Source organism: Papio anubis, chromosome 14 (assembly GCF_008728515.1).
Source record: "Papio anubis isolate 15944 chromosome 14, Panubis1.0, whole genome shotgun sequence".
Taxonomy (NCBI): domain Eukaryota; kingdom Metazoa; phylum Chordata; class Mammalia; order Primates; family Cercopithecidae; genus Papio; species Papio anubis.
In genome coordinates, this window is record NC_044989.1 from 45,541,975 (window position 1) to 45,609,733 (window position 67,759).

General features: G+C 47.3%; 1 protein-coding gene and 1 long non-coding RNA gene across 3 annotated transcripts; one reads left to right on the forward strand and one right to left on the reverse strand.

Annotated features, from left to right (window-relative positions):
- Window positions 1-8,824: 8,824 nt before the first annotated feature.
- On the reverse strand, window positions 8,825-29,600 carry LOC103876909. 2 transcript variants are annotated; one of them, XR_004178245.1, is made up of 3 exons: window positions 28,128-29,600; window positions 12,942-13,025; window positions 8,825-8,951 (listed from the first exon to the last, which is right to left on the reverse strand). It is a non-coding gene; the product is annotated as an uncharacterized LOC103876909 (long non-coding RNA). The 2 variants fall into 2 exon arrangements; XR_002516627.2 differs by lacking the exon at window positions 28,128-29,600 and adding an exon at window positions 13,933-14,620.
- Window positions 29,601-31,228: 1,628 nt separating this feature from the next.
- LOC116270335 lies at window positions 31,229-54,368 on the forward strand. The gene is made up of 4 exons (XM_031655499.1): window positions 31,229-31,275; window positions 35,611-35,844; window positions 52,673-52,993; window positions 53,497-54,368. The coding sequence occupies exons 1-4, from the start codon at window positions 31,229-31,231 to the stop codon at window positions 53,927-53,929; spliced, it is 1,035 nt and encodes a 344-aa protein (XP_031511359.1). The 3' UTR covers window positions 53,930-54,368.
- Window positions 54,369-67,759: the final 13,391 nt, after the last annotated feature.

A 67,759-nucleotide genomic window follows, 5' to 3' on the forward strand; every position in this document is an offset into this window, starting at 1 on the left:
CACTTCTGAGGTCTTGCTATAAACACTTCCCTCCATAGTTCCCTGTTTTCACTCTCTGGGGCCTCCTCAGACACCGAGGCTCATCTGAGCACTCAGGCGCTCTCTGCCCGCAGCAGGGCTAAGGGCAGAGTTAAAACCCAGCAGGTACAATCTTTCTCGAGGGTGCACAGAAACACCTGGGGACCCTGTCAGGTCAGCCTCTGGCAAAGCTATAGGTAGTCCTTTTTTCCATCATTCTTCTCCTCTTACCACATCCCAGTCCTAGGCTGAAGGGAGGCCCATACAGGGCCCAGGGCCTTAGGAAAAGCCACTGTTTTTGCCTCCTCCACCCAGAACACACACACCTTTGCCAGCCTTATGCCTCAACCATTAGGACAGCCCGGCTCACTCATTTTCCCAGGAAGTTTGCTTCCCATCCCTCCTGGGAATTCTGCGAGAACTACCTGAGATACTGAGGTCTGCTCCCTGCCCAGAGACATTTGGACTTTTGTGGAGACCCTGAAAAATGAAGAGGTATCAAGACCCAAAGAAATTAATCCCTGGCTGTTGAATGCCTCCAGTGCTAAGGAAGCTGTTTCTGGGCAGGAGGGGTCTCTGCCATGCTGAAGATAGCCCCTCGCCACTCACACTGCCCAGCCCAGAGGGCAGCATCACAAAACACACCCTGCCTCAGGATAGCCGGGCGTCCTCTCAGCCTGCCTCCCTCTGTTCCGGGACCCCAGGAGCACCATTTCCCCTGTCGGTACTTCGGGATCACCTGAGGAGGGCTGGCTTTTGCTCAAAGTCCTGTAGTTCCTACAAGCTGAAACTTAGAGGCAGCAATTTTGTGAAATTATTTCCCTAGAATTGTCTTTAGTCATGTCCATTTCACCTCATTCCAAAAAGGATTTGTGAAGCTTTTAGAAATACAAATAATGTTTTTGTAAAGGGTGGTATTATAGCAAATGACTGAAAAACGAAGGGAGAAACATAAGATGTATTTCAGTGGCTACAGAATATTTTTGCTAAGAAGAACTGCAAATTTGGCTCCGGGCTTCCCAGATGCTACAGCAAAGAGGATAGATGATCAGTTACAAGAATCACAGTGTCACTAAGGTAAAAGCAAACCATCACTCACAAGAATCACAGATTTTCCTGGGAGTGAGACTTCAAAGCAAGTCCGCACACGGGCTCACAGAGGGAATGTTTAGGTATGTAGCAAACCATTTGTTTTCATCTTGAAAAACAAAACAAACTTTAAAAACTGGATAAATCTTTTTCAAATTGAATTTCATACAAAAGGTAAAGAAATTCAATAGACAGAAGAATTGCTCTGGCGGAGGGGGACAAGGGCTCCATGCTATGTTCAGGATGCCAAAGTATCCCATAACCTCACTCCCAAAACAGCTCAGTCAGACTGACTTGGCACTGCATGAGTCACTGTTTCCAAACCTGCCAGAGGGTATAAGTCCCCTGGAGGGCTTGTTAAGCACAGGGAGCCCAAGGCCCCACAGCAAACCGACTGCATCGGAATCTTGGGGAGGGGGAATGGGCATGGTCTGCAGCCCCAGGTGATCTTACGCCCAGGCCAGCTTTGGGAAACCTGCCACAGACAAATGTCTCAATCACCTGGCTGAGCTAGATGGTAAAAACCCACTGAAATTACTAAACTGCATCCTGGGTGTGTGGTATTCATCACAAGGTAGGGCCCCTGAGGAGGTCTCTGCCAAGAAAAACACTGTGGGAAAGACAGCATTAAGCTCTGAGGGCCATGGGCAGGCTGCAGTGATTCGGGAGAGGGGTAGAGAATTTTCCTGCCCCCTCCCTGGAAGCATCTCCCCCGCCTCCACACCAGCTACCCCTTCCCATCCTGCCCTCCCTGTTCCCAAGGTGAAGCAGCTCTTGCTGTCCTTTCCCCTGAAACATGCAAATACCACCAGGCAGGGTGAGTAACAGGTCTGCCCCTCCACGTGGCAGGGGGGGGGAAAGACAACACCTCGGGTGAACTGACTGGTGTGGGCATTGCTCCATCTCCTTAGTTCAGCTCACCCCTCACACACAAGCCAGGGCAGGCTTCTGCAAACCCTGTGGTCATCAGGTTACTTCCAGTTTGAAAAGTCCTTCAATGACTTCCCACTGGCCATGACTCTTGTCTAATCATATCATGGTTAAGAGCTTGGGCTCTAGAGCCATATGCGGGTTCAGACCCTGGTGTTCTCACTTTGGCTCTGTGTGCCCTTGGCAAGTTTTTAACCTATTCGGAGCCCTACTTTCCTCATCTATAAAATAATGATTCTGCCTATTGACTAGGCAGAATATGCTAGGATTTGCTGCAATAACAAACAACCCTGAAATCTCAGCAGATTACAACAAAGGTGTATTTCTTATTCAAGCAAAGTTGGCTGGAGGTTGAAGGCCTCTCCAAGGCAACTGTTCTCTATGTGGAAGCTCAGAGATCCAGGCTGTCTCAACTATGTGTCACCCCTGTCTACCATGTGCTTCCAGCATGCTGGAGGGCCTCATGGAGACCATTAAGTGCTTTAGCCTAGAAATGACACGTCTCTCCCATTCATCAGTCACTGGTCAAGCTACTCAAATGGTCTTGCCTCCAAAAAGGATGTGGGAAAGAGAAATTATCCTGTGTCTAAAAGAGACCCAGATATGAGGGATCGCTGAACACGGGTGATAATGTTTAATGGGTGCTGGTGATAACGAAAGGAAATAATCCATGTAAGCCTTCAGCACAATTTGTGCCACATAGGAAAGGTTTAAAGAATGTTCATCTTTTGCCTTCTCTGCCATTCTGGTTCTGACCAGTTTTCTGAAAAGCAGTTGCCCATTTCCTAGCTTATAATTTTACCCTCCAGGCTCAAGTCTTTGTAGCCTCTTATTTCCCTTAAGCCCAGTGTTCATCACGAAATTTGCATCAGCCATTGTGAGAACCCTTGATGCTACAGTGGCAAGAGGCAAAGGTTGATTTCTCATCTAATGTTCAATCACGCACACTACACACACTTACATGTGTTAAAGAGTGCGTATTCCAGAGGTCATGAATTAATGTTTCATCAGTGCTGTCATCATCAGTGAATAAGCTGATCCAAGGTCCAGGAACAGGAGGGGCCCCTAAACAGAGGAGAGAGCATTCCTGGGAAAGGAGTGAAGACTCGCCAGAGTCCACATCTGTAAAATGGGGCTGCTGTTCCTACCAGGCTTACTGAGTTGTTGATAAGACTTGACAAGAGCAGGAAGCCTGGTCCCCTGTGACATGCCATCAAATGCAGAGCAGTATTCTCTGACAGGTGCCAAATATTACGGAATTTTCCCTGGAGAAAACGCATCAGCAGAATCCTTTGAAGATCTCCAGTGCTTCTCTTCTGTCCCTCTTCTGTCCCCACCCCCACACCCTAATCCTTACCCCCTGATAACTGACTCACCATATGATTGCACAGCCCGGTATCTCCTCTCTGCAGCCTCACTGGGAGGGGGCGGTCAGATTGCACTGGAGTGAGTGTGCAGCTTTTCCAGAGCTTTACCCAGTAGAGCCCCAAGCTCTGGGGAACAGCTTACTGCTGCCCTAATCATAACAAGGCTCACACCACCATTACACAACTTTAATACCAGCTTTTATGCGGGCATCTGGGGATGTGTGTGCTTATGAGCAATTTGTAATGAGAAAAAGACCGACCTGCAGCAGGCTGGGAGGGGAGGGACTCAGAGCACCAGGAAAGACAGGCTCCATCACAGGGGCCGCCCCAGGCTCTGGGGACAGGGCTGCTGCCCTGGGATGTTTAAGGCACTATTTGATCTCTTGTTAAGTCCCACATGGCTTCAATTTCCATGTGCTCTGAAAGAGAATGGAATTAGAGTCAACAGATCCATCATGCCTCTCATAAAGATGTGCTCTTACTCAAGAAGAAGAAAAAGAAGAAATGAAAATTCACATTCATGGAAGACCTACTATGTGCCAGGACCATGCCGAGAGCTTTATTTTCATGCTTTATTTTACAGCCTCACAGTAACCCACTGAGGTAGATTTGTTACTGTTTTCTGTGGTAGATTGAAAAAAAAATAGCCATAATATTTTGCACCTTATCCTATCGAGAAGTAGAATCTGTTCCCCTATCCTCTCAATTCTGTAATGACCATCCTGCTTTGACCAGTGGGGCAATAGCAAATACAATGTAAGGGGCTGAAAAGTGCTTTTGCATCAAGAATTTCCCTCTCTCAGCTTTGAACCCTTTTGCCACTCTGTGAACAAGCACAGGCTAGCTTCCTGAAGGATGAGAGACCATGTGGAGTAAGGCCCCACCTCTCCAGCCATCCCAGCAGAGGTCACAGGCATAGGAGTGAGGCTATTCTTGACCATCTGGCCCCAGTTGAGGCTACCCACACCTGAAGAACTGCCCAGCCAACCTACACAATCATGAGAAATATTCAGTGCTTGTTACCTTAAGTCACTATGTTTTCAGAAATTTGTGATTCAGCAAAGGCTATCTGATACATCCCTTTTTTATAGAGGAAGAGCCTAAGGCTCCAAAAGCTCAAGTCATTTTGCCAAGAATCCTCAACTGAAAATTGGCAGAGCAAGGATTTGAACCCCAGGCTTATATTTAGTGCACTGAATTACCTGCTTTCCCCTGCAACATGCTAGCATGTGGAGAGAGATGCCCGAGAGAAAATTCCCTTAAGAAACTTTAACTCCCCCATAGAGTCGTCATCACCCATTCCATTTTGAGGAAAGCTAGAAAATCTCCAGTCCTCTAGAGAATTTCTGCTTGGATAGGCACAGCATAGACCTGAAAGTGTTTCTCTTGATGGCATTTTCATAAGTGGAAGCTCTCTTTTCCATTGCCTCTTGTTTATGAACTGCTGCATCCTTAGCTCTGAAGATTCTTCTAAGGACACAGGCAGCTGCTGCTGGGGTCTTGGTCCCTCTGGCTAAGAGACCCTCAGCACAGGTGCTCAATGTACCTTCAAGTACAACTGGAAGTCTCCTTGTTCAGCAATTGTGCTAAGAAGAATCACTTTGGATGTTTGAATTTAAACTACTTTTTTTTTTTTTTTTTTAGACAGAGTCCTGCTCTATCACCCAGGCTGGAGTGCAGTGGCATGATGATAGTTTACTGTAACCTTGAGTTCCTGGGCTCAGGCGGTCCTCCCCTCCCTCCTCAGTCTCCCAAGTAGCTGGGAATACAGGCACGTGCCACCACACCAGGTTAATTTTAAATTTTTTGTAGAGATGGAGTCTCACTATGTTGCCCAGGAAGCAACCCTCCTACCTTGGTCTCCCAAAGTGCTGGGATTACAGGCATGAGCTACCAAACCTGGCTGAAACTACCTTCTTATCCTGACATTATATTTCAAGAAGGGACTGCCTGAACGTGGACATACCAGGCTCAGGGAGGCCTAGTGAGTTTCATGTCCCAGCAATCAGTTCATGAGAATCAATCTCCCTGGCAAAGCCCTGTGGTGCTTGCTGGTATATTCTCAGACCAGCCTATTCCCATGACATAGGCAAAGGGTAGCTTATGAGTTCTGGGACCTGGGGGCAGGATAGCCCTCTGTCTTGATGCAGAATTGGCTTTAAGCAGAATTTTGAAATAATCACTGTTATATTCTAGCACTTCTGGGCTCTTTTTCAGGTCCCTGGCTTCTCTGCTTCTCCATTTTGGAATTTGGAATGAACCCTATCCCTCCTCTCACCTCCCCTGCCACCAAAGCACTTCATGCCTTAGAATTATTTCTCCTCTCCCTTCCGTCTCCCTTGACTCTTCTGCTCTCCTTACCACCTAGATGGGCTGGACCTATAGAGTGGGTTTCCTTTCGCTGTCCTCAGTTTGTTTGTTTCTTTGTTTCTTTTTCTTTTTCTTTTCTTTTTGTTTTTGTTTTTGTTTTAGACAGAATCTTGCTCTATCACCCAGGCTAGAGTGCAGCGGCACGATCTCAGCTCACTGCAACCTCCACTTCCTGGGTTCAAGCAAGTCTCATGTTTCAGCCTCCCAAGTAGCTGGGATTACAGGTGTGCACCACCACACCTAGCTAATTTTTTTAATTTTTAGTGGAGACAGGGTTTCACCATGTTGACCAGGCTGGTCTTGAACTCCTGGCTTCAGCTGACCTGCCCGCCTTATCCTCCCAAAGTGCTGGGATAACAGGCATGAGCCACTGCACTTGGCCAGTTTGTTTCATTTTAACTACTTTTCATCCTCCATTTAGAATCGATGAATTATTTAGAAGCACTAAATATTTTTCACCTCTCTGTCACCTGGAAATGACAGCAGTGAGTCTGCTGGTAGCAGCCCTGACTCATCCATCAAAAATATTAAATTGGATTTTAATCACATCTGGAATTTCAGATATAAACTTTCACACATATGGTGAGGAGGGAGTTTGTACTTCAATATCCTTCCATTCTTAAAGGCAAAAATCTGAGTCCATTTAAGAATAAAATGCCTAAGAAGAAAGAAATCTTTTGATATGATTTATGGGATACCATATGGAACCTGGAATTTATTCTTGAAAGCAATTGTGTGCAAAGAAATTAGCAGATACTAATTGCTTGTGGGAGAAAATTGCCTCTCATTACAAACTATTGGATTTTTAAAAATGAGCTCCTTCCCAGCACTGTGAACATCTGGATTCCCAGGGGCCATGGGCAATGCCAGAGCCCCGTTTCAAGCCCAAGACAGAGGACAGGTATTGCAGACTGCTGAGGAGCTTTGCCTGAGGAAGGCAGCAGGATGTGGACATGTCAAATGCTGCTTTTTGCCTCACAAGGTCAATCAGTATGGGGCCATCAGAAGCACTCAACTATTTAAAATCTCAGCTTCAAGGTCAAACTCAGCTTGGCATTCAAGGCTCTGTAAAATCTGGGCCTTACCAGCTCCTTTTCCCTCTACCTTTTCTCTCCTCCATCCCCGAAAAACCTATGCCCAGTCCACAAAGAACTCCTCCACCCTGGAACAACTGTCTCCCCTTTCTTCATGAATCCAAACGCCTAGCCTTCAAGGCCCATTGCAAAGCAACTTCCTCCCCACTCCCTAGGGAGCAGGCCAGGCCTCTCCCTAGCACCACCCTGGAAGAGCTCTGCTCCAGCCTGCCTCCTGCCGACTCAACTTCTAACAGAGGGGAGAAGGCGAGGCTGGAAGTCTCCTACCCAAAAGGTCCTTCTCAGGACTGATGCTCCAGATCCTTACGGGTTATACCCCTTTCCTCCCACACAGTGCCATATTTTGGGGTGACCAGTCAGACAACTTTGTGCCCCAATCTATAATGATCAATAAACTGAGCAATAGTGTATCAAGATGGAGAAAACTGCATTCCCAGAACTGCCCCCAGGGCTCTTTGGCTGGAAGGAATACTTTGATAGCAGAAGGGAGTGAGGCAGGAGCCCCCAGGGGTCATTCTCAAGTAACTGTAGAGGGTCTCTAAACTGCACTTAAGGGGCCAGTTAACTCCATAGCTTGGGGCTTACTGAGAAGGGAACATAAGTTGGAGCCAGAGCAGAATCAATTGCTCAAGACCAGAGGAGAAGCTGCAGCTACCATGGAAGGTCCTCCTTCTGTGTGCCCTCCCCATACAGCATTCCACCTCTCCTCAAAATAAAAAGGGAACATATAGTTAAAAAGAACCCACTGGAAAGGCCCAAGGGAGCATGTTTAGGCCTTCCACCATGGGAGGAAAAAATGGGAAGGCATCATCTATGAACCAGAAAGCTGGTTCTCAGGAGACACCAGACCTACTGGCATTTTGATCTTGAACTTCCCAGTCTCCAGAACTGTGAGAAATACATTTCTGCTGTTTATAAGCTACCCAGTATGTGATATTTTGTTATGCAGCTGCAATGGACTAAAACAGATATATATGTACGCAAACAATGAAATTCAGCTTTAAAAAGGAAAGAAATCCCAACATATACCACAACGCAGATGAACCTTGAGGACATTATGCCAAGTGAAAAAAGGACAAATGTGTGATTTCACTTGAGATACCTAGAGGATAAATCCTTAGAGTAGTAAAGAGATACTTAGAGTAGCAAAATTCATAGAAATAGAAAGTGGAATGGTGGTTTCCAGGGGCTGCCCACAGGGGGAATGGGGAGTTGCTGTTTAATGGGTACAGTGTTTCAGTTTTGCAAGATGAAAAGAGTTCTAGAGATTGGATGCACAACAATGTGAATATACCTAACACTATTGAACTGTGTATTTCAAAATGGGGCCAGGCATGGTGGCTTACACCTGTAATCCCAGCACGTTGGGAGGCCAAGGCGGGCAGATCACTTGAGGGCAGGAGTTTGAGACCAGCCTGGCCAACATGGTGAAACCCCAACTCTGCAAAAAATACAAATTAGCCAGGCATGTTGGCGGGCGCCTGTAATTCCAGCTACATGGGAGGCTGAGGCATGAGAACTGCTTAAACCCAGGAGGTGGAGGTTGCAGTGAGCCAAGATTGTGCCACTGCACTGTAGCCTGGGTGATGGAGTGAGACTCTGTCTCAAAAATAATAATAATAAAGGCCAGGCACCGTGGCTCACGCCTGTAATCCTAACACCTTGGGAGGCCGAGGCAGGCGGCTCACGTGATCAGGAGTTTGAGACCAGCCTGGCCAACATGGTGAAACCCCGTCTCTCCTAAAAATACAAAAATTAGCTGGGCATGGTGGTGGGCGCCTGTAATACCAGCTACTCAGGAGGCTGAAGCAGGAGAATCGTCTGAACCCCGGAGGCGGAGGTTACAGTGAGCCGAGATCGTACCATTGCACTCCAGCCTGGGCAACAGGGCAAGACTCCGTATCAAAAAATTACCATAATAATAAAATGACTAAAATGGTAAAATGTATGTTATATATATTTTATCTCACACACACACACACACACACCTCTTTGGATCTGGGCCTTCACAGAGCAGCTTCCTGACTCTCAGCACTGCGGAAAGGAAAGATGCTCGTCCAACGCTGCACAACCTGTGTTTCCACTGCCAGGAATGAAAATGTAAGATTGGCCATTAAGTCTCCACCAAGCCTTGTGATATGCCCACAGGCCCCATGATGCGCTCATGGCACACCAGCAACTAGTTATCAAGGCACTGTACCTGTGAACATCTCAGCACAGCACCAAAGTGTTTTCCAGCAACTAGTAAAATAGCCAAAGCATCATCACAACCCATCTGAGACTTAGTAGGTTAGGATCCCAGGCTCCACTTCACCTTGGAAATTTCCAATTTATGGCTGATTTGACATACACTTTTGTTTTCAGTTGGCTGTTTCACCGAAGATGGAAGACGACTGGCTGTGGATATTGTGGGGAGCAATGGTTTTCCCAAACTGTTTTAGTCATGGAACTCTTTCTTCAAATTGAAATCTCATGTGGAAGCCAAATATTTAAAACCTCAGGCCCACAGATTAGGCCCCTTCCTTTTTGATCCCTTAGGGTTTTGTCTTTAGCTCCCTCTTGGAATGAAAGTGATGAGCTCTGTCTTACTTTTTCTGCAAACAGTAAGACCTGCTAGACAAGAGAGAGAGGGTCCTCCACGCACATGCCATGGAAAAATGAGCTGCTGCTAACCCACTCCAGAGCCCCCTCACCTACTTTCCCCTGGCTGACTCCACACTGACTCTTGGAAATTTAAAGCTGTTCTTTTTCCTGATGAAATCAGGTAATTGTTCCAAAGTTCTAAAACAATAGGCAATGCAGCAGGTGTTGGGGTGGCAATTTGTACGATTTTGAGCACCATGTTTTGTACTTGACTTCTCTGCATTGCACAAGAGACTACACCTCGCTGCCTAGGCTTCCAGAAAAAGAGTGATAAGAACGCTTTTTTGGCCAAGCATGGTGGCTCACACCTGTAATCCTAGCACTTTGGGAGGCCAAGGCATGTGGATCGCTTGAGCCAGGAGCTCGAGACCAGTCTGGGCAACATAGCAAAACCCCATCTCTATAAAAATAAATAAATAAGTAATTAAATAAAGTTAAAAAATGCTTTACCATTCCCTAACTCTCCCCTTCTCCCCTCACTTCCCTTTAACGCTTTCATCGTGGTGGGGTGGGGACCCTGACCACCTCCATACTTCCCCTGGAGGCTCTCCCTCTCTTCACTGAAGTATCAGTTCCTAACTCCTGAGGTCCCTCCCTATCCCCTGCAAATAGGATAGACTCCAGCAGTCTCCTGTGAACGTCCTGGGGCCTCTTTCCAGCCTGGCATCTGCTGCTTTAGAAAGTGAGGGAGGGTGCATCCTGGTCTCAAAGTCATTGGACAACTTGAGGGCAGGGATAGAGAGAAGAAGTGTCCCTTTCTGAATGCAGTTGTCTTTTTCTCAACCTTAACTCACCATCATGAGAATCCATCCCTTAAAACAACAATAACAGAATTCCTTGGCTGGTCATCAGAAGAGATTTATATTCCTCCCTTAACCTGGCTTTGACCTATCTGATATTGGGGGAAACGAGTAACCGTGGTTCATGGATGGTATTATGTCCAAATCTCTTCTCTATAATACTGACTAGGATTCTTCCTTGGTCAGTGATGCGGTTTGGCTGTATCTCCACTCAAATCTCAACTTGAATTTTATCTCCCAGAATTCCCACGTGTTGAGGGAGGGACCCAGGGGAGGTAATTGAATCATGGAGGCTTGTCTTTCCTGTGTTATTCTCCTAATAGTGAATAAATTTCACGAGATCTGATGGGTTTATCAAGGGTTTCCGGTTTTGCTTCTCCCTAATTTTTCTCTTGTCACTGCCAAGTAAGAAGTACCTTTTGCCTCCTGCCATAATTCTGAGGCCTCCCCAGCCATGTGGAACTGTAAGTCCAATTAAATCTCTTTTTTTTCCCAGTTTCAGGTATGTCTTTATCAGCAGCATGAAAACGGACTAACACAGTAAATTGAAAATGGACTAACACCAGTAGAGTGGCGCATTGCTGAAAAGATACCCGAAAATATGGGGGCACTGCTGAAAAGATACCCAAAAATGTGGAAGCGGCTTTGGAACTGGGTAACAGGCAGAGATTGGAACAGTTTGGAAGGCTCAGAAGAAGAAAGACCTACCCTTAATCTGGTGGGCACAATCTAATCAGCTGCTAGTTAATATAAAGCAGGCAAAAAAACGTGAAAAGGTGAGATGAGCCTAGCCTCCCAGACTACATCTTTCTCCCGTGCTGATTGCCTCCTGCCCTCCAACATCGGACTCTAAGTTCTTCAGTTTTGAGACTCGGGCTGGCTCTCCTTGCTCCTCAAGCTTGCAGACAGCCTATTGTGGGACCTTGTGATCGTGTAAGTTAATAATAAACTCACACACACACACACATATATATATATTTTCTGTTAGTTCTGTCCCTGTAGGGAACCCTAATACAATCAGAGACCATGAAAGGGGAGGGATTTATTTTGTTTGTCGGTTTTGTTTTAGCTAACTGAGGACTAGAGCTGGTCTCATTAAAATGGTGGATGAGTGGTGGAATTCCCTGCCCTCTGAGCCCTCCACTCCACTCCTGGTAAACCCCCTGAATAGGGTTGCTACATTTTGCAATTAAAAATACAGGACATCCAGTTAAATTGGAATTTTAGATAAACAATGAATAATATTTTAGTATACAGTAATTATGTCCCAAATATTGCATGAGACACCCCTACCCCTGAGACACCTCTGGGAACACCAGGACTCCACAAAGCACTAATTCAACCCACTCTTGCAGGCAATGTTGGTATCAATGAAGTAGAGGCACAGGGTAGCTGATGTCCAAGGTTCCTTCATCTCAAGGATTCGGTGATGCCTTATGTACCAATGCACTGAGAGAGGACACAGAACATGGGTCAAGTCATGGTCCCTTCTGGAAACGGGCCCACTCCTTCTCAAACCTCAGCTCCTGACTAAACCCCTGACTGTGGCTCTGAGTGTGGTATTGTCTACTTTGGCTCATGAGCCTCAAATCCTGACCCTTGCTCCTTCTTCATCCCCAACACGACCTCCTGTCAGCACTTCCAGATGACCACCAATACTTGATAGTGGGCTCTGCCTCCAGCATCTCCATTACCTGCCCTCCAGTCTGGGGGCCCTCCCTAGTTTTCAAGAGCCACCACCTGGCACCTCCAGTGAGTAGTGTACAGCCAGGGCTTTGTCAGGACATCAGGCTCCCCTCAGAGCAACACAGACCAACCCTGCCTTGCAACAGGAAGGCCTCTGGCTCCCAGAATTAAAGTCCGTGTCAGGAAAGTAAATGAGGGTTTCCCTTCCTGAAAACAATCAGCCAAGATCACCACATGAGAGAGAGAACAGTTTAGTTTGGCCAAAGTCAGGTCTAACAGAGAGTGTATGTGATAAGCATCTCCTGGCTCAGTGAGGGATACAGGCCAAGGGGGAAGGAGGAGCCGGGCAGGGAACTCATGTAACCAGAAGACAACGAATGAGAGGAAATACAGCCTGAAACACAGGAATGTTTTCTAGCTTGGTTCACTGGATGTGCTGAAGCAGACTTGCAGTTAAAAAGATAAAGATGCTGACAAGAATGCTAGAGTCATCCTCCGACCTCATCTTTCTCCCAAACCTAAACATACAAAAACCAAGAAAAGAAATAGAAACATCAAAATTAACCTCTCCATTTCTGCCTCCTCTTAAAATACAAAAGGATCATATTAGCACCAGGCACACAGCATGGACCTAGATTAAGCAACAATCTAATCACAGAGTAAATGGACAAATAAATGAAGGTAGCTGCCCTGTTAGAACTCCTTCTACACTGAGAACCAGAATACCTGAGTTCAAATCCCAGCTCAGCTTCTATTGATGCTATGCCCTCGAGCCAGCATTTGATTTCCCCAAAGCCTCACGTTCTTTATCTAAAAAACGGTGTTCACAACTGTATCAACTTCACCAGACAGCAGTAAGGACAGAATGACATGATGTAGCAGAAAGGGCAGTTAAACTCTAAAGCTATTTCCAAGTGTTAAATATCACAAAATTCAACCCCTACCTTGAAGCAGCCTGCAATCTGGATCTGTGCTGTCCTCTGTGGGAGCCACTAGCCACGTGTGGCCATTGAGCACCTGAAATATGGCTGATGCAAATTGACACACACTGTAAGCATAAAATGCACACTAGGGAGCGTGTGTATTTTAACATTAAAAAACATAAAACTATATTGTTAATATGTTTTATATGGAACACATGGTGAAATGATAATATTTTGATATATTGGGTCAAATAAAATACACTATTAAAATGTCTCCTGTTTCTTTTTACTTTTTTCAGTATGGCTACTAGAAAATTTAAAATTGCATATGTGGCTCGTATTGTATTGCTATCAGACAGTGTTGGTCTAGATGGACCACAAGACATGGGCACACATGAAGTCAACAATAATACAGCAACCAAACAATAAGACGTCGAGAAGCACAGATCAAGAGAAGTTCTCAACACTTTATCAGTGCTCAATGATTGGTTGACGATGGCAGTAATTTATTGGCACACAAATGCTGGCCAATCAGTGTGCCTTGAAATGCAAACTGATTGTGTGTGTGTCTTTCAGTCTCCACAGGTCCGAAGAGCAAACAGACATTTTGAACTTAAGCAGGCTTCAGGATCATCCAATCTGACATCTCATTTTTTTTTAAATGAGTGACCTCAGGTCCAGAGAGGGCTGGGACTTAACCAAGATCACAGAGCCCACGAATGACCCAGAGTATTTTCCATTAGACCACAGTGGGGTTTATAGAGCTTTTCAAAGCTTTTTTATGAAGATTGCCAAAATAATATTTCATAATTCTGAGACATAACAACCATATCCATATTTGGCAGGTGAGAAAACTGAGGCCCTCCATGAGTAACCACATACAATTAGTTGCCTTTTTGAAGCCAGAGCTTTAACCCTTCGCCCCATGCTCTGCCTCCCACCCCAGGCTTCCTCTCCAGATCCAAAGGATGGTCCAATAACACATAGCATCCCCCTTCCCTGGTAGCCCCACCTCCTCTTGCTCAGTACACGCCTCTGAGCATTCTTCAGCCTAATTAAATAATGGAACCACACTGATCCTTCCCTCCAAGCTCTGGGGGCACTGTTTCCTCTCCACCTCGGTTCTGCTTGGGAATGTTGACTTTGGAAAACGGCACTAAAAAAACTCCGGCTGCAATTTCCAAATCAGAAACAGCCTCTAAATCCTTATTCAGCAAAGGGTCGGAGACATTGGCAGGGCTGAGTCCATTTAGGCCATGGAAGCCTAGAACCTCTTCTCCCTACAAAGCCTCCAGAGACAAAAGAGTTATCAAAAGTCAGCTCAAATCTGGAAATAGGAACCCACTGGGTGTCCCAGGATTTAGAAATGAATCAAATGAAAGTCTCACCTCCTAGTCATTCCTAGTCCAATAGAGACTTCCACAAGCAGTTGATGGGAACATGAAACAGAAGGACATAGGCATCATACTACGGGGGCCCAGAATAAGGAGTCTCAAATCCAGATGGGCTTCCTGGAGGAGTGGGGGTCTGTGCAAGGTCTTAGAGGATAGGAAGGACATCATAGGCAGAGAAAGGAGGGATAGACCCTCCAGGCAGAGAGAACAGAGATCCAAGGAAACCTCAGTGTTTGTGGACACGTGACACTGGCTTAGCTGGTCCTTTCTGGTGCTCTCCAAGGTCTCTCTGGGCCAAATTTTTCAGCAGCAACATTAATTACTATTACTTTTTTTTTTTTTTTTTTTTTTTGAGACAGAGTCTCGCTCCATCACCCAAACTGGAGTGCAGTGGCTCACTACAACCTCTGCCTCCCGGGTTCAAGCAATTCTCCTGTCTCAGCCTCTCGATTAGCTGGGACTACAAGCACCTGCCACCACGCCCGGCTAATTTTTGTATTTTTAGTAGAGATGGGGTTTTACCTTGTTGGTCAGACTGGTCTAGAACTCCTGACCTCAGGTGATCCTCCCGCCTCGGCCTCCCAGAGTGCTGGGATTACAGGTGTGAGCCACCACGCCCGGCCTACTATTACTATTAGTTACTCCTCACCTCTCTGTGAGGCTTCTTTCCCATGCCCAATCTCATTGGATCCTCACAGGCACCCTGGGAGATAAGCAGGGCAAATGTCATTCTCTGGCTCAGGAAAAAGAAACTGAGGCAGGCTAGTGCCCTGACTGGCATCACACAGCAATATTAAGGGGCAGAGCCCAGGCATCCCCAAGGGTTTCAGGCCCTTCCGCCTCCGCCCTTTCCCTTCCATACAGTCCAGCAGCTGTGAATTGCGAGACTGCACGGCTTTCCCTCTCCTCTCTTGTCTTAATGGGAACTCAGTCACTGCCAAGCGCTGCCTATGGGGCATTTGCACGTGTGGCTTTTCCCTATGGCTGTTTTCTCAAAGTCTCTAGCTTATCTCTCGAGGTGCTTCTTTTAACTCTCACAACTCCTAGAACAGTGCTGGGCACACAGTAGGTATCAGTGGGCTTGTGGGTTCATTGATGGTAGACCCAGTGCAGAAGGAGTGTCACCAGGGAAAGGATAGGCTAGAAAAGGATTTTGGATATGATCGTCGCTACCTCAATTCATAGACACTTGCTTTGGAGGTCTTTAAGAGATAAGACTAGCTCCTGTCATCTCCTCACTTATGCCCTTAACCTGCCTACAAACATCTTCCTACTGTCTATCCACATCTGTTATTTCACTCAACCCACTTGCCTCCCAGATATTTTTCTTTTTCTTTTCTTTTTTTTTTTTTTTCTGAGACAGAGTCTCACTCTGTTGCCCAGGCTGGAATGCAGTGGCATGATCTTGGCTCACTGCAGCCTCTGCCTCCTTGGTTCAAGCAATTCTCTGGCCTCAGCCTCCTGAGTAGCTGGGATTACAGGCGCTGGCCACCATGCCTGGCTATGTTTTGTATTTTAAGTAGAGACGGGGTTTCACCGTGTTGGCCAGGCTGGTCTCGAACTCCTGACCTCAAGTGATCCGCCTGCCTTGGCCTCCCAAAGTGCTGGGATCACAGGTGTGAGCCACCATGCTGACCCCAGATATTTTGGCTTTTGGGCTGGTGCAAAAACACCAGTCCATTTATCATCTATATCTTGGGCACTGGGTCACAAATGTGTGTGTATGGAAGCTGTGGGTGTATTGTGACAGGGATTTGCACTGTGCACTAAGGCACAGGTGACTACTGAGCACTTGGATCATGGTAGTCTGAACTGAGATGTGAGGTAAGGGTAAAATACACACCGGATTTCAAAGACTTAGTTCAGAGAAAACAAAAAGAATGTAAAATAGCTGGTTAAAATTGAATGCATGTTGGAATGATAATGTTTTAGATCTACTGTGTTAAATAAAACATATTATTAAAATTAATTGCACCTGTTTCTTTTTACTTTTGTTAATGTGGCTACCAGAAAACATGAAGACAAACATGTGGCTCACATTATACTTCTATTAGACAGTGCTGACCTATAGCGGGGTCTAACCTGGAAAGCAGATAGACTCGGCGACAATCCATTCAAGTGGGCCTGGAGTAGCAGGGGTGGTGTCTCCCTCTAAGCATTAGTCTCATGTGTCTTTCTCCATTGTCTCCACATTTGTTCCCTTAGTCTGTCCAACCCAACAATGAACTATTTCTATCTCTCCTCTGCCAAGCAATCCAAACCCACTCATTTCAGAATGCAACTCAAGGGCACCCTTCCCCACACCTTCCTGTCCATGCATGCCCCTGAGTCTCTTTTCTGCTCACTGCTTATTTTGCTCAATTTCTGCCTTATTAGCCACAGCACAAAGCACCTGCCATAGGTCCCTCAACAGTGACATGAATGAGTGGGTTGCAAAAAAGTGGGCAAATAAATGAGTAAAAAGTGTATAATGCAGATACAACACCCCACCCCAGAGACAGAGAGAGAGAGAGAGAGAGAGAGAGAGAGAGAGAGACAGAGAGAGTCCTGTTTGCCTATTCTTTTTCATATATACATGCCTTGTGTGTTTAACCAGCTATAAGACTTCTGCCTTACTACTTCAGTTAAGCCCTGGCCACATGGTTTTTATGTCAAATACACAATACATTCTTGCAGGCTGATTAATTCCCTCTTTTTTCAATGTCAAGCCAGAGTCTCACCTTCTTCATAAAGTCTTTGATATCTCATTCCACACAGCTCTTCCTCCTGACTCCCATGGCCGGCAAATCCTAGGCTGTGCAACAAGTATGTCTTGGGTTTTCTTTTTAGTTGTTTCATGGGTGCGAATCCTGCACTTCCTTTGACCCTGCCCCCACCCACATCCCTCGTGGACTGTAAACTTCTTTGAGGCCTGAAACTATCTTCACTTCAAGCTCTAGCACAGAGCCTAGCACACAGTCATTGTTCACTAAAGCCCTGCTGGTTGGTTGGTTGGAGGACGGAGGGATCTACCCATAAGTGTCCTCAAAAGAGATGTTTTGGGGAAGTTTGGTGGCTGGATTTCTGACTCCTTCTTTCCACTTTCAACATTCAACTACGTCTCGTTAAACATAAAAATCAGCCAAATAAAAATAACTTCAAAGGGTGGCCCACTGGGGCTCCATGCACTGCCTGGCAATGGATTTCTCCCCAAGAATGAATCAATTGGTCTGCACAGTGAGGCCCTTCAGTCTGGGGCTTCAGAAAGGAGGCTCTGGCCAGGAATTTTAGCAGAAGCAGGCACTGATTTAGACCTCTCTAATATATATCAGCCCTTACACTAACAAGAATGGCTGTGAGAGCAGCTGTGAGAGGGCCCAGCAAGGGTTGGGAAGCCAGGCGGGTCTCAGGTGGTGCACTCCCAAACTCAGGCAAAACAAGAACAAAGAGGTTAGGAAACTTCAGAACAATCACAACACCTCTCGCTCTACCTACACAGAGCTCCACTAGGAAGACCCCATAAGTGCCAAAGGTTTGGTCCTTCTTGTCCACCAAGCCATCAAGCCAAAGCATAACCTCAGAGGACTCTACCTCTTGGGCCCTGCCCTCTGGTTTCCCAGAGGAGCCTCCTGGAGCTGGAGAGCCTCAGTGGCAGTCAACACCAAGAACACTGGGTGTGGGCTGCTTGGAAGGGGAGGAAGGACTTTTTCTTTTGCAGTTGTGTCTGGTTTATTCACCCTCTTTATCACAAGATCATCCTGTTGAACATTCTTGAGGGGGAAACAAGAGACCACCTTGATATTTTGACTCTCTTGAATTTCCATGGGGCTATGGGTACCTTGCCCATAGTGTCACAGCCCCAGGCATAGACAAAAATGTGTATTTCATATATACAAATCCTAGGTGAGAGATCTAGGATTTGACCCATAGGTGCTCCCTGGACCTTCAGTGACTATTGTTGGAAACTGTCAGTGAAGCTGGCCACAGCCCTAAAATCAAGCCTAGGATCCTCTGACCTTCCTTGAGGGAGCATTAGGTCCCCTGCCCCTGGTCGCAGATCCTACAAAATCTGGCCTGGACCCCAAGGACCCTGCAGAGTAGTTCTTATTCCAAGCTAAACACCCCTTGTCTCTAGGACACCTCTCTCTTCACCCAAGTAATCTCTTCCAGTCAGAACGTAAACAACCAGTTTGTTTCACCAAATGTCACTGGGATACACCTCAGAAGCTGTCTCTAAGAGTTCTCCGTAGTACAGCCTCTGAAGTGATTTTTGAGGGCTCATCCCTGACACATTTTTCATTTTACCCAGGCCCTTAGAAGACTGCACAACATAAGTACCCACCTCCCCACCAGTTTGGAAACCCAAAGACTGTGGCAGCCTCCAGACTTTGCCAGCATGTAGAGGTGGTGCTCTGGCTGTCCTAGCAGCCACCATAGCAGCCAGGCACCTGCAACTGACACATTCTGCCTGACAGTCCACTCACCATTCTCACTCCCCTCCCCTCCGCGCCGTCAGGGATCTGAGTCCTTTGAGATTCCCCAGGAAGGCCAAGGTCCCAAAGCTGCTGGGACATTGGGATCATTAGCCTTTCCTAGAGGCCATCTCTCTTCACTGTTGCCAGGGTCTTAGAAAGCCCTGGCGTGTGAGAGAGGGTCCTGCACTCAGAGAAAGGTACCTGGGGCTTTCACCTTGACCTGAGCCCCATTCCCAGGAGATAAACAGAGGAAAGGGAGAGAATGAGCATCTCCCAAGCTCTAGGCACCCTGCTTGGTGACTACACCTGTTACTCACTTGGCAGCACACAAGAGCTATGTGTCCTCTCTGTAAAGCCCTTGCTTCCAGATGCCCCACTGGCTTTCTGGCAATGTCTGTGGGTGTGCTGCGTACACAGTGTGTAAGCTGTAGTGGAAGAGGTAGGTTGGAGCTTACAGCCTCCATTCAAAGGGCTACCCACCTTCCCAGTTTGGCAAGACTCCAAATGGACTTCTGAATGGTTTCTGGGGCAACTAAGGTTGAGGAATTATTCATGTACCCTGAAAACTTGATTGGCATGGAAAGTTTCTGACTTCACTTGACCTTGCTCAGGCCTTTGCTCAGTGTGCAGGCGCAGTGGAGCTTCAGAGTTTCTTACCAAGAGCTCTGTGCTTTAGTTCCTCTTGGGGCTAAGGTGAGGCTTAGATCCCGGGAATGGCACATGACTGGTGGGTACATGCATCTGCTATGAACATCATCTGCCACATACAAAAGCTGAGCATCATTAGGCTTGACTGCACATCATGCTTTAGAGCAGGAGTGTGTCTGCATGTCTTGTATCCACCACCCTTTATAGCGCCAGGGATACTGTAAGTGCTTACGAAGGACCTGCTGATTGATAATATATCAGCTTCTAAATGAATTTAGAGGTACAAGGGCACCCACACACAGCCTCTGTTGGCCATGAGATGTGCTGCACTGGGGCCCCCAGATGCTCATGGGGGCCAAGCCAATAGGCAGCATGGGCAACAAGGCCTCTCACGTAGGTGTCAGGAGAGCAAGAATGAGGGCTGTCAGGAGGTCGGATGCAGGCAACCAGCACAATCTGGAAGGCTGCTGAGCCCCGGAGCAGATCCAGGCAGCTATGGATCCAGCATCAGAAAGGCCTGTCTGACAAAACAGGCATGTAAACTCACCCAAGAGTGCTGCTCTGATCCCAGGGAGTGCTACATACGGAGTCCGAGGCTCCAGATGAATCAGGTCCTCCATGAGGGGAGCAGGGCAGAGACTGAAGCTCAGCAGATCATCCAGGCCCAAGTCCTGAGCAGAACCTCAGAAGAGATGGCCCGATGCCGAAGGGCTCGTCCAGAGCCTCTGACCTGCAGCAGCTGAGTCCAAGCATCCAGGCAGAGCTGAGCTCAAGGCATTGCTCATGGCCACAACAGGAAGGTGACAGGGTCATGGTGTCAGGGCCTCAGCTTAACACTGCAACAGCCAAGTAGAAGCCACAGAAAAATGTCTAACTCTAAGGAAGGCAAAGAAACTAAATGCAACACACGATGTGCCTTCATCAATAACCCCGAGAAAGACAAGCCCAGGCCAGCCATCGCACTAACAGCCTTATTTCCAGTGCATGCAAAAGCCCTACGTGCCCACAGCCTGATCCTCTTCAGGCTCCTGGTTTCCTGAATGCCCAGACCACTTCAGTCCACGCTATTTGCCTGTGTGTGCTCACCTACTTCAAGCATTAGAAGGCGTGTGTTTATGTTCTCCATTGTCCTCATAGGCATTTCTATTGAAGTTACATTTTTCTAAAATTGTATTGCTGGTGAAAGAAATGCATAAATGTGCAGAGTGGAATTACTGATACATTCAGGATATACGAGGGCCATTAAAGGCACTGCTAGGATTTGATGACAGCTGCCAAGAATCTTTTCTATAATCGTAAATGAGATAAGCACGAAGCAATGAAGACAACATAGAAAAACCTGGCACCGGCCAGGGGCAGGTGTTTCCCCTGCTGCAGTTAATGACCCTGTGGGAGCCCTCTGCAGGCTGGAAACACGTGCAGGCGCCCCCAAGGCCCAGGGTTCAGGGGGCTGGGGAGCCGAGGGGTAGCTCACTCATTCTCCACGTCCATTCTTACCTACACACATTTTCCAGGCTGACACCCTGGCATGGAAAGCATCCCCTCCTGTGCTTTCATCTCCCAGAATCCCTGCCAGCCTTCCCAGCTTCAGCGGGAGCCCTCCTGCTCCCAGATGACTGACTTAACTTCTCCACTCCAAGTCTGCCCTTGGCTCACCTTGCCTCCGGCTGCGCTCACAAGTCCCGGTGGGTCTTGAGTGCTTGGATAGCTGGGGCATTCCCTGGCCCTGAGGCGGGGCGTACTCTGCTCATTCAGGAAAATATTTTACTGGGCTCTTATGAGCTGCACATGGGAGATCACTAAGTAAGCAAGACAGGCCAGGCTCTTGCAGGTTCCTACTACCTCTACTGTGGTCTATCTTCCAACTGCCCGTCCTTTCCTTCCAAAAGTATTCGATTTCGAAACCTTCAAGCAAATTCTTATTGACACACCCTGCTCTGTTATTCTCTCAGTGGAGACGCTCAAGGGAGCAGCCTGGGGCTAAGACATCTTCATCTTCCTCTCCAGACAGCTTGCAGCTCTGCAGAGGGAACTCTAGCTTCATGGCGCTCATGAACATGCGGATCAATCCAAGAGTCAGGGGAAATGACACCCCAAGTTATAAGCCTCTTGTTTTACTGTGGATTCATGAGCTGGAGTTTTCCCCCAAGCTCCGAAATAAACACGGTGGAGATCCACAGGCACCAGTATTTGGGAGGGAGGGGCTTAATGTGGAAGTCCTTGGGCAACCTAATACCCAGGGGCATTCTGGGAAATCAGTGGGAGGCAGGAAAACCTCCCTGGGGTTTCCATCCGCTAATGTTACCTGCACTCACCCCAGGATTGCTCTCCTGCCGTCATCATACCCGGCTCAGCCCTTCCCACCTGCCCAGATGATTCCTGGTTCACCTCAACCCAACACAACCCTACCTACACCACTCATTTGCTGCCTTCTCTCTAAAAGCTGTAGCCTCTCTACGCCTCCGTTTCCTCAACTCTGAAATGGAGATAACAGCAGTGCTTGCTTTTGGACAGTTGTGAGGATTAAATGATCTGAGCTAGTCCATGTGAAGCTTCTGGATCAGTGACTGACACACAGCAAGTGCCCATTGGATGTCAGCTGTTGCAGTTGGTATTATTATCAGCATCGTTATACCCCTGCCTGCAAGAGCTCAGGGTTTTCTGTGGTCAGTTACCTTTTATGTGCAATCTAGGGTCCTTGTAGGCCTGTGGGGAGGAAGAGGGAGCTGGGACCACACAGGGGCCTATGTATTGGTACCACCGCCACTGGCTCCTTTGCATGAGCACACATTGTGTGCCAGGGATGTCATCTACACAGGATTTCTCAAACTTTAGTGCATCTAAGAACCTGCTGGAGACCTGGCAAAAGCACAGAACACTGGGCCACACCCTCAGACTTTCTGATTCAATCTGCGCTTCTCCCAGGTTCCCAGGCAATAGTGCTGCTGGTGGTCCAGAGACCACACTTTGCAAACCACTGCTATAGGATAATGCAGGCATGAACTCTTCCACTTTGTCACAGCTGTATCCTCAGCACCCAGCACAGTACCTGGCACAAAAGTGTATCCTCAGCACCCAGCACAGTACCTGGCACAAAGTAGGGCTTTAATAACCATTTGATGATGATTTGTGTGTGCCTCGCTTATTCTGTGATCGTCCACCACGCTGCCTCCTGGCTCCAGGCAGTCACACCCTAGTTTGAAAGGCATGCCATCTGACCTACCCCAGCCCCTGGGTGAAAGCACCCCATCCCTGAACCACCTTAACATGCATCCAGCAGAGCTAGAGGGCAGTCCACACCTGGCCTGAGTGATGCTTCCAACCTTGCCATGCCCAGCCCAGGCTCTGCACAGCTGCCTGTCACAATTAACCACTGACATTTCCAACATTATTATTGACCCCAGGACAGGAAGAAGCCAGAGGTAAAAAATAAGTGCAGAGGTTGGGCATGAAAGAGCCATCTGACCCCAGAGATAGCCGCTTTTTGCCTTTCAACAACCCACAAACTCTTTCAGCTTCTTGGTTTTTATTCCTCTTCTTCCTTCCTTCCTCTCTCCCTCCCTCCTTCTCTTTCTTCCTTCCTTCCTCTTTTTCTTTCTTTCTCTCTTTTCTTTTTCTTTCTTTCTTTCTTTCTTTTTTTTTCTTTCTTTCCTTTCTTTCTCTCTCTCTCCCTCTTTGTTTTTTTCTTTCTTTCTTTTCTTCTTCCTCTTTTCTTCTATGTTTTTGCTTGGTTTCCAGGGTTTTGTTTTTATCTTCTAAAATGACTTAACCATGACAGGGCACCTTCCCAAAACCAGCGATAAGCTTCAGGAGTCCTGAGTGAAGGGTATATAGAACTCTCTTCACTAGCATATTATTCTAACATAAAGTTTAAAAAATATTTGGTAGAACTTCCTTGGTGCTGGCTGCCTTATCTGCCTAAATCAGACTCTTCTTTTCTCTCCCCACTTTCTTTCCCGAGAAAAGAAGATGTGACATAATTCTTTGCTGCTGAAGCAGCATTTCTCCAGGGGACTTGCTCCAACAAAGAGAGTGGTATAGACCTCCCTGCCCTGCTCCAAAGAGAGAGCACATCACAAAAATGAGATGAGTCTGTGAGGGGTGCTATGGGTGGAAGTCCACAGGGGCCTAATATTTGGGGTGCAGGATGGAGCCACGTTTCAAAGGGAGATTGGGAGTCTTCTTCCCAGGGCAGGTGCAATGGAGCCTGCACGCTGGTTCCGCACTCCTTTGGAGCTATGTCCTCCTAGGGTGTGCTGGGCCTTTAACTCAAGCAGAGAGGAACCCATGTAGCTGGGTATGTTTGACAAAACTAAGAAATTAACACGGGTACATTACAATGAATTAAACTCTGTGTTTTATTTGGATAGTGACAGTTTTTCCACGAAGGTCATTTTTTCTGTTTCAGGATCAGCTTGGCAAATGGATGGTTTTAGTAATTCAGCAAGTTTGTCTGGAGTACTTTGGGTGCTTAAAATCACCATTAAGGAATCATGCCTTTAAAAAGCAAATACTTTCTGATCTTAAGAAGTCTCGAACATACCACACTTCTGGGATGGCTGATGCCATGAATGTACCATCAAGCAAGAGGATTCCATTTTCTGTCATTTATGGAAATGTAAAGATCACAAGCAGCTATATTTGTGACACAGCATGCCAAGAGTCTATGACCTGTAAGGGAGGCTGGCAGACAGCTGGCACAGTGGGTGGAGGCGCAGCCCAGACAGACTCTTGTGTTCCCAGGCACACATGGCATTGCTGTGCATCAGAGCACTTGAGGACCTATGTCGTCATCCTGGCAGTGTCCCTCTCCAAATAAGGGACTTAGAACTTTAGTGCCCCTCTCTGCTCCTTAGTATCTTTGCCTGCACGATAAAGGGATGGGCTGGGGGGTCTCCAGGGTCCCACCTGCTAACTCTCTACTGCTTGCCATGCAGAATGGCCCAGAATCTGACAGACAGGGAGCAAGAACAGACATAGTCTGGGCAACCCCAGGATGCCAGAAGGTGACTTCTTCAAACCTCATCTCCTGGGCCCCTACCAGGAGGTCTAGTATCATAAGTCGGCTTTGGAGACAGGAAGCATGAGGACAATTCCACGGTTACGAGTTTTAAAGACACCTAGCTCCCTATAGCCTGTATGATTTTCCTGCCTCCCTTTCCCCAAGCCCTTCCTCAGGTTATACCCAAGGCCACTAACAGCCACCACAGGTTGGCTTTTCTGTGGGCATGGGGAGGAAAAGTGGTTGGGGTAGGGGCGTGTCTCAACACACAAGGCTGCCTGCTGTCTGCCTGTTAGGAGGATGTATCCCATTTGCCCGGCTCCCTCATATCCCTAGGCCTCGCAGAGAATGAAGCAGCAGCTTCCCCTGAGGGCTGAAGAGTTACAGAGCAGAGCCCGGGGTGTGGCTGGGGCCAAACTATTGTGGGAGGCACCTCCAATGAACTTGTGCAGTGTCCCCTGTGTGTGAGTATGAGGCCCAAGGGGCAGGAACTACATAAAGGATGCATGGCCCAAAATTCTACCACCAGAATGAACCAAGAGGACAGGACTGCACTGGGCTGAAAGTCCATTCACGGTGGAATGCGTTAGTCCCTTCTCTCTTAATTCTGGGGCTGGGTTCCTGGGCCTCCGCAGGGAAAAGGCTCTTCTAGAGCAGTACATGGAGCATCCTGGGAATGAGCAGAAGGTCATCCAAAGGTAAGCTTTGAAGGACAACACTATGAGAATTTGTGAGTTCTCATGTGTTTTTTTTTTGTTGTTGTTGTTCTCTTAACCATAGTACATACAGCCCAACTGCCTGCTGCATTTCTCTGATTTTTGTTACCATAATTTAAAAGGTTTGGGGCTTCCTGGGTATATAGGAAAAGCAAACAGTTTTTCTCTATATTCTCAACATTTCTGACACCAAATATGTGAGTGATTTCCCACACCAAGCACTTTTCCAATTCTCCGCAGACAACAAATGGGTGTCTCACAATTCCATTCAGCTCTAGCACTATCTACTTGGAGTTAGTGAGGGATCCACAAGTTAAGGACTCACAAGATGCCCCACTTCAGATGCCACCTGCAAGCCCCAAGTTACCACCTGTCCTTTTGACCCACGACTGGCTATAAACTGGGGTTCCCACAACCCCTTCTTCAAGCTTGGTAATTTCTTACAACAGCTCGCAGAACACAGGGGAACACATTTACCAGTTTATTCTATCCTAGAGGATAGGTAGAGACACAGATGAGCTGCCAGAAGAGGAGATGCATAGGGCGAGGGCCGGAGGGTCTCCAGCACAGGAGCTTCTGTTCCAGTGGAGTTGGGGGGCACCACCCTCCTAGTTCACAGATGTGTTCACCTGCACAGAATCCCTCCATGCCCTGTGCTTTAGGGATTTTTATGGAGGCTTCATCACAAAGGCATAATCAATTGTTAATTTAATATCCAACTCCTCTCCCCTCCCTGGGGATGGGGGTGGGGGCTGAATGTTCCAAGCCTCTGATCATGCTGTGGTCTTTCTAGTGACCAACCCCCATCTGGGGGCCCACCAAGAGTCACCTCATTAGAACAAAAGATGTACCTATTATCCAGGAAATTCCAAGGGATTTAGGAGTTCTGTGTCAGGAACCAAGGTCAGAGACTAAATATTAGAACAAAAGATGCTCCTAGCACCACTATCACTTAGGAAGTTACAAGGGTTTTAGGAGCTCGGTGCCAGGAACTAGGGGCAGAGACCAAAGCTTTATTCTTTATTACATCACACAGGGCCACACTGACTCCTGTGGTTAACAAGAACCACAGGTGTATATTTATCAGCTTGTGTGGAAATCTTCTGTGGGCTATTCCATTCTTCTTTTGCATCTCCCCACTATACTTCCCACCATGCATTTGAATGAATGGTGCTCACCAATTTACTCCTATGGGTTCAAATGACAGCAGTGGAGAATGAGAGATTAAGTCCCAGGAAGAAGAGGTTGAAACTCAGAGCTGTTGGGCACCACCGCAGCACCATAGGCATCAGTTCTATGGGTAAGATTTGGCAGGGTATGCTGAACTGAAGGCAGGACAATCAACTCAGTGACTCGACAGCACTCTTTTAGATCAAGAAAAAGCATGTGTGTGTCTGTGTGTGTGTGTGTGTGTGCGTGTGCACCTGTGGCCTGTCCCTGTGTGTTTTCTAATCCTTCCTCAAGGAAAATGAGAAAGAGAAGGAAAAAAAAGGAAAAAAAAAAAAAAAAAAAAAACCTCCAATGTTCTCTTAAGCTTGAGAGTGGCCAACTGCATTCCTCAACTGCAACTGTATGAAATGTTTCTGTTTGGGTGGTTTCCTTGAGGAGAAAAGAAGATACAGCTTCTCTCCATTTATTTATAGTGTTTCTGGGATTGTCCACAATCATGCGACCTTTGACATTAACCCACTCTTGTCCCTGACTCCCAGCAGGAAGAGCCTCAGCCTGAAATCACTGCAGGTTTCAGACAACATGCTCCTGGGAGTCTGCACCCACACAGCATCAACTTTTGCATCAAACATCCCCAAAATGAGTAGGAAGAGTCCTGTAAGCTGGCAGTAGAGGCAGACAAAACCCAGGGCTGAAGGCAGCTGGGATCCCAGGAGTCCTTGGCCAAGACGGAACATGATTCACTAGGGACAGTTCTCAAAGGGTGCAAGTCAAGGCCCCACTCCTGTGGTTCCTTTTGATAGGATCCAAGGCATCTGCATTTTACAGAAGTATCTCAGTGATTCCAGTGTGTACCCAGCGTTACCATACACAACTGAACAGTACTAGGCAGCCTCATGACCCTCTCTAGTTAGAACCACTGGTTTTGACCCAGCAAGGCAAGTAGCTTCTATGCAGAAACGTATTTTTATAGGATGGATAAGGGTATGATGACCCTTTACCAGCAATGGGAATAGTGATTGTCATTTCTATCTAAGGGCATGGAGAGGGTGGTAAGGAGAGCTTGGGGGCGGGTATGTTCAGGCCACACCACCCAGGAACGGCTCAAAATATGAACCTGTGGCATATCAACCAGTCAGCAGGGTTCTGCCCAGGATTGACGGGCCCAGAGAACCTGAGACTCTTGAACTCTTTAGAGGAGAGCCAGATTTTCTTTTCTTTCTTTTTTTTTCCTGCTAAGTACAAGCCTCAAAATATAACCTACCAAAATTTAGGAGGAATGATCAAGAAGACATACTGCTTATTATCAATAACCAGCTACACTCTGCGGCCAACTAGACAAATTGGTAGTTAAGAGTGTGGATGCTGGGCCAGGCGCGGTGGCTCACGCCTGTAATCCCAGCACTTTGGGAGGGTGAAGTGGGTGGATCATGAGGTAAGGAGATCGAGACCATCCTGGCTAACATGGTGAAACTCTGTCTCTACTAAAAATACAAAAAAAAAAAAAAAAAAAATTAGACGGGTGTGGTGGCAGGCACCTGTAGTCCCAGCTACTCGGGAGGCTGAGGTGGGAGAATGGCATGAACCCGGGAGGTGGAACTTGCAGTGAGCCGAGATCACACCACTGCACTCCAACCTGGGTGACAGAGCGAGACTCCGTCTCAAAAAAAAAAAAAAAGAAAGAAAGAGTGTGGATGCTGGTGCCAGACTGCCTGGGTTCAAATCCCAGCACAACCACTTACCGTGTCATCTTGCATAAGTTAATCTCTCTCTCTGAGCCTCAGTTTACCTATGTATATAAAAGAGAAAAAAGTAGTACCTACCTCAGAAGGCTGTTGGGAAGAGTCAGTTAGATAATATGTGCAAAGTGCTTAGAACAGTGCCTGGCCCAGAGTGCTGAAAACAATGTTAATTATTGTTATTACTGGGGGCAAAGTTCTCAAAATTTCTGCCAGTCACTCTCAGGCATCAAGCCCTGAAAAGTCAGGATCTGAGGGGCTCTTCCAGGACCCCTGATGGCAGCAGCAAAATAAAGATGCTCCCTCTTCCAGCCCTTTGGAAGGCCTTAGAAAGAGATTAGGTTCAGAAGCTTCTGTATGGGGCTGGTTGAGAAAATTATGATACATCAAAATGATGCATTGTGATGTGGTTATGAAAAATAATGGTGAGCATATATGAATATACATGGGAGCTGTCACTCAGCTATCATGCTGAGTCAAATAAACAGGTACAGGAACAGGATAGTCTCATTTTGTTAAAAATATATACATGCAGCATGTAGGAATCATATTCCACATGCTTAGATCTGCAAAAAGCAACACATGTTGCTATTTTTAAACTGGCTCAAATCTGACTCGAAGTTTCACGCTGCTGGTCTGGTAGGAAATTCACTCTGAGGCATTGCTGGGGTTTCTTTCCCTACCCAACATCACTTGAGACTCCCACATGCTTCTGTGGTGTCCAGAAAACAGAGACCACCTCTAGCCTCCCTCCCTTGTGGCTGCACTGACATTCTCATGGTTGAACCCACAATCCTCTTGTGGATGCTCCAGGCTATTTATCAGATGGGTGCTCAGGTGTTCATGGGCAGTCGCCTGGGGACAGTCATTCTCCACAAGTCTTTCCCCTCTTCAGATGCTGCCAGGACAGGTCAGGTTGCCTGCAACTGGGGGCTCATCAGCCACCATTCCTGACCAGGGCTGCGGCACGGTCTTGTCCCCTCTCCCAGCCATCAAAGACATGTACATCTGACATAATGTGCAACTTTGGGAACCAGGATTTTCCTGAGAGACACCTCTTTCTTCTTCCTCTAATGAAGCTCCTCCAGGGGACCCACGCTTAAAATCCGGGGATGGAAGGAGCCACGGAGAACTTGCACCAACTAATAGCATGGGAAAAGGCTCGGCTGCATGTGCACATGTGTGCATGGGGTAACTCCAGCTGAGTGTCTGCTCAAATGTGGTTATCTCTGATAGAGCAGTGGAGAGGCTATTCATGAGTCTCCTCAGTTCATCCTTCCCAGAGCGCCATCAGTGCATCCTCCCCCGAGTATCCTCAGTCCATCCTCCCTTAGTCTTCTCAGTCCATCCTCTCCAAGTATCCTCAGTCCATCCTTCTGAATCCCCTCAGTCCATCTTCCATGAGTATCCTCAGTCCGTCCTCCTTGAGTCTTCTCAGCTCATCTTCTGTGAGTATCCTCAATCCATCCTTTCTGGAGTCCCCTCAGTCCATCCTCCCTTGAGTCCCCTCAGTCCATCCTCCATGAATATCCTCAGTCCATCCTCCCTGTATCTCTTCAGTCCATCCTCCCCTGAGTCCCTTCAGTCCATCCTCCCTGGTTCCTTGTCCAGCCTCCCCTGCCTTTCGTCCATCCTCCCCGACCCTCGATCCAGCCCTGCCCGGTCCATCCTCCCTTATCCTCTTCACCACCCTCCCTCAGTCCCTCAGTCCATCCTCCCCTGACCCTTCAGTCCACCCTCCCCGGCTCCTGTAGCCCCATCCTCCCCGCACCAATCCAACCCTCCCCCGGCCCATCAGTCCATCCTCCCCATCCTCCCCTGTCCCCAGTCCATCCTTCTGCGTATCCCCTTAATCCATCCTCCCCGAAGTTCCGCCCAGTCCATCCTCCCCGCATTCCCGTCCATCCTCCCCGTATCCATCCTCCCCAGTCCTCGTCCATCCCGCCCCAGTCCATCCTCCTGCATCCTCAGTCCATCCCCTCCCCCGTCCCTCCTCTGTTCCTCCCTGCCCGTCCATCCTCCCCTGCATCTCAGTCCATCCTCCCCTTGCCTTTAATCCATTCCTTTGTTTTGACCCGAGCCCCTTTAGTCCATCCTTCCACGGGGACCTTCCGCCCATCTTCCACGATCCTCAGTCCATCCTCCCTTTGCCTCAGCCCATCCCCCAGGATTATCCTTTCAGTCCGTCCTCCCTTGTCCCTCACCCTCCACGATCTCCAGTCCCATCCTTCCCCTTGCCCTTCAGTCCACCGTGACCCTAGTCCATCCTCCCTTGCTCCTTTCAGTCCTCCTTCTTGTCCCCTCAGCCCATCCTCTCGTATCTCTTAGTCCATCCTTCCCTGGTCCCTCAGTCCATCCTCTTCCCTATCTCAGTCTGTCCTCTGAGATCCTTTAGTCCATCCTCCTCTAGGACCCTTTAGTCTCCTTAGGTCTTATCCATCTCGAAAACGGATTGATCTTGTCTTTGTCGATTCGCCTTGTTTGTCGATCTTTGTCCATCCTTTCGATCTCGACCCTTTTAGATCTTTATTCATCTTTTATCCGATTCTTTGTCGAGATCCTCTTCCTTTGTCTTTGACCATTCCTTTGTTCCTTAGTCCATCTTCCTCCAAGTCCACTCAGTCCCCCCTCCCCCAAATCCCCAGTCCACTTGACCCTGAGTCCCCCAGTCCATCCTCCTCCCCGGCCCTCCCCAGTCCATCCTCCCCGAGTTCCCTCAGTCCATCCTCCCCAGCTGCCCTCAGCCCATTCTCCCTCGAGCCCCCTCAGTCCATTCTTCATTTGAACCTCCTCAGTCCTTTCTTCTTTGATGCCCCTCAGCTGATCCCTCTGTTTGTCCCCCTTGTACCTCCTGCCCTGAGATGCAGCAGTACCTCCAGATGTGTTTTTATGTGTCACCACCTCCTCCCCCTCACAATCCTTCATTGGGTGACAAAACAAAGAGGATAAGTAAGAGGATCTGAGCCTTGCTCAATCTGCCCTGCCCTTGGCGGGAGACCTGATTTATTTGTTTTGGTGAGCCGGCCAGCTGTGAGCTGTTTGTTTGGGGGCTATGGGATTAGGACTGTTTTCCTTACTGAGTTGGTGGAGTGGGTTGAGTGGAAGGATTCCAGGCTTAGAATGCCCAGGGCCTGGCCTTCGCTGTCACCTCTCACTGCTGCTTGGGGTCTTAGCTCCACTAAGAAATGTTGGGGATGCTGCTTTTCAGGGCAGGGCAGCTCTCCGGACACAGGTAACTAGGTATCCCCCCTGCCCCAGGGGCTAAAACACTCATAGCCTCTGGGGTTTTCCCAGGAGTGGTAGTCTTGGAAAACTCAGAGGAAACAGGAAGGAGAACAGCTCCTGTCTCAGCCTTGGGCTCCCAGTTTAGGCTGCTCCTCCCCCAGGCCTGTCAAAGGCCGTTTTCCTTCACCTCCCAGCAGATTCTCAGCATCCCCAGGACATGCAGTAAGTAGGGTCCTCAAAGGTTCTTTGATCTCCAATCCATGGGAGTGCCAGGCCATAAATATTATGTTACTACCCCCGTCACCAGCCCTCCAGTGCGACAATGTCTATGCTTTTAATTCGGACTTAAATTAACAATGGTTACGTTCTGTTTAATGATTCCTCTGTCTGGGCTTTTCCTCTTAACTTGATTGAAAGTTCTTTTAGGATAGACACCATTTTCCCACAAGCAAAAACTTAGGTTGAAAATTAACCAGGTGCCCAAACACACTTGTTGAATGACTAGGCTGGCTGGATGGATGGACGAATGGACAGATGAATGAATGAACAGATGGCTGGCTGGATGGCAGACATCCTTCACTGAGGTCTTCTCATAGCAGAAATAATTTTTCTGTGCAATAATCTAACAAATATTTACTTATTGCCAGCCACTGTTATACATCCTTGGGATTCATCACAGTGAACAAAAACAAAACAAAATCCCTCCTTTTTGGAACTAATATCCCATTAAGAGAAAACTGTAAACAAAAAACGTTTAAAATAAGTACACTACGGGCCGGGAACGGTGGCTCATGCCTGTAATCCCAGCACTTTGGGAGGCCGAGGAGGGTGGATCACCGGAGGTCAGGAGTTTGAGACCAGCCTGGCCAACATGGTAAAACCCCATCTCTACTTAAAAAAAAATATATATATATATATACACACACAAAAATTAGCCGGGCATGGTGGCAGGCGCCTGTAATCCCAGCTACTCAGGAGGCTGAGGCAGAAGAATCACTTGAACCCAGAAGGCAGAGGTTGCAGTAAGCCGAGATCGTGCCATTGCACTCCAGCCTGGGGGGACAAGAGTGATACTTCGTCTCAAAAAAAAAAAAAAAAAAAAAAAAAAAGTACAGTGTGTAGACTGTCAGCAAGGGATAACTACTAAGGAAACAACATTAAATAGTAGAACAGGGTAAGAAGGGTTAGGATTTGGGAGGAGGCAGGTTGTAGCTTACAGAGGAGTCAGAGTGGATCTCACTGAGATGGTAACATGTGAGCAGATTGGAGGGAAGGGAGAGGGGATCATATGGCTGTTTGGGGAAGGAGCACTCCAGGGAGTGAACAGGCAGTGCAAAGTTTTTAAAGTGGAGCCTGCCTGGTGTGTTTGAGGAACTGACTGCAGTGAGGTTAGTAGGCAGGACCAGAGTAAACAAGCAGGGGAGAATAGAAGGGAATGAGTCCTGAGAGGTAGAGTTGGGATGGGCTGGCAGATCCCACAAGGCCTTTGGGAAATAGAAAGCCATGGAAGGGTTTTGAGAAGAGGAATAACATGATCTGATTTAAATTTTAAAAGCCTCTGTCTAATCTGCTGTTTTGAGAATAGATTGTAGAGGGACAAAGATGGAAGCAGTTAGGAGGGTACTGCAGTAATCCAGGTGAGAAAGGAGGGAGGTTCCAACCAGGATGGGAGCCAGGGAGGTGGGGAGCCCAAGCTATTGGAAGGATGGAGTTGCCAACCAGTGAGATGGAGATGGCTATGGATGAAGGAGGTTCACTAGGTAGGGGTGGGCACAGGGCAGATCAAGAGCTTAAGGTACCATCCAAGTAGGCATCCAAGTTGAGATTGAAGCCCAGATACATCAATTTAAATTTGGTTGTCCATGGTATTTAATACTCAAGGTCATGGGATTGAGTGAGATCACCAAAAGAATCAATATAAATAAAGAAGAGAAGAGGACTAAGGACTGAGCCCTGGGGAATATCAACCCTAAATGATCAAGGAGATGAGGAGGAACCAGCAAAGGAGACCAAGAAGGAACAGCTTGTGAGACAGGAGGGAAACAAAGAGAGCCATGCTATTCTGGAAGTCAAGTGAAGAATACACATCCTGGAGGAAAAAGGATCAACAGAGTCAAGTGAAGCTGCTAGATCAACAAAGTTGAGGACTGAGACCTGACCCCCGGACCCCGCAATGTAAAGGTTGACAACAGCAGGCTGTGGAGTACCGGGGCAAAAGGCTGGTTAGAGTAAGAGGCCAGGCACGGTGGCTCACGCCTGTAATTCCAGCACTTAGGTGTCAAGATTATGCCATTGCACTCCAGCCTGGGCAACAAGAGCAAAACTCCGTTTCAAAAATAAATAAATGAATAAACAAACAGCGGGTCTAGGAGAAAATGGGAGGAAACAAATGGCAAGAATGAGCACAAACAACTTTCTGGAGAAGTTTTGCAGCAAGTAAAAATCAAACAAAAAGTTGAAGGAGAAAACTTTCAAGAAAAGGTTCTTTTAAAATGGAAGAAGTAATCACATGCTCGTATGCTGGTGGGAACGATTCAGGAGAGAATGAACAATGAAGATGTGGGAGAGAAGCAGGCAATATTGTTGGAGCAATACCCTTGAGTAGGTGAGAGGGTGAAATCCAGTGTGCAGGTGAAGAGGTTTGCTCTAGAGAGGAGCATGGAAAGTTCATCCCTGTTAGAGTCAAGGAAACAGAATATACAAGGTCAGATGCTGGCAGGTAGGGAGATGTGGTCTGAAGAGGGAAGAAGGTCATGTGCCAGGAGTAATATGGGGGGAAGGTGTTAGGGGTGTGAAGAGAGAAGGGATGGTGTAAAGGTGTCATCAAGGAGAGTGGATGGGCTCGGGACATAGTGCATGATGACCTAGCAGCGACTACTAACCTCCTTGAAAATTGTGGCCCTGAATTTAAAGGGAGATCAGTCACAGGGTTGTATTTTTTTTTCCATCAACAAGCATGGAGTAAATGGAGAGTTGGATCTAACCATGGTTATGGTTTTGCCAAAACAGTACAATGAAATGAGAGGGACAAGGACGTCAAAGGGATACACAAGGGAGTGATTATGGTAATTGACCATGGAATTGAAGTTGCGTTCTAGTAAGAAGGGTTTCCATTTTAGTAAGTGGGAACATGTGAGGTGTTTTACTTTGCCAAGAGTGAACTGTAGATGGAAAAAGTCTGAGACTTACTGCCTGGAGCCATCATTAACTTGGTGACTCCCTGATGATTTAATGGAGGTGACCTGCCTCCCAAACTTGCTCTCATAATTGGCTGGCCAAGACATATGATGTAGTAGAGAAGTAGAGAAGTCAGCGGTGGAACAGGGAGATTAGGAGCTGTCCTGTTTTACCAAAATTGCTGTTACACTGCCCGTGGAGCACCCCATTCGCCCAAAGACACAGTCCTCCCTGCCTCATCAGCAAGCCTGGTCTCACCAGGAGTAGCTCTAGCAGTCTCTGACTCAGCCAGGCCTTCAAGCTCCTCCAACCTTGGCTGAAGGAGCTCTGCCAGGCAGCTGCCTGTCCCTGTCCTCTGGCCTCCCTTCATATGGTTGGCTTTTTCCCACCCAGTCTGTTAGTCCTGGGATGGCAGCTCCCACTCAGTTCATAGCTTTGATTCCCAGAGATTTCTGATTCTCTTCTTCTGGCTTATAGGACAAAGTCCTTGGCTGCTCTGCCCTAGTCAACCCTCTACTCTTCCCCATTACTAGCCCCCATCCAACATCCAAGCTGGGCCTCACCAGCCAGCCTCATTCCTACATATTCAGCCCTGGGATTGCTAACTCAGCCTTCCCCTACCACGGGCAGAGAGTAACTTCTAGGCCTGTGTCCAGAATCATGAGGACGATAATAATAACAGTAGTAACTACCACAATGTAACCACAGAGAAGAACCAGATCTACTTTGCTTCCTGCTACGCTCATGTTTCCAGAATGCAGCACAGAACCTTACACATTGTAGGTATTCAGAAATGTCTGAGGAATAAAGGAATAGATGAGTACCATCTATCAAGTGTTTACTAAGCCCCAGAAAGGCTACCTAAGTCTTGTTCACACATTACCTAATTTAACCCTCTAAACAAATTTTAGCAAGGGATAATACTGTCCTAATATTATGGGTGAGGAAATTGAGATGCTGAGGAATCATATAGCCAATAAATAACAGAAACAGATGTAAAACCCAGTTCTAAATGTCTTTTAAACCCACTACCCTATACAAATCTGGCCTGTGAGTCCCCACGGTCAGTCTGGCCCCACTAAGAACAGAACAAGAGATTACAAATCAGAGCCCCCTGGGCCACAGCCCTCACCAGTCAAGCTACATCTCATGATGTGTTACATAGAAATGGCAAGCCGCTGGCTCCCAGAAATGTTCTGGTTCCCCCTCAGCTCTGGGAAGCCAGGCTCCAATGCACGACTGCCCAATCCCCTCAGATAGCTCTGGACAGGGCGTACAAGCTGACCATCCAGATCTTCGGCCAAGAACTCCAGAAATTCCTCCCGCTGGTGACCACCTTCAGCCCCTCCCCTCCACTGCTGGACCACTGTGCATTCCAGGCAGATGTCTCAGACATGAGGTGGGACCTCAGTGATTTGGCAGGCTGAGTACCTGAAACAGATGAAAAGACTACTAGTCGTCCCCAAACATTCATTCTCTCTAATAACAGAACTTCCAATTTTAGATGGGTAAGTTCTGGGAAATAGAATGACACCAGAAGTAATGTATACTTTTTCTAGATCAGTGGTCCTTAACCGGGGATGATTTTGCCTCCCAGGAGATACCTGACAATGTCTAGAGATATTTGTCATTGTCACCACTGGTACCTAGTGGATAGAGGCCAGAGATGCTGCTAAACACCGACAGTGCACAAAATAGCCCCTGACTAAAGAGAGTTATCTGGCACAAAATGCCAACAGTGTCAAGGCTGAGAAATTCAATTCCAGATCATACCCTTAAAAGGACTGCACACGACCTCCTCTGGTTTTTTCCTCCTCTCCTCCAGGCTACAAGTTGAGGAAAATTGGAGCAATCTCCTTGGACTTAGAAAATGGAAACTAGGTCAGGCGTGGTGGCTTACGCCTGTAATCCTAGCACTTTGGGAGGCCAAGGTGGGCGGACCACGAGGTCAGGAGATCAAGACCATCCTGGCCAACATAGTGAAACCCCGTCTCTACTAAAATACAAAAAATGAGCCAGGCGTGGTGGCATGCACCTGTAGTCCCAGCTACTTGGGAGGCTGAGGCAGGTGAATCCCTTGAACTCAGGAGGCAGAGGTTGCAGTGAGCTGAGATTGCACCACCTTACTCCAGTCTGGGTGACAAGAGCAAAACTGTCTCAAAAAAAAAAAAAAAAAGAAAATGGAAACTACCTGCTTGGGGATGTCAGAACCACAATAACAGCCTTGGATCATCTACCTCTACTATTAGCATGAAAGAGAAATAATCTGCCTTGTATTTTGGGGTACTTTTGTTATAGTAGCTTAGCCCATACCCTGATACAAGGGATTTTATGAGGCTAAGTAGGATTTCAATTTAGCATAATTTAGTGTAATTCCTTTTTTTCTATCCTCTTTCTCTCTTACCCTTGCTTCTGATAACACCCTGTGGTGGGCAGAATAATGGCCCCCTAAAATGCCTCTGTCTTAATCTCTGGAACCTGTGAATATGTTAGGTTACATGGCAAGAGGGAATTAAGGTTACAGATGCAATTAAGGTTGCTAATCAGCTGATCTTAAACCAAGGAGGGTATCCCAATCACCCTGAATTGCCCACTGCAATCACAAACATCGTTATAAGTGAAAGGGGGAGGCAAGAGAGGCAGAGTCAAAGTGACACAGCGTGAGAAGGACTCAACTGGCCATTGCTGGTTTTGAAGATGAAAGGGAGCCACAAGCCAAAGAATGCAGGGAGCCTCTAGAAGCTGGAAAAGGCAAGAAAATGGCTTCTCCCCTGGAGCCTCCAGAAGGAACCAGCCCTGCGGTCACCTTGACTTTAGCCCAAAGAGATCCCTTTAGGACTTCTAACCTTCAGAACTGAAGGATAATCAAGTTATATCATTTTAAGCACCAAGTAGTGTGGTGATTTGTTACAGCAGCCAGAGAAAAAAAAATATTCATCGCCTTCTTTCTTTCTCCTTCCTCTTTCCTCTGTCCCTCTTTTCAATCTAACTTCTGGGAATCTATTCATTTTCTGTGAAAGTCTGAGCCACTGTGTAGGAGAGGCCAAGGCCCTAGTTGGCCTGTGTCTGGAGTCTCCTGGAAAGCCCTCACCAGCAGGATAAAATGTGCACCTGCACATGGAAACAGCAGCCATGCTAATATGGAGCATGAGTTCGGTCCAGCAACTTATGAATTTGACTCTAATTTCTTTCATGATATGTTTTCAGAAACACACTTCATCAACATCCAAGAACCTGCAGCAAGGAGCCCGGGCTGCTCTTTATGAAACCCAAGTCATCACTACGTGGTCTGCTTTCCCAAAGGTGCTCTGCCCAAAACCAAAGGGACCAGTAGGCAACAGCCATGCTAAATGTAGGCGGAATTAGCCAGCCCTGTAATTCCAAAGTGTTTAGCTTTGGAGCACAAAAAGTTAAACACCTTCTTGCAACACATTGTAAACATGTCAGTGTGTTTAACATGTTAACCATGCTCTGTTCTCCTGCCCATGTGTTTAGAAAAGAAACAGGTTATGATGTTTAACTAGTGAATGGATGTATGCGCTCATAGCGGCTAACACTTTCTAAACACTTGTGGATGCTTAAAATTATGATGTGTTTAAGATTCGAACACATTTGCTTTTCTACACTCTTAATCCAATGAGCGCTGGCAGCATTTTTGTTTTCTAATTGCAAGGGTTTGTCCACCTTGCAAAGGCCAGTCTGCCATGATGAGTTCCAAGAGTTGTCAATTGCCCTTTTTTAAAAATTAGCATTTTCTTTGATACACAAATCCCCTTCTCAAGGAAAGGATTAACTAAGAGAGTGTAAATAATAGTCATTGTTTAGAGGATGTTGAGAGTCCTATTCTGTTAGAGAATCTAAAGGGTTTTACTGGCATCAGCTGTGAGGCTTTACTAATTTCACCATATGGTTCAGAAAATGAAAACGAAAGAGACTCCAAATCCTACAAAGGTCACGCAGAAGTGTATGGAGGAACAGGGGATAATACCAGGCCTCCAGGTGCTGCCCAGGCCTCTGCTTACTTGTCCACTCTACCCAGTCTTCTCAAACCAGTAGCTGGAAAAGGCATTAAACACTGCCTCTCCCTTCCAAGCGTGGGCTCACCATTAGCAGTCATCCAGAGGGTTGTTTGGGGGTGGTTGTCCATCCAGTCTCCTCTGTCCTGCTGTAACTTTTCTACCCTACACTTCCATACTCTTTCACCTGATGACACCAAATCTTCCCTCCGATCTCCTTTATCTACTCTGTGTCTGCCCACTTCTCCATGCCCCCTTCCGACCACAGCCCCTCCTATAAGTGGCCTCTGAAATGGCCTATCTCTCTGCCATCAGACACCCTCCCTAACCAACCTTATTTCTTGCTGATGTCTCCTCTCCCCTGTAGGCTCGAGGCACCCTGGCCTTCTTTTAAGCTATTTCCTGCCTCGGGGCATTTCAATATGCTGCAAGAAAGCCAATCTTTCCTTGGTTCTTGTCAACTAGCTGACTGTTTTGAACACCAGTGCCTCGGGAGAGCTTTGCCTGACTATCCCACAACCCCCTCCAGCCCAGGTCATATCCCCCTTTTCTATCCCGACACTTTTTGCTTCTCGCCTTAGAGCTCTTAATTACCATTTATTTAGGTTTGCCTTCCCCCTCTAGGCTAAATTTCCAAGGAGGGCAGGGTCTAAGGCAGTCTTGTTCACTGTTGTATCCCGGGCACCCAATGCCTGACAGGTAGTTAGCACCTAATGAATGTTTGTTGAATGACCAATGGGACTTCCGGCTACCCAGTCACTCTTGGGGTGGTGGAAAGAAAGATCGCATTATGAGTTGGGGGCTGTGAGTGCGGTTTCCCACCTGGTGGGAATTTAATTTCTCTGACTCTCGGTCTGTCTGCATGCCAGATGGGGAACTGACTCAATTCAGCAAATATTTATCAAGCTGGCCTCATGTATAAGGATGCTGATAGGCTCGCTTGGTGCCTGCAGAGATGAAAAACACAGTCCTGGCCCTCAAGGGGCTTGTCGTTTAGTGTGTAAGATTAAGCGGCCGGGTGCGGTGGCTCACACCTGGAATCCCAGCACTTTGGGAGGCCGAGGTGGGCGGATCACAAGGTCAGGAGATTGAGACAATGCTGGCTAATGCCTTGAAACCCAGTCTCTAGTAAAAATACAAAAATTAGCTGGGTGTGGTGGCGGATGCTTGTAGTCCCAGCTACTCAGGAAGCTGAGGCAGAAGAATGGTGTGAACCCAGGAGGTGGAGCTTGCGGTGAGCTGAGATTGCACCACTGCACTCCAGCCTGGGTGACAGAGAACGACTCCGTCTCAAAAAAAAAAAAAAAAAAAAAAAAAAAAAAGATTAAGACTTCAACATAAGTAACCACAATACAAGGCAAATTTGTTTTTTGTTTTTAGTATATGTCTCCATTTATTTCATTATGCCATTAATAATCTCCCTGCAATATTTTGTAGTTTTTAGTGTACTGATTTTTTACATCTTTTTCAGCTTTATTCCTAAGTATTTGATATTTTCCAATGATATTTTAAATTGCACTACTCATAATTGTAATGGGCAGTGATTCTTTGTAGATATATAAACATACAATTAATTTGTATTTGTTGATCTTGCATCCTGCAACCTTGTTAAATTTAGTGATTAGTTGTAGAATTTCTTTCTTTTAACTTTTAGGTTTAGGGATACATGTGCAGGTTTGTTACTGTGATACGTGTGTCACGGGATTTGTCGTACAGATTATTTCATCACCCAGGTATTAAGCCCAGTCCCATTCGTTATTTTTCCTGATCCTCTCCCTCCTCCCACCCACAAGACAAATTCGATAATGTTCCAAGATAATTCTAAAGGACTAGGGAATGCATAGAAGAAAGAACCTACCTCCAAGTGACATACTGAGAAGGCTGTATAGGGGAGGGACACCTGGGTAAATTTAGAACAGGCAGGACTTCAGCAAGCCAAAATGAGAGGAAATCCTTTCACTAATGCGGTGACGTTAAAGACACAGAGGTGGAGAAGCCTGAGAGAGGCTTGAGGAGCACCTAGGATCCAATGTAGCTGCCATGTAAGTTGCAGAGGAGGCGATGAAACTGGAAAGGTTGACTGGAGACACATCAGGAGGTTCTGAAATGCCACTCAGGAGTTTGGAATAAACTATGTTGTAGGAGCTAATGGAGGACTGTGGACAGGAGAGTGACCAATGAGAGCTACACTCCAGGGTGATTAATCCAACTTCCAGAACAAGAGGGATGATGTGTTAAGAGGCACCTGCAGTTATTCAGGAGAGAAGGGAGAAGGGAGATGGCAGTGAGAAAAGCAGCAAGAGGGGGAGGCTGAGCTCAAGGTGCTCTTGAAGACAGAAGCAGCAGGACTGGGGAGCTGGCCAGATGAGCAGGCCAAGGGGAAGAGTGAAGCCCAGCGAGGATGCCAAGGGTGCAAGCTCGGACCATCAGGAACAAGATGGGATAACAAACAAAAACAGAGGCCGGGCGCGGTGGCTCAAGCCTGTAATCCCAGCACTTTGGGAGGCCGAGATGGGCGGATCACAAGGTCAGGAGATCGAGACCATCCTGGCTAACACAGTGAAACCCCGTCTCTACTAAAAAATGCAAAAAAACTAGCTGGGCGGGTTGGCGGGCGCCTGTAGTCCCAGCTACTCGGGAGGCTGAGGTAGGAGAATGGCGTAAACCCGGGAGGCGGAGCTTGCAGTGAGCTGAGATCCGGCCACTGCACCCCAGCCTGGGCGACAGAGCAAGACTCCGTCTCAAAAACAACAACAACAACAACAACAACAACAAAAAAAAAAACAGAGGCCACCAGACAAAGAGAAGTGGGTGGGGAACACATAGCATATCTCAGACACGCTTACTGCAAGGCCTGGTGAAGCCGTCAGGTGAACACTTGAAGGCAATGGGAAATGCAGGTCTTAAAACTAGAATGTGGATTAACACTTCCCAGCCTGGCCACAGGGCTATTGGGAAAATCAAAGGAGATGGTAAAGCAGAAGGTACGTTGGGACTTACAAGTCACCATGTACATGTAAGGCATGACAATTTGTATTTTTATTACCGCTCCACAATACATTTTAAATATCTCAGAAGCTGGGGATGTACATTTGGTCTCTCTCTAATCTCTAATCTTAGAGATTAGAAATCTGAAAGTATTCCCTGAGTGTTAAAACCAACCCATAAAAGAGCAGAATAGAGGTCTTTGTAAGAGACAGAATGGCTTCAGGGCCAGCAGATAGTAGCAAAGACGCTGAACCATCCCTGTGGACACGGGGAAGGGAGAAACATGGGGCATGACTGAGGCTCACCTGAGTACTGTCTAGGGGCACAGAGGCAGGAATATTTCCCTCTCTGGAACACCCACCCCTGTCATCACACAGGTCCTAACACCTAAGTGCAGAGACACACGTACAGACATATTCTCTGTGCCTGGATTCTACTCCCAAAGATGCAGGCTGGCCTTCTGGTTTCCACAGCAGCCTGTGCCTGTGTGAGTTTGGTTAATGTGAGTTATGCCATTCATGGCAAGCAAGGCTGAGCACTAGACGTTACACCAATGATTTGCCAAGTGAATGCCACTTGGTGAGTCCTTAAGGCATTTTAAGGAGACAAATGATCCTGGGCTTTCAAAACAATATTTTTAAAATACTTAACTCCCATTTAGAGACATAAAGGAGAAACTTATTTTTCAACAGTAATGAACATTCAACATATTTTCATTTTAAAAATTCTGATTAATATAAAATAGAATTCCAGACACTGAATGTGCCATTAGCCCCTCAGTGCATTTGGAACTGTCTTTCATTTTCCAGTTTTGGCATCACTGATAAATGGACAGCATTAGTCCCCTGCACTCACTGAAGTCTGAGGTAACATCCATGGATAACGTTACAAGGTCGTATTGAAAATATAATTTATGGTCTTTTTCCCTGGCTTTCCATTTTTCTGTAATTCTTTTGGAATCAGGTGGATGGACGATTGGTTTCCTGAAGCTGGCCTCCCAGAGAGGGAGCTGGCCTTCTGCTGAGTTCCATGACTCCTCTGCAGTTTTCTGAACCGGGCGTCTTCTTGGGAGGTATATTATTAAAACATTTAAATTTTAGATTATAAAATAAATCGCTCATTTCCTGAGAACAGCATTACTCCATGCATAATCCACTTTCAGAATTTCAGCTGGCTCTGCCTGCTAGCTCTGGGCAACAGTCAACTCGCTAGTCTCAGACCAGGTGAGGACACCCACAATTCACACCATGCAACTCACAAATGTGAGTTACCTAAGCACTTAACAGACACAGGGTCAGAATGGTAGAGACTGTTTCCCATGACTGTGGAGTGCACTGTCTGTGAGGTCACAGTAGACTTTATTTGTTGTCCTCCTGGCACAGGAAGCCTGTACTTCTCAAGCCCCCTGGAGCAGGGCAGAGCCATGTGCTGGGCGAGGAAGTGACTCCAAGGCTGAGGCAGTGATGAGCCCATGCAGGGCTTTTTCTCTCCCTTCCTGTGCCTCATTGATTAAGAAGGTCATGTATTTTAGAAATGCAGCCCTCATGGCTCCCTGAGTTGTTATATGGAGCACATTTGCTTTGCAGAGTTGCCAGAACTGGTATAAGAAGTAAACCTGTGTATTAGAACTTGGATATTTGAAGATTATATATGGAAATGTGACCTATGCCAGATTTTTCACTTATTTGGTGACATTTCTGCTCTTATAATTGATTGGTGACTAGATTAATTCTCTATTGCTGCTGTAACAAATTACCACACACTTGGTGACTTCAAACAATACAAATTTATTATTTTACAGTTGTGGAGGTCAGAAACCCAAAATCAATCTCAATGGACTAAAGTCAAGGTGTTGGCAGGGCTGGTTCCCTCTGCAGGCCCTACAAGGAGAATCCATTTCCTTGCCTTTTCTAACTTCTAGAGGTTGCCCACATTCCTTGGCTTGTGGCTCCTCCTCCATTTTCGAAGTCATTAGTGTAGCATCATCAAATCTCTCTGGCTTCTGTTTCTGTCATCACATCTCCCTCTGTAACTCAGACTCTCTTGCCTCCCACTTCTAAGGACCATTGTGATTATATTGGGCCCAGCCAGATAACCCAGGAAATCTCACCCGAAAATTCTTAACTGAATCACATCTGCAAAATCCTATTTGCCATGTAGAGAACATATTTACAAGTTCAGGGGATTCCACTGTGGATATCTTTGAGGGGCTACTATTCAGCCTTCCACAGTGACCCATGCATTTGCTTATCCAACTGATCTTTAATCCCATTCTGGTGAGATTTAACCAGTAGCCAGATGGCCTTTCCCAAGTAATATTCCTCCATATTGCCTACAGCCATATATAGCTTTTCTTCTGAAACACATACATTTCCATATATGAGAACTGATTATGGGGAAATAATCCAAATGAAGATAAGCTTTATGCACAAAGATGGTTATGAAGGATTATGGATTTTGTTATAAGAAAAAACTTGGAAACATCTAAAGTGCAATGATATAAGGAAATGTGCAAAGAAATTCTAGAATACTGCATGTGCAAATATCATGCAACCATTATGTTTATAACAAATATTTATCTCTGAAATGTTCTTTATAATAATTTTTAAAGAAATTTACACATATATATGATCTCAACTCTGAGGAAAACATATGTAGAGGAGAAAATTCTGCACATGTATACACCAAAATGTCAACAGTGAGGTTTTTTTTTTTCTTTCTGTAGGGTATATATAACTTTAGTTTTCTTTCTCATACTTCCATTTTTTTAAATATCCACAAAAAACAAGGATGGCTTTTGTAATCAGAAATCTCTATTGATGATAATAGCGGGTCACCAGGTTAGATAGGAGTGATCTGGAAGTGCTGGAGAATTCTGTTTATTAGGAAAGGTGCTCTATCCTCCATCTGTAAGCACCTAAGGACTGGATGCTGGATGATTCCCCTTCTATGTGTGCTGGGACCCTAGGGCATTCCTTCTTTCAGGGCATTTGCCCTGAGGGAATATCTAGGATTTCTCCAGAAGGTGCAGGAACCCACCACGCTTTGGGCCATACTGGACAATGAGGTACAAGGTTGGAAATATCACATAGATGGTTACCCTCAGGCTTCTGTTCAGTCAACAAGAAGATAATCGAAGGAAGGTCTTCAGTGTGAATATGAAAAAGTGTACCATCCTCCAGGGTGGCCAGAGCCAAGGTAAAAAAAGAAAAGAAAAGAAAATACTAGGCCATAGCTCTTCACTGCAGAGAAGCAGTGCTGGTCTCAGACCACATCATCCCCAAGATGAAAATGAGTGGCAGCCGGTGTGGTAGGAGTGGGAAAATGGGGACATTCAAAGACTGCCAGGGGAAGTGCAAACTAGTAAAAACAAAACATGCCTGTGGAGGGTAGTAGGGTCTGAATCAAATCACAAAAATGTCAGTTCCTATGGCCCTGTATTTCCACTTGAAGAAATGTATCCTAAAAATAAGAAAGTTAAAAATCTAAATTCCTAGCTGTATGAGATCCACACAGTAGATTATGCAACCATTAAAAATCATGCTCAAGTAGAATTTTTAATGGAGATGTTTATAATATATTGCTAAGTTTAAAAAGCAGAATATAAAATAACAAATATAGCATAATCAACTTTCATAGCAAATAAATATGTAAATAGATGTTCCTAGCAAAAAGCCTGCTTATACTAAAATCATCAAATGTGACAGAATAACAGGTAATTTGCAGGGTTTTAGGGGAGGTTGGTGTGGGGAGGTATAGATCTCAGTTCTCTAAGTTTTCTGCATGAAGTGTGTATACCCTTAACGTAGGGCTTTTGCTTCCAAAATAATCAGCCTACAGTTCCTTCCACTGTTGGAACTCCTGTTCTGCTCCCTGGCAGAGACACCTTCATGTCCATTGTCCTCCCGGGTCACATCTGAGTGGCTATTGGAGAATGTGGACTTTGAAGAATTACCAGGCTTTTGCAGGCCCTGTCCTGCTGTTGCAGGACTGGGTGCCCCGGAATGGTTTTAAGGATTGAACACGTTTTTTAAGGCCAAGATTATGGTTCATTTGATAACATCATTTCTTCAAATACATTTGAAATACTTTTGTTTCTGGTCATTCCATATGTAAAAAGCTACCACTTAACCGCTTGCCTATTCACAATTTTTAAACCTATAAACTGTTCTTTCACATACCGCCTGCTGGGCTCTGCCAGTGCTCGTAGTTTTATGGTAACTATGTTGAGGCCAGCTGAAAGCGTAGATGTGGGTGGAAAGGCAGCCCCCCTTAAGCCCACCTAGACCACAGGCTCCCTATAGCTGTATGACAGAACACTAATTTTATCCTCTGCTAAGTCTATGACTTCTCAAATACCACTTACTCTCTGCTTCAGTTTCAGGTACAGAAACAATTGGCTTTTTCAACCCAGCAAGGCTCCAAACTACCAAACTCTCAGTCAGTTTAGACTCCAGGCTGCAGGCAAGAGAGCAGCACAAAGTCCTGTTCCTGTCCATCTGCTCTTGCAAACTAGCTCACGCTACCCTAACTTCACTGCATTCTTACAAGACTTCGTAAAAGCAACAAGCTGCAACCCAACACACACCAAGAATCTGAGTCCCTGTCATCATTTCCCTATTGCCACAAGCCTCAGGCAGCGTGTGATCTGTCTTCAGTGTCGGGCACAGTTTGATCAAATGTTTTGCCACACACAACAAGGGTCACTAAACAATATCTGAGTCCTTACTCACTGTCACCTAAAAATCTTTTTGGAACAAGAGAGAGTATGTAGCAAAATATGCATATCCCAATGCATGATGGCCACTTCGAGGGTGAAAACCTTCATTTGACTGTGTGCATTCTGTAAACTTCATTTTTAAATTGCCAACCTCAGTTTCATATTATTCACACTTAATAATTTCCTGCCCAATGTCCTTGGAGGGAGACTTTCTCCACTTTTATTTATTTTTATTTATTTATTTATTTATTTTGAGACGGAGTCTCGCTCTGTCGCCCGGGCTGGAGTGCAGTGGCCAGATCTCAGCTCACTGCAAGCTCCGCCTCCCGGGTTCCCGCCATTCTCCTGCCTCAGCCTCCTGACTAGCTGGGACTATAGGCACCCGCCACTGGGCCCGGCTAGTTTTTTTTTTTTTTGTATTTTTTAGTAGAGACGGGGTTTTACCGTGTTAGCCAGGATGGTCTCGATTTCCTGACCTCGTGATCCACCCGTCTCGGCCTCCCAAAGTGCTGGGATTACAGGCTTGAGCCACCGCGCCCGGCCTTTCTCCACTTTTAAATGCCTTTCTCAATAATTAGCAAAAAGTGGACATGGGTTTACCTTGATTCATCATGTCATGTATTAAGGTGTCTGCACATAGCAGGTAGGTCCAGCAATTCCCCATTAGATTCCAGTGAGATGTCTAAGGCTGATTTGATGACAGATATGGAAGCTCAACACTCAGGATAAAGTAATGTCCCCCAATCCCCAATACAGTTTGGATATTTTTTCCCTCCAAGCCTCATGTTGACATGTGATCCCCAATGTTGGAGGGGGTGGCTGGTGGGAGATGCTGGATCATGGCGGCAGATCTCTCATGAATAGTTTGGCGCAATCCTCTTGGTAATGAGTGAGTTCTCACTCTATTAGTTCACGAAAGAGCTAGTTGTTTAAAGGAGCCTGGCAGGTCTCTTGCTGTCTCTCTCTTGCCATGTGACATGGCTGCTCCCCAGTACCTTATGCCATGACTAAAAGCTTCCTGAGGCCTCACCAGAAGCTGAGCAGATGCTGGTGCCATCCTTGCCCAGCTTGCAGAACTGTAAGCCAAAAAAAAAAAAAAAAAAAGCCTCTGTTCTTCATAAATTACTCAGTCTCAGGTATTCCCTTAGAGCAACACAAAACAGACTAATACATCCCCATATCCCCAGTGCCTGACCAGAATGATGGTGTTTTTCCCCATGGTTCTAGACAGGACATGGCGAGTTGGACCCACCAACCCTGGTATGTGTGACAATAGCTCTCTTTAGGTGTCTGACCTGAGTCTACCAGCCCTTCTTCAATCAGTCATTTTCTTATTGATATAGCTGCAGGGAAGAATCTGCTTTTTCCAAGACAAACGATGGTACTAGTGACAACAGCTTTGCAAGTTTGGAGGAGTCAACCTGATTTACTACTGTCATCTCCCTGGTCAGGACAATTCTTCGTAAAAGACCAACGTGGGGGGTGAGGTGGGTGAGGAGGAGGGAAAATGAGAAGGCTGCCTTTGGAGTGTGACCTGTGTGTGCAGGTACATCACCAAAGCTCGCTGCTCACAAGTCTCTCTTGTCCCCTGCAGACTCCATAGTCCCCCATCAAGGTTCCTGTTCCAACACTGGAAACTTTAACGAGGTTACCCTTTTAAGTGTCTCTGCCCAAATGGGACAGCTGGTTATGATGCAGGCAAACCCCAACACTGGGGCTTAGCCCAAGAGGGTTCTCGGCTTCACTCAGGAAAGAATTCAAGCATGAGCCAACAGTGAAAGGAAGCAAGTTGATCTGAGCAACAGCATACAGCAAAATGGCTGCTCCATAGACAGGGAAGGGCTATCCCACAGGCAGAGTAGCACTGGTGGATTGCTGGCTAGGTATATTTACCCCTACTCCTAATTATATGCTAAATAAGGGGTGGGTAATTCATGAACTTTCTGGAAAAGGGGCGAGCAGCTCCTAGAAGCATATAAAGTCATTTCTGGGCATTGCCATGGCATTTATAAACTGTCACTGTGCTGGTGGGAGTATTTTGTAGCATGCAAAAGTATTATAATTCCTAGTCCTTGCTGGTTGTGGACGGTTTCCTTGCTACATCAGCAGGGTCAGGAAAACAAGCCCTGCTGATCTCCTGGCTCAGTTAGGTTAGGGGAGTGCCGTAGTGAAGACCCCAGCCACTGACCCATCCCCAGAGCCTCCTCCTCCAGGATCATTCCCTACTCATTCCTTTGCCCATTTCCTGTGTTTGTTTGGTCTCTATTTCAGCTTCCCTTCCTGGCTACAACATCCAGGTAATGGCTCTCCCCACTCAGCTCAATCCCTAGGGCTTCTGCTATTCACCATCCTTGAAGGGAGTGAACCCACCCACCACCAAATGCCTCAGAAGAGCTGCATCAACAGCTGCTTCCCAAGAGGCAGGGAGTGAGTGCTCAGAGAAAACTCTGCATAGGGGTGAGGACGACGCCAAAGGTTAGCTCTGCTCCCACTGTGCTCATGACTATCTGGGCAGTCATGGTGCTTGGCCAGCTTCTCTTGGCATCAACCCCCTTTCTTCAGGTCCTGGTCCAAAACCCAGCCTTGAGGATGCTGCCTGTCTCAGATCCTGAGCTCCATAGGAGAAATGGGGCCATGCCCAGCACTGGGGCAGATGTAAAGAGCAGTTTAAAGACTGTGGAAAAAAGGAGGACATAAAGGACAAGAGAAAGGGAGAAAGACGAGGAGGAGGAGGAAGAACGACAGTGCCTCCTTTATTCCAGCCTCCATGCCTTTGCTCATACTGAAACCTAAAGCGTCGCCATGTAGGATCTCCTCCCCACAACCATTCCCATCCTCATTGCTCTCCCCTGCTGCTGGCCTCACATCTCACAGAGCCTTGCCTCGCGTGTGCCCTCCCAACCCAGCCTGGGCTTACAGCCTGCAGCACTGTAGCTGTTCACTGCATGTGCTTCAGGCTTGGGTCCACACTGCAAGCTGCTCCTCTCGCTTCCCTGCGGTGACTCACGGGCCCTTGCTGCAGCCTTGATTGATTGGGTGACAGGGTAGCCAGGGTCTGAGGCACCCTAGTGGTTCTTGCAGAAGAAAAAGGAGTCCAGGGCACATTCCAAGCCCTGTCAACGCTGGCTTAGCCCCTTAGTGGTGTAAAATCTCACGCCTGGAGTCCTGTAAGCTTCTGGTGCCAGCTGCAATTTTATTGGTGGTCTGTGACTTCAAAGGCCTCTCCTCCTGCGTGGCTGAGCCAGGCAGATTGCAGAGCAGAAGGCCTGTGCCCAGGGCACCAGGGAATTCCCCCAGGACCTGGACCCAGCCTCCTCTCCAACCTACACTGCCTCTTTCTTTTATAGTCACAAAAATCACTTTCCCAGCTCCCTTAGTAGCCAGAGCAGATGGAACTGCAGAAGAGGAACTGGCTTCGCTGGATCAGTTTCTTAGGATACTGCTTTTCTGGATCCGTTTGTCCCAGATTTGAGGTGAGACACTTCCAACCAAACATCTCTTCAATGTCTCAACTGGATAAGATACTTTTTTTTTCTCTCTCTCTCTAGAAAGTCCCAGCAGTGGAAAGACAGGAGGCTGGGGTGTGGTCTGGGTCATCCTAAGCACCCACTTGGCATCGGTCTGCCTCATCTATCAAGCAGGGTGACACTGAGGCCTGGCCACTGCCTCACAGCTCTTTGGAGGTTAGAAGAGGTCAAGTCTGGGAAAGCAGGCAATGAAGCTTTCAGAGAGAAGGCACTGCTCAGTCCACACTGCTGGTGCCCCTCGCTGGCCGTCTCCACACTCAATGAAGTGTTTAAGACACAGTGTCTGAATCTCAACCCTGACATTTCCCAGCTGCATAACTTTGGGAGAATTACCAACTCCTCTGGGCCTCCATGCACTCGTGGGGATTAGCTCATATTGGTGAAACACTTGAACAGTCCCTGACACCTGGTAGGTGCTATAGAAATGTTTGCTATTGGTTTTTTTGTTTGGTTTGGTTTTGAGACAGAGTCTTACTCTGTCACCCAGGCTGGAGTGCAGTGGCATGATCTCAGCTCACTGTAACCTCCACCTCCCGGGTTCAAGTGATTCTCATGCTTCACCTCCCGAGTAGCTTAGATTACAGGCGTGTAACGCCCAGCTAATATTTTTTGTATTTTTAGTAGAAACGGGGTTTTACCTTGTCGGCCAGGCTGGTCTCAAACTCCTGACCTCAGGTGATCTGTCAGCCTCAGCCTCCCCAAGTGTTGGGATTACAGGTGTGAGCCACTGCACCCAGCCAGAAATATTTGCTGTTGTTATTATTGTCATACATATGCCTCATCTTGCTCATTTATTCCACATGAATAGGATTTGTGTGCCAATGAGATGGCAAGCTTCCTGTATCCTTTCCTCCCCAGCACACACAGACACCCAGCCCAGCCTGGTGTGCTCAGGCGAGAGCAGCTCAGACCCTGCTCGGCCTTTCGCTTGTGAAGTAAGCGTGCGCAAATGATTAAACCCCTGCAATCCGGCATGCTCGTTTATAAGGGGGAGCTAAGAATAACCTGCTTCACAGAGTGGCATAGAATTTACATGAAATTTAGATAAAACTACTAGTAAATATCAGCAAAGCTCAGCGCCTGGCCTACTACAGGCACTTAATGAACGTATTAATGAATATTTGTAGTAAGCATTGAATGAATGTTTGTTCTCCCCGGTGCTGGGCAAACAACAGCTCAGTAAACACTTGGTGGCTTCAGGTCAGTTCTGAAGAGCATGTGTTAAAGGGGGTGGTGGCATCAAGTGACCAGCCCCACCCTCCACCGCTGGCCACACCTTCCATAGTGACTACACTGAGAAAACATTTAGATGGACTGATGGGTGTGAATCCCTTGAGAACAAGGACTGCACCTTCTCTCTTGCACTTGCCAGCATCTGGCACAGCTGGGTATTAACCACGCAAGACACAACCTCAGCTGTGGCGGCCCTGGATGTCTGAAATCCTGTCCAGAAGAAAATTGAGAGAAAGCCAAAGAAGGAAAAGCTGCCCTCAAACATGCCCAGGATCTTGCTGGAGATGGAAACTAACAAGGATGGAAACATGACAGCAGAAAAATACAGACCAGTTTGAAGTCTGCCCACCTGGGAGTCAAGCCACATTGAAAATCAATAAGGCATCAAGGCCGGGAGCTTGGAGAGCCGACTGGATACCTGCGCGGGCCTCCTTTAAAGAGGGGAAAGCTTTGAAGTTGCAGACGACCAATAAAAATACAGCTGGCATTTACAGCTTCAACTCCTCCTGCTTTTGCTTTTCACCGTGTTGCTAAAGCTGCCTACAAAGCTGCTCCAGGCTGGAATCTTGGCTCAGGTTGACAGAGCCCATTCCCGTTCCACGGACAAGAACAGGGGCTCTTGGTGTCCACTGGCCAGGGATTGGTGATCAACTGTAGGCACACTGGCAATTTCTCAGGGCAACCCCATCTTAGGTTCCGAACATCAGAGGCAATGGCTAAGGTTCCCCAAAGCACTTTGGTAAGTTCAGTTAGAAGCAAGCTAAGTGGTGGCCAAGTTCAGTTAGAAGCAGACTAAGTGTTGGCCAAGATGAGCCTCAGAGAAGCTCATGTTCTTTTGGGATACCTTCGCTCTATTTAATGTGTTTTCTGGTCTCCTGCCCATTCGGTGTTCCCTTTTCAATGCCTGTAACACCAGGAGGAGGAAGGGCCTTCTGGAATGAGCTCTTCCCCTCAAAGATGGAGCAATGCAGGCACAACAGGTTAGTCTAAAAGGGAAACAATGGTTCCAGTGAGAGGGAGCTGGACCCTGATTCCCAGCCCAGTACCTAGGATTTAAGATGCTGAAGCTGCAGGCTCTTCTTTCTTCTCTCACTTCTCTATTTACCACTCTCAGGAAGCTCCAGGACCTTCCTTTTTTCTCAGTAAGCACAGAAAGGGTTCTCAGAACTAGGGGCTCCTGGCCCAGTCAGGCAGACAATACTTAAAGCCTAAAACATCCAGGCAAAAAGCTACAAAGCAGTCTCAGAATGAATGGAAGGTGTTATGCCATGCAACATATATGGGCAATGTCAGGCTTAATGACCAAGCTGAGCTAATGTCAATAAACAGAGAACTATTAGGAAATTCATTAATCAAGGTCTTGTTTATACTCCTATTTGTCAACCAAATTATTTGTTTGACTTGTGGCCTCCTTGGTTTATTATGGCCATTTCTGTCATCAGTAGAGCTGGGCTGCTGGAATTTCACACATAGGTAGTCCTGCCTCTGTCTTCAGCATGCTCCTGGTCAGCCTTCTCCCAGAATCACACCTCTCAGCAGGGGCCAAGGTCTGTCTTCAGTTAACAAACCACCGTTCTTTATAATCTAGTGATTTATCAGGCCTTAATTAATTGATTTGCTAATCACTATTTCCTGTTTCTAGAAATGAGCCCAGAAAGTTGACCTTTGAAGCACTCCCCTGCTCTTGGGGGCATGTCATCAGGAAGAAACTCCAGGCTGAAAACACAACTGCAAGGCCAACAGGCCGGGGAGCAGCTTTCTCAGGACATCTGAGGTCCTGCCCCACCAGGCTCTGGTCTTCACACACCATCTCTCACCGTGTTCCAGCCCCAACTGCCCTTTGCCTTCCTCCTCCCTGAGCTCATGCTTACCCCTCCCTCAGCATCTCCCTAGCCCCAGCCTGAAGGCCAACGTCCTCCAGAAAGCCTCTCCGTCACCACAAGGCCAGAAAGAGCCTGTCCTGCCTCTAGCTTCTAAGCTTCTTAGTCCCAACGACTGTCCGTGTTCCATTGACACCTTCCATACACAGCTTTGTGAGCTGTGCGTATCTGTGGTTACCAGAGGGTAAGTTCGAGGGCCAGCTGATGCCTACTGTCTCTACTGTCTCACAGCTCTGCACCGGGTTGCCTTGGCCCCACTCCCCCACAGACACACGTACATGTACACACTCACACAACACTGGACCAATAGAACTTTATCAGTAAAATGTAAGTATTTCGTTACACCAGAAGCTATCCCTGTTTAAGGCCCTACCCCCAAAGCAAGTAGAGAATGACAATTACCTTGATAAGGAACAAGGGCCTTCCCACTTCCATCCCCTAAATGACACTAATTTCCGGGGTTTCCACCTTCTCTGAGCCAGTGCTTCCATTTGGGAAACAAATATGAAATGATTTCTCCGTTCAAAGTGACAGATCACAGGTTTCTAGGTAGCAGGCAGGGGAACCTGCCTCACAAAAGGTAGACATCCTTTCTGACTTTGAAGGGAAAAGGGCGAAGGGCTTTGTGGGGAGTGGGAGCAAGGACTGGATTTCTCCAGAATCACTCGGAGTAATATCTATCCTCAGCAGCCGCCCTGTGGATTCTGACACATCTCAAAAAAGCAGGGGTCTGGAAAAAGCAGTCAGCATCTCTTACCTTCTGCAAAAGCTACCGTGCGGACCGTTCCTTTGTAGTTTGGGCGTAAAGAAAAAAATCAAACCATCTTGGAAAAATCAGAAAGCAGATGCGCCCATAATTGAACTTGGCAAGAGCAATAGAAACCTCGTTATGGGTGTTACAGGCACTCACACCTCAATTAACCTAGGGGGCTTGGGGCCGTCGGTTTCTCTGCACAGATGTCAGGGTGAGAGACCCTCATGGGCAGAAGACTTAGATACCCTGAGACCCCCTTCGGAAACCAAGGGCCTGGGATCCCCACCCAGCCCTGGCCTAGGATCCTTCTCAGAGCTTCGGAGCCTCATGTCCAGGGTAGTCTGTGGTGCACCCTGGGCTGCCTAGGCCGCCAAGCCCACCCTGGAGTGGCAGGAGCCCAGCCTGTGGCCAGCTCTGCACCCACAGCCATGACCTGCTGCCGAATTTTACTATCTGCCATTTACCATTCTGACGGGGAAAACAAATTTAAAACACCTGGAAATTTATGTCTCTGATGGGTCAGGTTGCACTGTTCCATTATATTAAATAATCCAGGCTGTGTGCTTCAAAGGCCGCCAGCCTCAGGAGGCCGCCAGGGCGTGGGGCCTTTGTTAGCGGTGGGGATGTGGGCAGCCCGTGGCCCACCTGAGCCTGGGAGCACCCCAGGGTGCTTGGGCCTGAAAGCTGGGGGTTGGGGAGAGGGCAGCCTTCAGAATCAGCCCCAGGCACTGGCATGTGCTTGTGAGTTCTTTCGGAGGCCTGCTTTCCTTTTCCCTGGACTGGGGATGACTCTCATCTGCACCGGCCTGGGTTTAGAAGGTGTTTCCTTTCTCACCCGGTCACTCACAGGCTCAGCGACGTGGGGCCCCAGTTTCCTCCTCTGCATAACAGGACCTTAGTGGCAGGCAGCTCTGTTCGCATGGCTGACGCCCCTCCCCAGCCCCATTCTGTCCCCTAGACTTACCGGGGGGTTCAATTGATTCCCTTCAAACTCTCAGAAGCTCTGAAGGTCAAGATGGGCAAGGAAGGGGTGAGAAGATTGGAGTTTGGAGGAATGATCAAACTGCTGAGACTTGGGTGGCTAGTGGGGTCAGTAGCAGAAGCTAGGAGAATTCACAGGAGGCGCTGGCCAAGCAAAGCTCTCAAGGCCAGGCTGGCCAAGAGCAGCACTGATTTGGGGGAAGAAGGAGTTCAGCACCCTGAGACCATCTGGCGAGTGATCCTCACCCAGCACTGACACTGCAGGGGAGGTGGGAGGGCCAAAGGGCAGGGGTGAGGACTTGTGTCCCAGAAGCTGGGCAGGAAGGATAAGTGAGTTGTGCCTGGAGTCTGAAACCAACAGACTGGTTTAAGAACTCACATGACGTCTTGGAAACTTCTAGAAAATGCTAGAGGATGGGATGGGAGTGGGCTCTGAGATGTTCTCACCCTATGGTGAGGCCTGTAAGCTTCTCAACGTTGGTGCTACATCTATAAGATGGAGATGAAGCCTCCTGCTCCCTCTGCCTCACAGCACTGCTGTAAGGGCCAGCGGACAAGTCTTCCGGAAGTACCTTGTAAACCTAAGATTCTGTAAACGAAGACTTATTTTTGCAGTTGGGAAAAGGAAGCCTGGAGGAGGCTGGAAACATGGCAAAGCCACAGCAGAAAGAGAAGAAAGAGTGGGTGTTCTCACTCCCAGCTCTGTGCTGTCCAGCCCCTCGTCCTGCCGGTCATCAGGACCACTGCCCCCTCCCCCATGTCTCCTCTAATCCTCTAAGTGTGTCATGGGTCCTTCCCCGGGTCACTGGTGACACCTTGCTCAGCCACAGCACCAGAGAGGAGAGAAAACACCACAACAGTCTTCATAGAATTAAAAGACTTCCTGGAGCGCGCTTGCCCTTTGTTTTTATAGCTGCTGCTCTGCAGGTAAGAGTCACTAGTTCAGCTCATACCCAGGACCAACAGAACACTTCCAAAGGTGGCCCACCTCAGAGACTGGGACTCCAGAGGTCAGCGCGCCTCCGTCTAGCTGTGCTTTCTAGTGAACACGTTACTTCACCTCCCCTGGGCTCAGTCTTGTCACTTTGGCAATGAGGGCATTGTGCGGCATTCTCTGAAGCCACCCTACCCCCTTCAGTGGTCTGGAACCTTAGCAGCACATTGGAATCATCTGAGGAGCTTTTTAAAAATACCTTGGCCTGGGCTCTGCCCCCAGAGGTTCTGATCTAATTGGTCTGGGATAGAACCTCAGGTGGTTCTCATGTACGGGCCAGCTCGAGGACCCCTACACTAGTGGCTATGAGGATTTTATTCAGCAAACATCAAACCCCACATGGAGTGGTCCAGGAGCCAGAACCTAGACATTCAAGAGGGAGCTCCTGTGAGTTTAACTTCCTCTCCTGGAATAAAAATTTTTAGAACTCAAAAAGCACAAAAGTTGATTTTTGGGGGGGTCTCTTTTCAATATGACACTAAGGTTAGGTCGCCACCAGTCATACACAGGTCAGAAGGGGCCAGTGCTGGCCTGGCTGCTGGGTGGGTTTATTGGCCACAGAGAGACTAACTTGAATTAATCTTAAAGGAGCCCCTTGGCAGGAGGAATCAGCAGCCAGCGTGGCCACTCCACTGCCTGACCCGGACCCCCAAGGCGAAGGAACCCTTTGAGCCTCCGTGCAACAGCCCTGCCAGGAGGCACCACCATGATGTATTGCCGTGGTCAACCATCCCTCTAAGCCTCAGGGCAGCCTTTGAACCAGGTTGCCCTGCCCACAGTGCGAAGCCAGTGCTCTGAACAGGCATGGCAGAGAATACTGCCGGAAAGTCACTCCTCAGGACCAAGTAGAGAAGGGCCGTAACGAGCAGCAAAAACTTATCCATCAACGTGTTTAAAAGAAATCCTTTGTTAACCCTTTTAAGGATACTAAATGGCAGATGCTGGCGCTTGAAGAGGCCTGGCCCAAACCCTCCCCACAGGCAGAACAGGTTCTCTTATCCCATGTTTCCTCTACAGTAAAAACCCAGAGGAAGAGCTGATCATGTGCTGCCCACCTGGTCTACTCCCATGACACAGGATCATTTCTAATTAGCCAAACTCTAAACAAATGGGTGCAATTCACATGCTGGGAACATTTTCCTTTCTTAAGTGATAATGATAATATTTTCCCTTTATTACGTGCTTGACTCTGATGTGTTGCACGGGATGGTACTTCATAACCCCTTGAGAAAGTGAGGCAGGTATTCGTGTCTCTATTTTACAGATTAGGCACCCAGCATAAGTTAATGCCAGGGCAAGACTGTTTGTAAGCCAGGTCTCCTGGCTTATCCCCTCCTTACGTTACTGTTCATTCTCTCTCCAGCTGCAATCAAGCTTACATTATCTGTGTGCTCAGCAATTTTAGTTTTAGTTTAAAGGCATATGTTGTGTTCCCAATTATAATTTAAAAAATTAAAAGTATGGCATTATATTTAAAGTATGAATCCAAGTCTGAAAAAACACATGTAAGTTATACTCATGTAGAATAAAATAACCAAAATAAAACACATCAAAATATTAACCATGATTATAGATGGTGAGAATGTGGTTGACTTTCACTGTCTTTATTCTACCTTTCTATATATTTTGACAACTTTAAAATAAGCATGTGTTAACTTGGAATTTCAAAACAAGATGTTTCAAAAATTGAGTTTTGGTTCAGCAGACTGTGCAAGAATAAGCTTCTGTTGGCCCCATCTGCGTCATCGTAAGTTTCAAAATGGCACTGATCCAATTGGGAATGGCAATTACCAAGGGAGAGCTTGTAGTTTAGCACCCCAAGCAAAGCCCAAAATTAATGGCTGTTAGCCATCACAATGGCCAATTTCTCAGGGATCACTCCAATTAGGATCTTCTCCATGGCTTACAACACTAGCCCTCTGACTTCAGACAAGGCGCATCTGCAGCACAGCTGGAGCAGCTGGGTTGGAAAATCAATCACTGCCCAACAACTGTGCAACTGATGGCCCATCAATCAGAAACATAAGGCGTTCACTCCATTTGTAAAACGCATACATTTGCTTGCAAATCTGCAAATGCAATAAGCAGCCCAAGCAGCTCCAGCCCTGGAAAAATGGCAGCACCTGTCAGTTTTGCCTGTAGAGAGTCACATACTGTCAACCTAAATGAAGCACTCCCATTGCAAGAGTCCACAAAGACCCCTAGCCCCACACTCACTGGCCCTCAAAGCCCTTACAACCCACAGGACAGAGTTCTCCAGATATACTCGAGACCTGACAACAGTCATGCTTTAACTCCTTGAGAATCCATCAGTGCTTGAATAATTTCTTTGAGACCTTCTAATCCTTCCTTCCTTCCTTCCTTCCTTCCTTCCTTCCTTCCTTCCTTCCTTCTCCTCCTCCTCCTCCTCATCCCTTTCTCCCTTTCTTCCTTCCTTCCTCTCTTCCTTTCTTTCTTCTAAAATTCAAACATTAAAGGAGAAATGTCTTTTCCCTAGGTCATGGTCAGATGAAGACCTAATTTGTAGAACTTAAATGCACACCTGCACGCAAACCGCTTTCTGCGGCAAATCTACTTTCTCGGTACCCAAAAACTTTGTTGCAAGGTCCACAGACAACATCACTCCACGCAGCATTTTAGATGCCCTCAGTAAATGTATTCAGAATAAATATATGAACAGAACACTTTATAGCCATAGCCGCCTCTGTTCCCTCCAGGACACCCTAACATTGCCTGGTGATGTCTCCCTCATTTGCCTCTGGAGTAAGATGAACAGCCCTTGGCCTTCGGCCTGGCACCAGGGTGGAAAGATAGCCCAGCCAATATTCCTGATCTCTGGCAAGACCACTTAATATGTTCCTCTCTGAATAATAATAATGGTAAGTATAAACATCATATATCACTTTGTGATTTATAGATAATCTCACTTGATCCTGAAAATCCTGCCAAATAAGCATTATCATCACCAAGAAAGATGAGAAAACTGAGAGAACTAAGGGAAAGAGAAAACTGAAAGAGAACTAAGAAAACTGAAAGAGAATAATAAGGACCTATCAGTGATGTGTAGCACTGTGCTAAGTACTTTTCCAATGTGAGATCATCCATTCTTTAGGATACCCCTGAAGAATGTAGCATGTAGATATTATTAGACCCAATTTATAGTTGAGGAATTAAGACTCAAAAAGGAAAAAGAATCAGAGAGTTGTAAGACACACCAAGGTCACATAGTAAGTGATGGAATGAACTTGGGTTTAAACCTAAGACTTCTGACTCCAAATTCTCAAAACTTTCTGACTATAGTTTTGTGAATCCAAGTATGTTAGTGGCATAGTTCTTAAAGTCACGTGAGCTTTCCTGGTTGGTTGATAACCGGAAGCTCAGGATTTCTTTTCTGGAGCAGAAGACTGGACCAGGAAAACCCCCAAACAGCCCACCCTGAAGTCCAAACTCAATCTTGGGGATAGTCTTCCATGACCCACCCTAGCCCAACTCAGCTGTGAGGCTAGAGCTCAGGATTCCGGAGGCACCATTACATGAATAGCAAGTACAGTGTCAAGGCATCTCCCCATCCCTGTCCACTCAGCCCAGAACTGCAGGCTTTGTTTGCTCCTTAGGGAATGCTTCCTGAAACTCCAGGATCCTCTACCTGCACTGGTTTGGGAAAAGAAAGACCGAGCTGCCTCTGCCTATGGCTTTCAGAGCCTTTCCGTGTGTGAGCACAGAGTGCATGCCATTGTGGGGGCAGGAAGGAGTGCTGCAATGGGCTCCACTTCTGTTCTGAGAAACTTAGTAGTGGTATTACTAATGCATCAGAAAACTCCGGGCAGCAGAACCAGACTGCCAAACCACATCGTGCTTGGGGGTGAGCTGCAAAAGGCCCCAGCAGTTATTGAGCATGTGCCAGGTGGAAGAGCAATCAAGCTTTTCCATATGGTTCCAAGGAAGGACCACAGGGAAGAAGCTAAAGGGAGACCCATCTCAGGTTGTAAAGGGAAGAACAAGGCTATGTAGAGATACAAAGACTGCCTTGGTGGGTAGTGCATTTCTCGTCACTGGAGGTATTCAGACATAGTGTGGACAAGCCCTTGCTGTGAGGCTGTAGATAGGATCATGGAATAGGGCAGAGGGTAAGATCTGAAGATCTTCAATGTCCCTTTCAACGAGGAGGTTTCTGTGATTCTACTTTGGTGTCACAGCCTGGTAGCTCCTCTCTTCCATCCTTCAAACCAGGCATTCGCTGAACAAGGAGCAAGGTTGGCCCCCCATACCAGGAAGGAGAGGAGCTGAGGAGCTGCTCAGTTGCTCAAGGCTGCTGTGCCACCCTTCCAGGCATGGTGCATGGGGAAGTGCTTAGGGTGGGTTATGGAGAACTATCCCCAAGACTGCGTTTGGACTTCAAGGAAAGCTACATCTATCAGGCCCCTCCTGCATTCCCTAATCTCACAAGCTCTTTGTAAAAACTCTCAGAGCCATGGTAGCTCTTTTTGGCATTTGCAATGAACACAGAATCCAAAACTACTTTCTGTTACTGAAATAAACCCTGATTCCCAAAGAAACAGGTCTTTTGGATGGCATCGGATTCCTTCCCTTGCTATTGCCAATCGCTGTTTTTCTTTACTTTGTAACTTTCAGTTTTTCCCACAGTTTGCCACTCTGGAAAAAATGTGGAAACGGGGCTCTCACATGTTTGAGGTGGAGAGCAAACTCCTGCTGGAAAAAATGAAATCTCCAACCTGGAGCCCCAAGCCTGAGTCAAACTTTCCACGGAATCAAGATCTCTACTTACAACTTGAGAGGCAAAATTAAGTTGTAATATTCCAGCAAATAGCTGCAGCCATTCAGAATGCTACTCCTGGCTCCTTGGCTGGATCACAAACCAATGCAGAGGCAAATTTAATTACCTGTCAGGAACTAAATAAAAGGTTTGCTTCATCTAATATTCCCAGTGTGCGGGACAGCTATGAAAACAGTCTGACGCTCCATCGATTTGCTATTTACAGAGGCCCAAAGAGGCGCTGAGACACACAAATGGGCTGCTTGAAGCTTGCACAAGTTTAAATATTCCTTAGTGTATTTGCCGACTGCTCCCTATTCCTGAGCTACACTCAAAGTCACTGCCTATCCCCAAGGGCTCTTCCATCTGTTCCTTAAAAATATTCCATGATCTTTCCTTTCAGATGTTGAAAATGGCTGGTAAGGCAAGTCCCACTCCATGAGATAGATTACCCACAGCAGAATGCTCATCTCCCGCAGAGATAATCTGGCTTTCTGCGGTCCACTGCCTACTCAGCAAGAGTCCAGGCTGCCTTTTACCTCCAGCAGCATCGGCCATCAGGGTGTCAGGGCAGAAAGGACATTTTTGCACCAGGAGACTGTGATTAACAAGGTTAAGTTCACATCCATTGCTCTAAACCTCAGTTTCCCCAACTGCAACCTGGGGAAACCTGCCCTGCCCACTCACAGGGCTGTAGTGAGCCTAAGTGTGACGATGAGTCTGAAAGACCTGGGCTGATGTAAAGAGGTGTTACTGCTGATTGATACGTGCAATGGCATTTCGTTGTCTGGAGTTGGAGAGCCAAGGCTGGGGAAGGAGCAATTTCTATCTTCATGGAAGTTGGAAATGGCAGCTGTGAGCAGCACACAGAGAACACAGAGGAGGGGCGGGGCGGGACTGTGATGGGAGATGGGCAGGACACAGCCAGCTCCCAAAAGAGCTTCTCCTCTGAGGCTTTGCAGAAAGCAAAGTCAGCCCACAGAATTGCTTGAGAGAGCCCACCCCAACTTGTTTAGGGTAAGACCCTGAAGATGCTACAAAAGCAGCCGTCTGTTGGAAATGAAGGACAAAATCAGGACTGGAGACAGGAGCTTTAATGTTTTAAAATCATTTCTTCCCTGTGCCTAAAGTCAGCAGTATGGGTTTTTTAGAGCAAGGACTCCATGTTGCTGTATCACTTGGACACGTTACTTAACGTTACTTAACTTCTCTGAGCCTTGGTTTCCTTACCTATAAAATAGATTCTGAAAAAAGTAAGTAATCTTAAAAGTGGAAATCATTATGTAAACAATTCTTGTGCCATGATGGCTTCTGCCAGTTTTCACCTAGAAGCCTGGAGGACCTTGGTGAATAAATGGACTCATCTGTCCTCACTCTATCCTCAAGAATGTTTTTCCAAAAAGGGTAGTGTATTAGTCTGTTCTCACACTGCTATAAAGAGCTGCCCAAGACTGGGTGATGTTTAAAGAAAAGAGGCATAATTGATTGGCAATTCCACATGGCTGGGGAGGCCTCAGGAAACTTACAACCATGGCAGAAGGAGAACAGGCACATCTTATATGGCAGCAGGTGAGAGTGAGTGTGTTAAGCCCAGGGGGGATCTGCCATTTATAAAACTATCAGATCTCATGAGAACTCCCTCACTATCACAAGAGCAGCATGGGGGAAATGGCCCCATGATCCAGTCACTTTCCATGAGGTCCCTCCCTCGACATGTGGAGATTATGGGGATTACAATTTGAGATGAGATTTGGGTGGTGACACAGAGCCAAACCATATCAGGCAGCTTGGTGCCACCCAGGAGACACTGCAGACCTGGGTCAGTCTCCTCAACTCTGGGTCACTGGGCCAAGGAGACATTTTCAACATAAAGGCCCCAGGCTCTTGGCATGTATGTCCTGGAATTATGAAGCATGGATTAAAGCATGGGATCTTGCCATCCAGCCCCAAACCCTGATATCCAGGTACTATCACCACACCCCCAGCAGGGCTCCCAGGACCAGAGAGGCCTCCTTCCCCTTTCTCCACACTCCTTAAAGACAGGTTCTGGAAGGTGCCTGAGACAGCTGAGCTGGGACCAAAGTCTGTGACTCAGTCACCTCTGCTGGCCCTTCTGTCATTGTAGGAGTCACAAGGGGCTCTAGCCACATCCCCACCTCCTTGTCTCCCACAGATCAGCTTAAAGTGTACTTTCTCTGGCCACACTCCCTAAGCCCTAGAAGGGACTGAGCACAATTTCACTCATCACCTGGCCAAACTCAGGGAGGGTCAAGTCACCCCAGCACCCCAGCCATAGCGAAGGATGAGCTAGATGAAAGCATTTGGAGAGCCTCTGGCTTCTTTTTCTAAGTGCTGGGTAAAGAAAGATGCTCCCTGCAGCATCTTCAATGATCTAATTATCAGGAAGACACCACATTTTAAATTTCTCTCCATGGTGACTTTTTTCCAAGGCAGTGCTAATAAAATCTCTAACCCACGTGGAGCCCCCCACTGCTCATCAACTATTAGCTGCCCTCAGGCTGTACCAGTCTGTTTATATTATAAATAAAGGCTGAAATATGCAGCTTGCTCGGTGCAGGCTCCTTGGGGGCCGTGGGGAGCGGAGCCAGCCCCCTCCACTGCCTGCCCACCCCAGGTTGGGGAGGGATAGCCCAGCAGAGGTTTTGCCTGAAGCCAGCTCCTTTGGACATTAACAAACCACTACAAGGACCTGCGATCCGTCCCTGGAATCCTGCTTTAATTATTTAGGAGGAAGAGTGTTTTGGCTTCCCCCAAGCTCTGCAGACCCCCAGAGCCCCCAGAATCATTGTTCAATGCTTATTACCGCCGCAGGCCCAGGCACGGTGTTGCAGAGACCTCATTTCAATATTTACCACTTAGATCACTTAAGGGCTGTCAGCTTTAATAACATTTTATCAATTGGATACTTATATTATTCACGGCTTCATAAAAATAACAAGACCTGCCTTAGCATTTCAATCATACCCGGACTAATTTCAGTGACTGCTCAGGGATTTCGTTTTTATTAACATTTAGATCCGCTGCGACTGATCTCTTCCTGGACGCATAGCGCGTGAGGTGGCCACCGGCAGGCTGTGGGGGCGGGTGCGGAGCGATCTGCCCTGGGCATGTGGTCAGGGAAGGCACGGACTTGACACACCAAGAGGCCAGGCTGAGATCCCGTCCCATTTGTGTGACCGTTCACGGTGGGTGGCCTGGCTCAGGGCTCTGTTGGGGGAAAACTCCCCCCTCCAGCCTTTGACAATCTGTCCACAGCCTGGCCTCCTTCCTCCCAGTCCTGGGGCTTGCAGCCACAGCGACTATCTCCTGGGCTCTGAAAAGCAGAGCTCAACTCCACAGGGCTCGGCCTGTAAGGCCTCCTTCCGGAAGGCCTCCTCCCTGTCTTCCACCCACAGATCCCTATTCAGCCTTCCAGGCTCACCTCCAAGGTCACAGCCATGAAGCCCTCTCCTGCTGCCCAAGAGCCAGCAGCATGCTCGGGGCTCAGAGTATGTCTGTGGAGGGAATGGCACCCTCCTGGCCCTTCCGGTCACTTCCTGCCCAGGTTCTGATGTCCCTTTCTCCCCCAGGCACCAGAGTTCTGGGCTTTCCTGAAGCCGCCATCACGCGCCACTCTCCCTTCTCCATCCCCCAGGGGAATGGCATCGGAGTCTGCTAGTAACTGCGAGGCAACTCCAGGCCTTTTGTCCACTGTCCATGTTGGAGATGTTGTCCTTTTAGAGGAAACACCGCCTCGCCCAGCAGCTGCCACATCTTCAGGAGTGGCTCAGTCTCTCCTTTGCTGCTCCCAGGCCCTAGCGTCTTCTTCAGCGCCCTGTGGCCCCAGGAATCCTGCTGCGGCAGCCTCCTGCCTACCTGGCCTTGCCTGCTCCTTTCCCCTCCAGTCATTCTCCTCACAAAGGCGAAGGTCCTTTTATGTCACTCTCCTCTGGGCAGCTTTCGAGCTTCTCCTTCAATAGATTTTTATTGCTCTCAGAACCAAATCAAAAGTTCCTCCCAACCAACCCCTTGCTCTGTGTGCCCCCACTCTCTGGCCTCACCATGCAACCCTTCCCCTACGCACAGTGGGCTGGCCATCCTGGTCTTTCAGGTTCTGAGTCCACCAAGCCTGTTTCCCCCAGCAGCTTTGCAATGACAGCCCTCCCTGGGAAGCCCTTCCCACTGCTCCCCACGTGGCTCATGCTAGCCCCTGCTTCCATGTCACCTAAGAGAGCTATTCCCCACTGCTCTCTCTAACGTGGGTTTCTCCCTCCAGCCAGGTCATTCTCTATCTTGGTCCCCTTTGCTACCTCCATGGGACTGATCACCACCTGCAATTTTTACATTTCTTTGTTGATTTGTTCTGCTCTGTGAACTCAGAGACTGTAACTGGCGCAGAGCAGTTGCTCAATAAAAATGAATTGACTGATTGAATGAACTTATCCACTTCCGTAATCCTTTTCCCTTATGAGAATTCTCCCCATCAGCGTCTTTCCTTCTCACATCGTCTTGACTGTCTGTGCTGATAAAGGGAATTTGACTCCTATGGGTCACTCGCATCACTGGTAAATGTTCAGACTAGAGCCCACGGTCCACAGACAGGAGCACAGTGGTTGAGGACAGCCTCCCTTGTCAGCTGTGCCTCAGTCTGTTCATCTGTGACTTGGGGTTAGTATTATAATACCTACTTCATAGGGTCATTGTGAGGATTAAATGAGTTGATATATGTAAAGTGCTTAGAACAGCGCCTGGCACATAGTAAATAAATGCCAACTATTATTACAGTAAGTTTAGAATGGCCATCCCCATTTCCTATGGAGAAAATTGCCCTCAACACACACACATACACACACACTCTGTTTATCACACCCTGTGGGTCGCAGGAAGGTGATTTAATGAAGCTGTGACTCCCTCACTTCCCTGCAGTTGCTGTGAATGGCCTTGGGGTGGGGATGGGGTGGGGGCTGGGTGAGTGCTTCCTGCCGGCTCTCCAGGCAGACCTTCACCTTGAGGGGGACAGGCTTTCTTGCAAGAAGGTTCTCATTCCTGCCTATCATCCCAAGGTAGACTCCCTGAGTCTCCATAGAAAAAGCACATTCTTTGCAATAGAGACTTAAGGAAAGTCAGTGTCCAATAACTGCTCCCCGGAGAGGACTGCCACAGCTGCATGCCCCAGGGGGGCAACCAGTGCTGCTAGAGGGAAGTAGCTGGTGAAGCCTGGGACTGGCCAGATTCCAATGTCCTCTTCTTCCCAGGCACCACTGCTGTCCTGGCTGGAGTCCTCTAAACAGAGGCAGATATTCCAGAGCTGCCAGGCTGCATTTGTGCCCTGTAATTGGTACAAATTTGTCAGTAAATTTGTCTATTGCTTGAAGCTTCTATTTCTGTTAAAGAGATGTTAAATACCTCCCAGGTGACTGGGCTGCAAGGTTTCCAATCTCCCAGGGGCTGTGTGGGGTGTGTCTGTGTGTCTGTGGTGGGGAAGCTATGTGAAGTAAGACCTTATCCATTTTGACACCCTGAGTTGCCTGGGTTCTGTCCTCCCAAGTGTTCTAAATTGCAGGATAAATTGCCCTGACAGAACGTCCTGCTGACAGACAGTGTCTTTTGTTACAGACGGAGGTGTTGATCCTTCTGTAATCAACAGCTTAATTAGGTCTGCCAAGATGAAAGAGCCATTTTTACTTTGGGAGCTAATATTTATAGACAACCTTCTCCCCAGCCCCTGCACTGGAGGTGTTAACAACTTGAGGGCTAAATCAAATAAAAATTATAAAACTCATTTCTTCACTCTACAAAAACTACTGGCAAACTCAGAGCTCTGCAGACTGTAAGCTGCCCCATCGAGCAGCTTCATTCATGGCCATAGAGCCCAGCACAGATTTTGGCACACGGTGGGCACTCAGGAAGCATTTGTTGAATCTTGAAAAAGTGGAGAGTCAGTTTGATGGCTTCCTTCTCTAGCAGAAAACACGATGGCATTGTGGTTAAGAGCTTGGCTTGAGAATTAGACAGTCCTGGAATTAAATCCTAGCAGCCTCACCATTCGGCTGTATGACCTTGGGCAAGGTGTTTAACATCTCTAAGCCTCAGTTTCCATGGCTGCAAAATGGGACAATAATAATACCTATAATTAGGGGGTGCCCTTAAAACCTGTATGTAGCGCGGTCTTTGGCACAGAGAAGCTCCTTTAGTGTTGGCTACTTGGAGCAGAGGTGGTAGCAGTAGGGGTGGAAGTGACAAGTAAATCTCAGAGCAGCTATTGCTATAGGAAGGTCTCTGGGAAACTTTTAAGTTATCTTGTTTTATAGACTGCTCAGTCCTGTTAAGAATATATTAGGCTTCTTCATTTGGGAAATAAAAATTAAAACCACAAGGAGATACTTCTTCTTACCCACCAGGCCAGCTATAATAAAGAAAACCGGAAAATAAGAATGTTGGAGAGGATGTTGAGAAATTGGAACTCTCATACATTGATGGTGGGTACAATCAATGATGCAGCCAGTGTGGAAAATGATTGGGTGGTTCTTTAAAAAATTCAGCATAGAATTACCATATATCCAGCAATTCCACTCCTAACTATGTCTTAGTTTGTTCAGGCTGCTATAAGACAAAAATACCTGAGAATGGGTAATTTATAAACTGTAGACATTTATTGCTCACAGTTCTAGAGGCTGGGAAGTCCAAGATTAAAGCACCAGCAGATTCAGTATCTGACGAGGGCCTATTTCTCATAGATGGATCCTTCTATGTGTCCTCACATGGCAGAAGGAGCAAGGGAGCTCCCTCGAGCCTTTTTTATAAGGTCAATGATCCCATTCAAGCCGGGCGCGGTGGCTCAAGCCTGTAATCCCAGCACTTTGGGAGGCTGAGACGGGCGGATCACGAGGTCAGGAGATCGAGACCATCCTGGCTAACACGGTGAAACCCCGTCTCTACTTAAAATACAAAAAAAAATTAGCCGGGCGAGGTGGCGGCGCCTGTAGTCCCAGCTACTCGGGAGGCTGAGGCAGGAGAATGGCGCGAACCCGGGAAGTGGAGCTTGCAGTGAGCTGAGATCTGGCCACTGCACTCCAGCCTGGGGGACAGAGCGAGACTCCGCCTCAAAAACAAAACAAAACAAAACAAAACCAAAACAAAACAAAACAAAACAAAAAAAGAAATTATGAAAGTATTAATTTGGGGAACTGATAAATGTCCATGAAATCTTCACAATCTATGTTCAGAGGCTGCAGCACAGACAGGTGTAAGAAATTATAAACCCTAACTTCCCACAACACCAGAAAAAGCTGATCGGGAGAGGCTCTCAGCCAAATGCAAGTGTGGATGCTGCCCTGGGCAGGAACACAGCTGGGAGGAACTCGGTGAAACCCCGTCTCTACTAAAAATACAAAAAAAACTAGCCGGGCGAGGTGGCGGCGCCTGTAGTCCCAGCTACTCGGGAGGC

Coding starts and splice junctions, on each gene's coding strand:
- LOC116270335 (XM_031655499.1), top strand. CDS start 31,229: ATGTTGGGGATGCTGCTTTTCAGGGCAGGGCAGCTCTCCGGACACAG. Junction 31,276..35,610: donor GGGCAGCTCTCCGGACACAG/GTAACTAGGTAT, acceptor TGTGTTACATAG/AAATGGCAAGCCGCTGGCTC. Junction 35,845..52,672: donor GCAGATGTCTCAGACATGAG/GTGGGACCTCAG, acceptor CAAGGCCAACAG/GCCGGGGAGCAGCTTTCTCA.